Below are 72,089 nucleotides of genomic sequence, written 5' to 3'. Positions count from 1 at the left end.
AAGCCCTTGTCGCGTGATGCGGTATGCAGACACAGTACAAGCAGCACACTAGAACACAGAATAAGAATCTACGTTGATGCAATCGGCCAGTAAGAAGAGCTACATTTCAAGTTTTAGTTATCGATTAATGAATTATTGGGCGGTTTGGTGCCTTGGACCAAACCGAGGACCTTAAGATTTTGCATGAACCGAGGACTGGCAGCCAGGTAACACGAGAAATTGTGTAAAGTGTTAATATGTAGTAAAAACCTAAGAAAATCTCCCGTTTCCGTCATTTACTATCGAATCGACATAACGCCAGATCGTCACATTGGTCGCTTTTCTCTCTGAAACGGTTACATTTATCGTCTGCAAGCCCTTGTCGCGTGATGCGGTATGCAGAGTCACTATAAGCGGCATAGTAGAACACTGAAGAAGCATCTAAGTTTATGCAATCGGCCAGTAAGAAGAGCTACATTTCAAGTTTTAGTTATCGATTAATGAATTATTGGGCGGTTTGGTGCCTTGGACCAGACCGAGGACCTTAAGATTTTGCATGAACCGAGGACTGCCAGCCAGGTAACACGAGAAATTGTGTAAAGTGTTAATATGTAGTAAAAACCTAAGAAAATCTCCCGTTTACGTCATTTACTATCGAATCGACATAACGCCAGATCGTCACATTGGTCGCTTTTCTCTCTGAAACGGTTACATTTATCGTCTGCAAGCCGTTGTCGCGTGATGCGGTATGCAGAGTCACTACAAGCGGCATAGTAGAACACTGAAGAAGCATCTGAGTTTATGCAATCGCGAAGTAAGAAGAGCTACATTTCAAGTTTTAGTTATCGATTAATGAATTATTGGGCGGTTTGGTGCCTTGGACCAGACCGAGGACTTAAGATTTTGCATGAACCGAGGACTGGCAGCCACGTAACACGAGAAATTGTGTAAAGGTTTAATATGTAGTAAAAACCTAAGAAAATCTCCCGTTTCCGTCATTTACTATCGAATCGACATAACGCCAGATCGTCACATTGGTCGCTTTTCTCTCTGAAACGGTTACATTTATCGTCTGCAAGCCCTTGTCGCGTGATGCGGTATGCAGAGTCACTACAAGCGGCATAGTAGAACACTGAAGAAGCATCTAAGTTTATGCAATCGGCCAGTAAGAAGAGCTACATTTCAAGTTTTAGTTATCGATTTATGAATTATTGGGCGGTTTGGTGCCTTGGACCAGACCGAGGACCTTAAGATTTTGCATGAACCGAGGACTGGCAGCCAGGTAACACGAGAAATTGTGTAAAGTGTTAATATGTAGTAAAAACCTAAGAAAATCTCCCGTTTCCGTCATTTACTATCGAATCGACATAACGCCAGATCGTCACATTGGTCGCTTTTCTCTCTGAAACGGTTACATTTATCGTCTGCAAGCCCTTGTCGCGTGATGCGGTATGCAGAGTCACTACAAGCGGCATAGTAGAACACTGAAGAAGCATCTAAGTTTATGCAATCGGCCAGTAAGAAGAGCTACATTTCAAGTTTTAGTTATCGATTTATGAATTATTGGGCGGTTTGGTGCCTTGGACCAGACCGAGGACCTTAAGATTTTGCATGAACCGAGGACTGGCAGCCAGGTAACACGAGAAATTGTGTAAAGTGTTAATATGTTGTAAAAACCTAAGAAAATCTCCCGTTTCCGTCATTTACTATCGAATCGACATAACGCCAGATCGTCACATTGGTCGCTTTTCTCTCTGAAACGGTTACATTTATCGTCTGCAAGCCCTTGTCGCGTGATGCGGTATGCAGACACAGTACAAGCAGCACACTAGAATACAGAATAAGAATCTACGTTGATGCAATCGGCCAGTAAGAAGAGCTACATTTCAAGTTTTAGTTATCGATTTATGAATTATTGGGCGGTTTGGTGCCTTGGACCAGACCGAGGACCTTAAGATTTTGCATGAACCGAGGACTGGCAGCCAGGTAACACGAGAAATTGTGTAAAGTGTTAATATGTAGTAAAAACCTAAGAAAATCTCCCGTTTCCGTCATTTACTATCGAATCGACATAACGCCAGATCGTCACATTGGTCGCTTTTCTCTCTGATACGGTTACATTTATCGTCTGCAAGCCCTTGTCGCGTGATGCGGTATGCAGACACAGTACAAGCAGCACACTAGAACACAGAATAAGAATCTACGTTGATGCAATCGGCCAGTAAGAAGAGCTACATTTCAAGTTTTAGTTATCGATTAATGAATTATTGGGCGGTTTGGTGCCTTGGACCAGACCGAGGACCTTAAGATTTTGCATGAACCGAGGACTGGCAGCCAGGTAACACGAGAAATTGTGTAAAGTGTTAATATGTAGTAAAAACCTAAGAAAATCTCCCGTTTCCGTCATTTACTATCGATTCGACATAACGCCAGATCGTCACATTGGTCGCTTTTCTCTCTGAAACGGTTACATTTATCGTCTGCAAGCCCTTGTCGCGTGATGCGGTATGCAGAGTTACTACAAGCGGCATAGTAGAACACTGAAGAAGCATCTAAGTTTATGCAATCGGCCAGTAAGAAGAGCTACATTTCAAGTTTTAGTTATCGATTAATGAATTATTGGGCGGTTTGGTGCCTTGGACCAGACCGAGGACCTTAAGATTTTGCATGAACCGAGGACTGGCAGCCAGGTAACACGAGAAATTGTGTAAAGTGTTAATATGTAGTAAAAACCTAAGAAAATCTCCCGTTTCCGTCATTTACTATCGAATCGACATAACGCCAGATCGTCACAGTGGTCGCTTTTCTCTCTGAAACGGTTACATTTATCGTCTGCAAGCCCTTGTCGCGTGATGCGGTATGCAGAGTCACTACAAGCGGCATAGTAGAACACTGAAGAAGCATCTAAGTTTATGCAATCGGCCAGTAAGAATAGCTACATTTCAAGTTTTAGTTATCGATTAATGAATTATTGGGCGGTTTGGTGCCTTGGACCAGACCGAGGACCTTAAGATTTTGCATGAACCGAGGACTGGCAGTAAAGTGTTAATATGTAGTAAAAACCTAAGAAAATCTCCCGTTTCCGTCATTTACTATCGAATCGACATAACGCCAGATCGTCACAGTGGTCGCTTTTCTCACAGAAACGGTTACATTTATCGTCTGCAAGCCCCTATCGCGTGATGCGGTATGCAGACACAGTACAAGCAGCACACTAGAACACAGAATAAGAATCTACGTTGATGCAATCGACAAGTAAGAAGAGCTACATTTCAAGTTTTAGTTATCGATTAATGAATTATTGGGCGGTTTGGTGCCTTGGACCAGACCGAGGACCTTAAGATTTTGCATGAACCGAGGACTGGCAGCCAGGTAACACGAGAAATTGTGTAAAGTGTTAATATGTAGTAAAAACCTAAGAAAATCTCCCGTTTCCGTCATTTACTATCGAATCGACATAACGCCAGAACGTCACAGTGGTCGCTTTTCTCTCTGAAACGGTTACATTTATCGTCTGCAAGCCCTTGTCGCGTGATGCGGTATGCAGAGTCACTACAAGCGGCATAGTAGAACACTGAAGAAGCATCTAAGTTTATGCAATCGCCCAGTAAGAAGAGCTACATTTCAGTTTTTAGTTATCGATTAATGAATTATTGGGCGGTTTGGTGCCTTGGACCAGACCGAGGACCTTAAGATTTTGCATGAACCGAGGACTGGCAGCCAGGTAACACGAGAAATTGTGTAAAGTGTTAATATGTAGTAAAAACCTAAGAAAATCTCCCGTTTCCGTCATTTACTATCGAATCGACATAACGCCAGATCGTCACATTGGTCGCTTTTCTCTCTGAAACGGTTACATTTATCGTCTGCAAGCCCTTGTCGCGTGATGCGGTATGCAGAGTCACTACAAGCGGCATAGTAGAACACTGAAGAAGCATCTAAGTTTATGCAATCGGCCAGTAAGAAGAGCTACATTTCAAGTTTTAGTTATCGATTTATGAATTATTGGGCGGTTTGGTGCCTTGGACCAGACCGAGGACCTTAAGATTTTGCATGAACCGAGGACTGGCAGCCAGGTAACACGAGAAATTGTGTAAAGTGTTAATATGTTGTAAAAACCTAAGAAAATCTCCCGTTTCCGTCATATACTATCGAATCGACATAACGCCAGATCGTCACATTGGTCGCTTTTCTCTCTGAAACGGTTACATTTATCGTCTGCAAGCCCTTGTCGCGTGATGCGGTATGCAGACACAGTACAAGCAGCACACTAGAATACAGAATAAGAATCTACGTTGATGCAATCGGCCAGTAAGAAGAGCTACATTTCAAGTTTTAGTTATCGATTTATGAATTATTGGGCGGTTTGGTGCCTTGGACCAGACCGAGGACCTTAAGATTTTGCATGAACCGAGGACTGGCAGCCAGGTAACACGAGAAATTGTGTAAAGTGTTAATATGTAGTAAAAACCTAAGAAAATCTCCCGTTTCCGTCATTTACTATCGAATCGACATAACGCCAGATCGTCACATTGGTCGCTTTTCTCTCTGATACGGTTACATTTATCGTCTGCAAGCCCTTGTCGCGTGATGCGGTATGCAGACACAGTACAAGCAGCACACTAGAACACAGAATAAGAATCTACGTTGATGCAATCGGCCAGTAAGAAGAGCTACATTTCAAGTTTTAGTTATCGATTAATGAATTATTGGGCGGTTTGGTGCCTTGGACCAGACCGAGGACCTTAAGATTTTGCATGAACCGAGGACTGGCAGCCAGGTAACACGAGAAATTGTGTAAAGTGTTAATATGTAGTAAAAACCTAAGAAAATCTCCCGTTTCCGTCATTTACTATCGATTCGACATAACGCCAGATCGTCACATTGGTCGCTTTTCTCTCTGAAACGGTTACATTTATCGTCTGCAAGCCCTTGTCGCGTGATGCGGTATGCAGAGTTACTACAAGCGGCATAGTAGAACACTGAAGAAGCATCTAAGTTTATGCAATCGGCCAGTAAGAAGAGCTACATTTCAAGTTTTAGTTATCGATTAATGAATTATTGGGCGGTTTGGTGCCTTGGACCAGACCGAGGACCTTAAGATTTTGCATGAACCGAGGACTGGCAGCCAGGTAACACGAGAAATTGTGTAAAGTGTTAATATGTAGTAAAAACCTAAGAAAATCTCCCGTTTCCGTCATTTACTATCGAATCGACATAACGCCAGATCGTCACAGTGGTCGCTTTTCTCTCTGAAACGGTTACATTTATCGTCTGCAAGCCCTTGTCGCGTGATGCGGTATGCAGAGTCACTACAAGCGGCATAGTAGAACACTGAAGAAGCATCTAAGTTTATGCAATCGGCCAGTAAGAATAGCTACATTTCAAGTTTTAGTTATCGATTAATGAATTATTGGGCGGTTTGGTGCCTTGGACCAGACCGAGGACCTTAAGATTTTGCATGAACCGAGGACTGGCAGTAAAGTGTTAATATGTAGTAAAAACCTAAGAAAATCTCCCGTTTCCGTCATTTACTATCGAATCGACATAACGCCAGATCGTCACAGTGGTCGCTTTTCTCACAGAAACGGTTACATTTATCGTCTGCAAGCCCCTATCGCGTGATGCGGTATGCAGACACAGTACAAGCAGCACACTAGAACACAGAATAAGAATCTACGTTGATGCAATCGACAAGTAAGAAGAGCTACATTTCAAGTTTTAGTTATCGATTAATGAATTATTGGGCGGTTTGGTGCCTTGGACCAGACCGAGGACCTTAAGATTTTGCATGAACCGAGGACTGGCAGCCAGGTAACACGAGAAATTGTGTAAAGTGTTAATATGTAGTAAAAACCTAAGAAAATCTCCCGTTTCCGTCATTTACTATCGAATCGACATAACGCCAGAACGTCACAGTGGTCGCTTTTCTCTCTGAAACGGTTACATTTATCGTCTGCAAGCCCTTGTCGCGTGATGCGGTATGCAGAGTCACTACAAGCGGCATAGTAGAACACTGAAGAAGCGTCTAAGTTTATGCAATCGCCCAGTAAGAAGAGCTACATTTCAGTTTTTAGTTATCGATTAATGAATTATTGGGCGGTTTGGTGCCTTGGACCAGACCGAGGACCTTAAGATTTTGCATGAACCGACGACTGGCAGACAGGTAACACGAGAAATTGTGTAAAGTGTTAATATGTAGTAAAAACCTAAGAAAATCTCCCGTTTCCGTCATTTACTATCGAATCGACATAACGCCAGATCGTCACATTGGTCGCTTTTCTCCCTGAAACGGTTACATTTATCGTCTGCAAGCCGTTGTCGCGTGATGCGGTATGCAGACACAGTACAAGCAGCACACTAGAACACAGAATAAGAATCTACGTTGATGCAATCGGCCAGTAAGAAGAGCTACATTTCAAGTTTTAGTTATCGATTAATGAATTATTGGGCGGTTTGGTGCCTTGGACCAGACCGAGGACCTTAAGATTTTGCATGAACCGAGGACTGGCAGTAAAGTGTTAATATGTAGTAAAAACCTAAGAAAATCTCCCGTTTCCGTCATTTACTATCGAATCGACATAACGCCAGATCGTCACAGTGGTCGCTTTTCTCACAGAAACGGTTACATTTATCGTCTGCAAGCCCTTATCGCGTGATGCGGTATGCAGACACAGTACAAGCAGCACACTAGAACACAGAATAAGAATCTACGTTGATGCAATCGGCCAGTAAGAAGAGCTACATTTCAAGTTTTAGTTATCGATTAATGAATTATTGGGCGGTTTGGTGCCTTGGACCAGACCGAGGACCTTAAGATTTTGCATGAACCGAGGACTGGCAGCCAGGTAACATGATAAATTGTGTAAAGTGTTAATATGTAGTAAAAACCTAAGAAAATCTCCCGTTTCCGTCATTTACTATCGAATCGACATAACGCCAGAACGTCACAGTGGTCGCTTTTCTCTCTGAAACGGTTACATTTATCGTCTGCAAGCCCTTGTCGCGTGATGCGGTATGCAGAGTCACTACAAGCGGCATAGTAGAACACTGAAGAAGCATCTAAGTTTATGCAATCGCCCAGTAAGAAGAGCTACATTTCAGTTTTTAGTTATCGATTAATGAATTATTGGGCGGTTTGGTGCCTTGGACCAGACCGAGGACTTTAAGATTTTGCATGAACCGACGACTGGCAGCCAGGTAACACGAGAAATTGTGTAAAGTGTTAATATGTAGTAAAAACCTAAGAAAATCTCCCGTTTCCGTCATTTACTATCGAATCGACATAACGCCAGATCGTCACATTGGTCGCTTTTCTCTCTGAAACGGTTACATTTATCGTCAGCAAGCCCTTGTCGCGTGATGCGGTATGCAGACACAGTACAAGCAGCACACTAGAACACAGAATAAGAATCTACGTTGATGCAATCGGCCAGTAAGAAGAGCTACATTTCAAGTTTTAGTTATCGATTAATGAATTATTGGGCGGTTTGGTGTCTTGGACCAGACCGAGCACCTTAAGATTTTGCATGAACCGAGGACTGGCAGCCAGGTAACACGAGAAATTGTGTAAAGTGTTAATATGTAGTAAACACCCAAGAAAATCTCCCGTTTCCGTCATTTACTATCGAATCGACATAACGCCAGATCGTCACATTGGTCGCTTTTCTCTCTGAAACGGTTACATTTATCGTCTGCAAGCCCTTGTCGCGTGATGCGGTATGCAGAGTCACTACAAGCGGCATAGTAGAACACTGAAGAAGCATCCAAGTTTATGCAATCGCCCAGTAAGAAGAGCTACATTTCAAGTTTTAGTTATCGATTAATGAATTATTGGGCGGTTTGGTGCCTTGGACCAGACCGAGGACTTAAGATTTTGCATGAACCGAGGACTGGCAGCCACGTAACACGAGAAATTGTGTAAAGGTTTAATATGTAGTAAAAACCTAAGAAAATCTCCCGTTTCCGTCATTTACTATCGAATCGACATAACGCCAGATCGTCACAGTGGTCGCCTTTCTCTCTGAAACGGTTACATTTATCGTCTGCAAGCCCTTGTCGCGTGATGCGGTATGCAGAGTCACTACAAGCGGCATAGTAGAACACTGAAGAAGCATCTAAGTTTATGCAATCGCCCAGTAAGAAGAGCTACATTTCAAGTTTTAGTTATCGATTAATGAATTATTGGGCGGTTTGGTGCCTTGGAACAGACCGAGGACCTTAAGATTTTGCATGAACCGAGGACTGGCAGCCAGGTAACACGAGAAATTGTGTAAAGTGTTAATATGTAGTAAAAACCTAAGAAAATCTCCCGTTTCCGTCATTTACTATCGATTCGACATAACGCCAGATCGTCACATTGGTCGCTTTTCTCTCTGAAACGGTTACATTTATCGTCTGCAAGCCCTTGTCGCGTGATGCGGTATGCAGACACAGTACAAGCAGCACACTAGAATACAGAATAAGAATCTACGTTGATGCAATCGGCCAGTAAGAAGAGCTACATTTCAAGTTTTAGTTATCGATTTATGAATTATTGGGCGGTTTGGTGCCTTGGACCAAACCGAGGACCTTAAGATTTTGCATGAACCGAGGACTGGCAGCCAGGTAACACGAGAAATTGTGTAAAGTGTTAATATGTAGTAAAAACCTAAGAAAATCTCCCGTTTCCGTCATTTACTATCGAATCGACATAACACCAGATCGTCACATTGGTCGCTTTTCTCTCTGAAACGGTTACATTTATCGTCTGCAAGCCCTTGTCGCGTGATGCGGTATGCAGAGTTACTACAAGCGGCATAGTAGAACACTGAAGAAGCATCTAAGTTTATGCAATCGGCCAGTAAGAAGAGCTACATTTCAAGTTTTAGTTATCGATTAATGAATTATTGGGCGGTTTGGTGCCTTGGACCAGACCGAGGACCTTAAGATTTTGCATGAACCGAGGACTGGCAGCCTGGTTACACGAGAAATTGTGTAAAGTGTTAATATGTATTAAAAACCTAAGAAAATCTCCCGTTTCCGTTATTTACTATCGAATCGACATAACGCCAGATCGTCACAGTGGTCGTGTTTCTCTCTGAAACGGTTACATTTATCGTCTGCAAGCCCTTGTCGCGTGATGCGGTATGCAGACACAGTGCAAGCAGCACACTAGAACACAGAATAAGAATCTACGTTAATGCAATCGGCCAGTAAGAAGAGCTACAGTTCAAGTTTTAGTTATCGATTAATGAATTATTGGGCGGTTTGGTGCCTTGGACCAGACCGAGGACGTTAAGATTTTGCATGAACCGAGGACTGGCAGCCAGGTAACACGATAAATTGTGTAAAGTGTTAATATGTAGTAAAAACCTAAGAAAATCTCCCGTTTCCGTCATTTACTATCGAATCGACATAACGCCAGATCGTCACAGTGGTCGCTTTTCTCTCTGAAACGGTTACATTTATCGTCTGCAAGCCCTTGTCGCGTGATGCGGTATGCAGACACAGTACAAGCAGCACACTAGAACACAGAATAAGAATCTACGTTGATGCAATCGGCCAGTAAGAAGAGCTACATTTCAAGTTTTAGTTATCGATTAATGAATTATTGGGCGGTTTGGTGCCTTGGACCAGACCGAGGACCTTAAGATTTTGCATGAACCGAGGACTGGCAGCCAGGTAACACGAGAAATTGTGTAAAGTGTTAATATGTAGTAAAAACCTAAGAAAATCTCCCGTTTCCGTCATTTACTATCGAATCGACATAACGCCAGAACGTCACAGTGGTCGCTTTTCTCTCTGAAACGGTTACATTTATCGTCTGCAAGCCCTTGTCGCGTGATGCGGTATGCAGAGTCACTACAAGCGGCATAGTAGAACACTGAAGAAGCATCTAAGTTTATGCAATCGCCCAGTAAGAAGAGCTACATTTCAGTTTTTAGTTATCGATTAATGAATTATTGGGCGGTTTGGTGCCTTGGACCAGACCGAGGACCTTAAGATTTTGCATGAACCGAGGACTGGCAGCCAGGTAACACGAGAAATTGTGTAAAGTGTTAATATGTAGTAAAAACCTAAGAAAATCTCCCGTTTCCGTCATTTACTATCGAATCGACATAACGCCAGATCGTCACAGTCGTCGCTTTTCTCTCTGAAACGGTTACATTTATCGTCTGCAAGCCCTTGTCGCGTGATGCGGTATGCAGACACAGTACAAGCAGCACACTAGAACACAGAATAATTATCTACGTTGATGCAATCGGCCAGTAAGAAGAGCTACATTTCAAGTTTTAGTTATCGATTAATGAATTATTGGGCGGTTTGGTGCCTTGGACCAGACCGACGACCTTCAGATTCTGCATGAACCGAGGACTGGCAGCCAGGTAACGCGATAAATTGTGTAAAGTGTTAATATGTAGTAAAAACCTAAGAAAATCTCCCGTTTCCGTCATTTACTATCGAATCGACATAACGCCAGATCGTCACATTGGTCGCTTTTCTCTCTGAAACGGTTACATTTATCGTCTGCAAGCCCTTGTCGCGTGATGCGGTATGCAGAGTCACTACAAGCGGCATAGTAGATCACTGAAGAAGCATCTAAGTGTATGCAATCGCCCAGTAAGAAGAGCTACATTTCAAGTTTTAGTTATCGATTAATGAATTATTGGGCGGTTTGGTGCCTTGGACCAGACCGAGGACCTTAAGATTTTGCATGAACCGAGGACTGGCAGCCAGGTAACACGAGAAATTGTGTAAAGTGTTAATATGTAGTAAAAACCTAAGAAAATCTCCCGTTTCCGTCATTTACTATCGAATCGACATAACGCCAGATCGTCACAGTGGTCGCTTTTCTCTCTGAAACGGTTACATTTATCGTCTGCAAGCCCTTGTCGCGTGATGCGGTATGCAGAGTCACTACAAGCGGCATAGTAGAACACTGAAGAAGCATCTAAGTTTATGCAATCACCCAGTAAGAAGAGCTACATTTCAAGTTTTAGTTATCGATTAATGAATTATTGGGCGGTTTGGTGCCTTGGACCAGACCGAGGACATTAAGATTTTGCATGAACCGAGGACTGGCAGCCAGGTAACACGAGAAATTGTGTAAAGTGTTAATATGTAGTAAAAACCTAAGAAAATCTCCCGTTTCCGTCATTTACTATCGAATCGACATAACGCCAGATCGTCACATTGGTCGCTTTTCTCTCTGAAACGGTTACATTTATCGTCTGCAAGCCCTTGTCGCGTGATGCGGTATGCAGAGTCACTACAAGCGGCATAGTAGAACACTGAAGAAGCATCCAAGTTTATGCAATCGCCCAGTAAGAAGAGCTACATTTCAAGTTTTAGTTATCGATTAATGAATTATTGGGCGGTTTGGTGCCTTGGACCAGACCGAGGACTTAAGATTTTGCATGAACCGAGGACTGGCAGCCACGTAACACGAGAAATTGTGTAAAGGTTTAATATGTAGTAAAAACCTAAGAAAATCTCCCGTTTCCGTCATTTACTATCGAATCGACATAACGCCAGATCGTCACAGTGGTCGCTTTTCTCTCTGAAACGGTTACATTTATCGTCTGCAAGCCCTTGTCGCGTGATGCGGTATGCAGAGTCACTACAAGCGGCATAGTAGAACACTGAAGAAGCATCTAAGTTTATGCAATCGCCCAGTAAGAAGAGCTACATTTCAAGTTTTAGTTATCGATTAATGAATTATTGGGCGGTTTGGTGCCTTGGAACAGACCGAGGACCTTAAGATTTTGCATGAACCGAGGACTGGCAGCCAGGTAACACGAGAAATTGTGTAAAGTGTTAATATGTAGTAAAAACCTAAGAAAATCTCCCGTTTCCGTCATTTACTATCGATTCGACATACCGCCAGATCGTCACATTGGTCGCTTTTCTCTCTGAAACGGTTACATTTATCGTCTGCAAGCCCTTGTCGCGTGATGCGGTATGCAGACACAGTACAAGCAGCACACTAGAATACAGAATAAGAATCTACGTTGATGCAATCGGCCAGTAAGAAGAGCTACATTTCAAGTTTTAGTTATCGATTTATGAATTATTGGGCGGTTTGGTGCCTTGGACCAAACCGAGGACCTTAAGATTTTGCATGAACCGAGGACTGGCAGCCAGGTAACACGAGAAATTGTGTAAAGTGTTAATATGTAGTAAAAACCTAAGAAAATCTCCCGTTTCCGTCATTTACTATCGAATCGACATAACGCCAGATCGTCACATTGGTCGCTTTTCTCTCTGAAACGGTTACATTTATCGTCTGCAAGCCCTTGTCGCGTGATGCGGTATGCAGAGTTACTACAAGCGGCATAGTAGAACACTGAAGATGCATCTAAGTTTATGCAATCGGCCAGTAAGAAGAGCTACATTTCAAGTTTTAGTTATCGATTAATGAATTATTGGGCGGTTTGGTGCCTTGGACCAGACCGAGGACCTTAAGATTTTGCATGAACCGAGGACTGGCAGCCTGGTTACACGAGAAATTGTGTAAAGTGTTAATATGTAGTAAAAACCTAAGAAAATCTCCCGTTTCCGTCATTTACTATCGAATCGACATAACGCCAGATCGTCACAGTGGTCGTTTTTCTCTCTGAAACGGTTACATTTATCGTCTGCAAGCCCTTGTCGCGTGATGCGGTATGCAGACACAGTGCAAGCAGCACACTAGAACACAGAATAAGAATCTACGTTAATGCAATCGGCCAGTAAGAAGAGCTACAGTTCAAGTTTTAGTTATCGATTAATGAATTATTGGGCGGTTTGGTGCCTTGGACCAGACCGAGGACGTTAAGATTTTGCATGAACCGAGGACTGGCAGCCAGGTAACACGATAAATTGTGTAAAGTGTTAATATGTAGTAAAAACCTAAGAAAATCTCCCGTTTCCGTCATTTACTATCGAATCGACATAACGCCAGATCGTCACAGTGGTCGCTTTTCTCTCTGAAACGGTTACATTTATCGTCTGCAAGCCCTTGTCGCGTGATGCGGTATGCAGACACAGTACAAGCAGCACACTAGAACACAGAATAAGAATCTACGTTGATGCAATCGGCCAGTAAGAAGAGCTACATTTCAAGTTTTAGTTATCGATTAATGAATTATTGGGCGGTTTGGTGCCTTGGACCAGACCGAGGACCTTAAGATTTTGCATGAACCGAGGACTGGCAGCCAGGTAACACGAGAAATTGTGTAAAGTGTTAATATGTAGTAAAAACCTAAGAAAATCTCCCGTTTCCGTCATTTACTATCGAATCGACATAACGCCAGAACGTCACAGTGGTCGCTTTTCTCTCTGAAACGGTTACATTTATCGTCTGCAAGCCCCTGTCGCGTGATGCGGTATGCAGAGTCACTACAAGCGGCATAGTAGAACACTGAAGAAGCATCTAAGTTTATGCAATCGCCCAGTAAGAAGAGCTACATTTCAGTTTTTAGTTATCGATTAATGAATTATTGGGCGGTTTGGTGCCTTGGACCAGACCGAGGACCTTAAGATTTTGCATGAACCGAGGACTGGCAGCCAGGTAACACGAGAAATTGTGTAAAGTGTTAATATGTAGTAAAAACCTAAGAAAATCTCCCGTTTCCGTCATTTACTATCGAATCGACATAACGCCAGATCGTCACAGTCGTCGCTTTTCTCTCTGAAACGGTTACATTTATCGTCTGCAAGCCCTGGTCGCGTGATGCGGTATGCAGACACAGTACAAGCAGCGCACTAGAACACAGAATAATTATCTACGTTGATGCAATCGGCCAGTAAGAAGAGCTACATTTCAAGTTTTAGTTATCGATTAATGAATTATTGGGCGGTTTGGTGCATTGGACCAGACCGAGGACCTTCAGATTTTGCATGAACCGAGGACTGGCAGCCAGGTAACACGAGAAATTGTGTAAAGTGTTAATATGTAGTAAAAACCCAAGAAAATCTCCCGTTTCCGACATTTACTATCGAATCGACATAACGCCAGATCGTCACAGTGGTCGCTTTTCTCTCTGAAACGGTTACATTTATCGTCTGCTAGCCCTTGTCGCGTGATGCGGTATGCAGGGTCACTACAAGCGGCATAGTAGAACACTGAAGAAGCATCTAAGTTTATCCCAATCGCCCAGTAAGAAGAGCTACATTTCAAGTTTTAGTTATCGATTAATGAATTATTGGGCGGTTTGGTGCCTTGGACCAGACCGACGACCTTAAGATTCTGCATGAACCGAGGACTGGCAGCCAGGTAACGCGATAAATTGTGTAAAGTGTTAATATGTAGTAAAAACCTAAGAAAATCTCCCGTTTCCGTCATTTACTATCGAATCGACATAACGCCAGATCGTCACATTGGTCGCTTTTCTCTCTGAAACGGTTACATTTATCGTCTGCAAGCCCTTGTCGCGTGATGCGGTATGCAGAGTCACTACAAGCGGCATAGTAGATCACTGAAGAAGCATCTAAGTGTATGCAATCGCCCAGTAAGAAGAGCTACATTTCAAGTTTTAGTTATCGATTAATGAATTATTGGGCGGTTTGGTGCCTTGGACCAGACCGAGGACCTTAAGATTTTGCATGAACCGAGGACTGGCAGCCAGGTAACACGAGAAATTGTGTAAAGTGTTAATATGTAGTAAAAACCTAAGAAAATCTCCCGTTTCCGTCATTTTCTATCGAATCGACATAACGCCAGATCGTCACAGTGGTCGCTTTTCTCTCTGAAACGGTTACATTTATCGTCTGCAAGCCCTTGTCGCGTGATGCGGTATGCAGAGTCACTACAAGCGGCATAGTAGAACACTGAAGAAGCATCTAAGTTTATGCAATCACCCAGTAAGAAGAGCTACATTTCAAGTTTTAGTTATCGATTAATGAATTATTGGGCGGTTTGGTGCCTTGGACCAGACCGAGGACATTAAGATTTTGCATGAACCGAGGACTGGCAGCCAGGTAACACGAGAAATTGTGTAAAGTGTTAATATGTAGTAAAAACCTAAGAAAATCTCCCGTTTCCGTCATTTACTATCGAATCGACATAACGCCAGATCGTCACATTGGTCGCTTTTCCCTCTGAAACGGTTACATTTATCGTCTGCAAGCCCTTGTCGCGTGATGCGGTATGCAGAGTTACTACAAGCGGCATAGTAGAACACTGAAGAAGCATCTAAGTTTATGCAATGGGCCAGTAAGAAGAGCTACATTTCAAGTTTTAGTTATCGATTAATGAATTATTGGGCGGTTTGGTGCCTTGGACCAGACCGAGGACCTTAAGATTTTGCATGAACCGAGGACTGGCAGCCTGGTTACACGAGAAATTGTGTAAAGTGTTAATATGTAGTAAAAACCTAAGAAAATCTCCCGTTTCCGTCATTTACTATCGAATCGACATAACGCCAGATCGTCACAGTGGTCGCTTTTCTCTCTGAAACGGTTACATTTATCGTCTGCAAGCCCTTGTCGCGTGATGCGGTATGCAGACACAGTGCAAGCAGCACACTAGAACACAGAATAAGAATCTACGTTAATGCAATCGGCCAGTAAGAAGAGCTACAGTTCAAGTTTTAGTTATCGATTAATGAATTATTGGGCGGTTTGGTGCCTTGGACCAGACCGAGGACGTTAAGATTTTGCATGAACCGAGGACTGGCAGCCAGGTAACACGAGAAATTGTGTAAAGTGTTAATATGTAGTAAAAACCTAAGAAAATCTCCCGTTTCCGTCATTTACTATCGAATCGACATAACGCCAGATCGTCTCAGTGGTCGCTTTTCTCTCTGAAACGGTTACATTTATCGTCTGCAAGCCCTTGTCGCGTGATGCGGTATGCAGACACAGTACAAGCAGCACACTAGAACACAGAATAAGAATCTACGTTGATGCAATCGGCCAGTAAGAAGAGCTACATTTCAAGTTTTAGTTATCGATTAATGAATTATTGGGCGGTTTGGTGCCTTGGACCAGACCGAGGACCTTAAGATTTTGCATGAACCGAGGACTGGCAGCCAGGTAACACGAGAAATTGTGTAAAGTGTTAATATGTAGTAAAAACCTAAGAAAATCTCCCGTTTCCGTCATTTACTATCGAATCGACATAACGCCAGATCGTCACATTGGTCGCTTTTCTCTCTGAAACGGTTACATTTATCGTCTGCAAGCCCTTGTCGCGTGATGCGGTATGCAGAGTCACTACAAGCGGCATAGTAGAACACTGAAGAAGCATCTAAGTTTATGCAATCGCCCAGTAAGAAGAGCTACATTTCAGTTTTTAGTTATCGATTAATGAATTATTGGGCGGTTTGGTGCCTTGGACCAGACCGAGGACCTTAAGATTTTGCATGAACCGAGGACTGGCAGCCAGGTAACACGAGAAATTGTGTAAAGTGTTAATATGTAGTAAAAACCTAAGAAAATCTCCCGTTTCCGTCATTTACTATCGAATCGACATAACGCCAGATCGTCACAGTGGTCGCTTTTCTCTCTGAAACGGTTACATTTATCGTCTGCAAGCCCTTGTCGCGTGATGCGGTATGCAGACACAGTACAAGCAGCACACTAGAACACAGAATAATTATCTACGTTGATGCAATCGGCCAGTAAGAAGAGCTACATTTCAAGTTTTAGTTATCGATTAATGAATTATTGGGCGGTTTGGTGCATTGGACCAGACCGAGGACCTTAAGATTTTGCATGAACCGAGGACTGGCAGCCAGGTAACACGAGAAATTGTGTAAAGTGTTAATATGTAGTAAAAACCCAAGAAAATCTCCCGTTTCCGTCATTTACTATCGAATCGACATAACGCCAGATCGTCACAGTGGTCGCTTTTCTCTCTGAAACGGTTACATTTATCGTCTGCTAGCCCTTGTCGCGTGATGCGGTATGCAGGGTCACTACAAGCGGCATAGTAGAACACTGAAGAAGCATCTAAGTTTATCCCAATCGCCCAGTAAGAAGAGCTACATTTCAAGTTTTAGTTATCGATTAATGAATTATTGGGCGGTTTGGTGCCTTGGACCAGACCGACGACCTTAAGATTCTGCATGAACCGAGGACTGGCAGGCAGGTAACGCGATAAATTGTGTAAAGTGTTAATATGTAGTAAAAACCTAAGAAAATCTCCCGTTTCCGTCATTTACTATCGAATCGACATAACGCCAGATCGTCACATTGGTCGCTTTTCTCTCTGAAACGGTTACATTTATCGTCTGCAAGCCCTTGTCGCGTGATGCGGTATGCAGAGTCACTACAAGCGGCATAGTAGATCACTGAAGAAGCATCTAAGTGTATGCAATCGCCCAGTAAGAAGAGCTACATTTCAAGTTTTAGTTATCGATTAATGAATTATTGGGCGGTTTGGTGCCTTGGACCAGACCGAGGACCTTAAGATTTTGCATGAACCGAGGACTGGCAGCCAGGTAACACGAGAAATTGTGTAAAGTGTTAATATGTAGTAAAAACCTAAGAAAATCTCCCGTTTCCGTCATTTACTATCGAATCGACATAACGCCAGATCGTCACAGTGGTCGCTTTTCTCTCTGAAACGGTTACATTTATCGTCTGCAAGCCCTTGTCGCGTGATGCGGTATGCAGAGTCACTACAAGCGGCATAGTAGAACACTGAAGAAGCATCTAAGTTTATGCAATCACCCAGTAAGAAGAGCTACATTTCAAGTTTTAGTTATCGATTAATGAATTATTGGGCGGTTTGGTGCCTTGGCCCAGACCGAGGACCTTAAGATTTTGCATGAACCGAGGACTGGCAGCCAGGTAACACGAGAAATTGTGTAAAGTGTTAATATGTAGTAAAAACCTAAGAAAATCTCCCGTTTCCGTCATTTACTATCGAATCGACATAACGCCAGATCGTCCAATTGGTCGCTTTTCTCTCTGAAACGGTTACATTTATCGTCTACAAGCCCTTGTCGCGTGATGCGGTATGCAGACACAGTACAAGCAGCACACTAGAACACAGAATAAGAATCTACGTTGATGCAATCGGCCAGTAAGAGGAGCTACAGTTCAAGTTTTAGTTATCGATTAATGAATTATTGGGCGGTTTGGTGCCTTGGACCAGACCGAGGACCTTAAGATTTTGCATGAACCGAGGACTGGCAGCCAGGTAACACGAGAAATTGTGTAAAGTGTTAATATGTAGTAAAAACCTAAGAAAATCTCCCGTTTCCGTCATTTACTATCGAATCGACATAACGCCAGATCGTCACAGTGGTCACTTTTCTCTCTGAAACGGTTACATTTATCGTCTGCAAGCCCTTGTCGCGTGATGCGGTATGCAGACACAGTACAAGCAGCACACTAGAACACAGAATAAGAATCTACGTTGATGCAATCGGCCAGTAAGAAGAGCTACATTTCAAGTTTTAGTTATCGATTAATGAATTATTGGGCGGTTTGGTGCCTTGGACCAGACCGAGGACCTTAAGATTTTGCATGAACCGAGGACTGGCAGCCAGGTAACACGAGAAATTGTGTAAAGTGTTAATATGTAGTAAAAACCTAAGAAAATCTCCCGTTTCCGTCATTTACTATCGAATCGACATAACGCCAGAACGTCACAGTGGTCGCTTTTCTCTCTGAAACGGTTACATTTATCGTCTGCAAGCCCTTGTCGCGTGATGCGGTATGTAGAGTCACTACAAGCGGCATAGTAGAACACTGAAGAAGCATCTAAGTTTATGCAATCGCCCAGTAAGAAGAGCTACATTTCAGTTTTTAGTTATCGATTAATGAATTATTGGGCGGTTTGGTGCCTTGGGCCAGACCGAGGACCTTAAGATTTTGCATGAACCGAGGACTGGCAGCCAGGTAACACGAGAAATTGTGTAAAGTGTTAATATGTAGTAAAAACCTAAGAAAATCTCCCGTTTCCGTCATTTACTATCGAATCGACATAACGCCAGATCGTCACAGTGGTCGCTTTTCTCTCTGAAACGGTTACATTTATCGTCTGCAAGCCCTTGTCGCGTGATGCGGTATGCAGACACAGTACAAGCAGCACACTAGAACACAGAATAATTATCTACGTTGATGCAATCGGCCAGTAAGAAGAGCTACATTTCAAGTTTTAGTTATCGATTAATGAATTATTGGGCGGTTTGGTGCATTGGACCAGACCGAGGACCTTCAGATTTTGCATGAACCGAGGACTGGCAGCCAGGTAACACGAGAAATTGTGTAAAGTGTTAATATGTAGTAAAAACCCAAGAAAATCTCCCGTTTCCGTCATTTACTATCGAATCGACATAACGCCAGATCGTCACAGTGGTCGCTTTTCTCTCTGAAACGGTTACATTTATCGTCTGCTAGCCCTTGTCGCGTGATGCGGTATGCAGGGTCACTACAAGCGGCATAGTAGAACACTGAAGAAGCATCTAAGTTTATCCCAATCGCCCAGTAAGAAGAGCTACATTTCAAGTTTTAGTTATCGATTAATGAATTATTGGGCGGTTTGGTGCCTTGGACCAGACCGACGACCTTAAGATTCTGCATGAACCGAGGACTGGCAGCCAGGTAACGCGATAAATTGTGTAAAGTGTTAATATGTAGTAAAAACCTAAGAAAATCTCCCGTTTCCGTCATTTACTATCGAATCGACATAACGCCAGATCGTCACATTGGTCGCTTTTCTCTCTGAAACGGTTACATTTATCGTCTGCAAGCCCTTGTCGCGTGATGCGGTATGCAGAGTCACTACAAGCGGCATAGTAGATCACTGAAGAAGCATCTAAGTGTATGCAATCGCCCAGTAAGAAGAGCTACATTTCAAGTTTTAGTTATCGATTAATGAATTATTGGGCGGTTTGGTGCCTTGGACCAGACCGAGGACCTTAAGATTTTGCATGAACCGAGGACTGGCAGCCAGGTAACACGAGAAATTGTGTAAAGTGTTAATATGTAGTAAAAACCTAAGAAAATCTCCCGTTTCCGTCATTTACTATCGAATCGACATAACGCCAGATCGTCACAGTGGTCGCTTTTCTCTCTGAAACGGTTACATTTATCGTCTGCAAGCCCTTGTCGCGTGATGCGGTAGGCAGAGTCACTACAAGCGGCATAGTAGAACACTGAAGAAGCATCTAAAATTATGCAATCACCCAGTAAGAAGAGCTACATTTCAAGTTTTAGTTATCGATTAATGAATTATTGGGCGGTTTGGTGCCTTGGCCCAGACCGAGGACCTTAAGATTTTGCGTGAACCGAGGACTGGCAGCCAGGTAACACGAGAAATTGTGTAAAGTGTTAATATGTAGTAAAAACCTAAGAAAATCTCCCGTTTCCGTCATTTACTATCGAATCGACATAACGCCAGATCGTCACAGTGGTCGCTTTTCTCTCTGAAACGGTTACATTTATCGTCTGCAAGCCCTTGTCGCGTGATGCGGTATGCAGAGTCACTACAAGCGGCATAGTAGAACACTGAAGAAGCATCTAAGTTTATGCAATCGCCCAGTAAGAAGAGCTACATTTCAAGTTTTAGTTATCGATTAATGAATTATTGGGCGGTTTGGTGCCTTGGACCAGACCGAGGACCTTAAGATTTTGCATGAACCGAGGACTGGCAGCCAGGTAACACGAGAAATTGTGTAAAGTGTTAATATGTAGTAAAAACCTAAGAAAATCTCCCGTTTCCGTCATTTACTATCGAATCGACATAACGCCAGATCGTCACATTGGTCGCTTTTCTCTCTGAAACGGTTACATTTATCGTCTGCAAGCCCTTGTCACGTGATGCGGTATGCAGACACAGTACAAGCAGCACACTAGAACACAGAATAAGCATCTACGTTGATGCAATCGGCCAGTAAGAAGAGCTACATTTCAAGTTTTAGTTATCGATTAATGAATTATTGGGCGGTTTGGTGCCTTGGACCAGACCGAGGACCTTAAGATTTTGCATGAACCGAGGACTGGCAGCCAGGTAACACGAGAAATTGTGTAAAGAGTTAATATGTAGTAAAAACCTAAGAAAATCTCCCGTTTCCGTCATTTACTATCGAATCGACATAACGCCAGATCGTCACATTGGTCGCTTTTCTCTCTGAAACGGTTACATTTATCGTCTGCAAGCCCTTGTCGCGTGATGCGGTATGCAGAGTTACTACAAGCGGCATAGTAGAACACTGAAGAAGCATCTAAGTTTATGCAATCGGCCAGTAAGAAGAGCTACATTTCAAGTTTTAGTTATCGATTAATGAATTATTGGGCGGTTTGGTGCCTTGGACCAGACCGAGGACCTTAAGATTTTGCATGAACCGAGGACTGGCAGCCAGGTAACACGAGAAATTGTGTAATGTGTTAATATGTAGTAAAAACCTAAGAAAATCTCCCGTTTCCGTCATTTACTATCGAATCGACATAACGCCAGATCGTCACAGTGGTCGCTTTTCTCTCTGAAACGGTTACATTTATCGTCTGCAAGCCCTTGTCGCATGATGCGGTATGCAGACACAGTGCAAGCAGCACACTAGAACACAGAATAAGAATCTACGTTAATGCAATCGGCCAGTAAGAAGAGCTACAGTTCAAGTTTTAGTTATCGATTAATGAATTATTGGGCGGTTTGGTGCCTTGGACCAGACCGAGGACGTTAAGATTTTACATGAACCGAGGACTGGCAGCCAGGTAACACGATAAATTGTGTAAAGTGTTAATATGTAGTAAAAACCTAAGAAAATCTCCCGTTTCCGTCATTTACTATCGAATCGACATAACGCCAGATCGTCACAGTGGTCGCTTTTCTCTCTGAAACGGTTACATTTATCGTCTGCAAGCCCTTGTCGCGTGATGCGGTATGCAGACACAGTACAAGCAGCACACTAGAACACAGAATAAGAATCTACGTTGATGCAATCGGCCAGTAAGAAGAGCTACATTTCAAGTTTTAGTTATCGATTAATGAATTATTGGGCGGTTTGGTGCCTTGGACCAGACCGAGGACCTTAAGATTTTGCATGAACCGAGGACTGGCAGCCAGGTAACACGAGAAATTGTGTAAAGTGTTAATATGTAGTAAAAACCTAAGAAAATCTCCCGTTTCCGTCATTTACTATCGAATCGACATAACGCCAGATCGTCACAGTGGTCGCTTTTCTCTCTGAAACGGTTACTTTTTGTCGTCTGCAAGCCCTTGTCGCGTGATGTGGTATGCAGAGTCACTACAAGCGGCATAGTAGAACACTGAAGAAGCATCTAAGTTTATGCAATCGCACAGTAAGAAGAGCTACATTTCAGTTTTTAGTTATCGATTAATGAATTATTGGGCGGTTTGGTGCCTTGGACCAGACCGAGGACCTTAAGATTTTGCATGAACCGAGGACTGGCAGCCAGGTAACACGAGAAATTGTGTAAAGTGTTAATATGTAGTAAAAACCTAAGAAAATCTCCCGTTTCCGTCATTTACTATCGAATCGACATAACGCCAGATCGTCACATTGGTCGCTTTTCTCTCTGAAACGGTTACATTTATCGTCTGCAAGCCCTTGTCGCGTGATGCGGTATGCAGAGTCACTACAAGCGGCATAGTAGAACACTGAAGAAGCATCTATATTTATGCAATCGCCCAGTAAGAAAAGCTACATTTCAAGTTTTAGTTATCGATTAATGATTTATTGGGCGGTTTGGTGCCTTGGACCAGACCGAGGACCTTAAGATTTTGCATGAACCGAGGACTGGCAGCCAGGTAACACGAGAAATTGTGTAAAGTGTTAATATGTAGTAAAAACCTAAGAAAATCTCCCGTTTCCGTCATTTACTATCGAATCGACATAACGCCAGATCGTCACAGTGGTCGCTTTTCTCTCTGAAACGGTTACATTTATCGTCTGCAAGCCCTTGTAGCGTGATGCGGTATGCAGACACAGTACAAGCAGCACACTAGAACACAGAATAAGAATCTACGTTATTGCAATCGGCCAGTAAGAAGAGCTACAGTTCAAGTTTTAGTTATCGATTAATGAATTATTGGGCGGTTTGGTGCCTTGGACCAGACCGACGACCTTAAGATTTTGCATGAACAGAGGACTGGCAGCCAGGTAACACGAGAAATTGTGTAAAGTATTAATATGTAGTAAAAACCTAAGAAAATCTCCCGTTTCCGTCATTTACTATCGAATCGACATAACGCCAGATCGTCACATTGGTCGCTTTTCTCTCTGAAACGGTTACATTTATCGTCTGCAAGCCCTTGTCGCGTGATGCGGTATGTAGAGTCACTACAAGCGGCATAGTAGAACACTGAAGAAGCATCTAAGTTTATGCAATCGCCCAGTAAGAAGAGCTACATTTCAGTTTTTAGTTATCGATTAATGAATTATTGGGCGGTTTGGTGCCTTGGGCCAGACCGAGGACCTTAAGATTTTGCATGAACCGAGGACTGGCAGCCAGGTAACACGAGAAATTGTGTAAAGTGTTAATATGTAGTAAAAACCTAAGAAAATCTCCCGTTTCCGTCATTTACTATCGAATCGACATAACGCCAGATCGTCACAGTGGTCGCTTTTCTCTCTGAAACGGTTACATTTATCGTCTGCAAGCCCTTGTCGCGTGATGCGGTATGCAGACACAGTACAAGCAGCACACTAGAACACAGAATAATTATCTACGTTGATGCAATCGGCCAGTAAGAAGAGCTACATTTCAAGTTTTAGTTATCGATTAATGAATTATTGGGCGGTTTGGTGCATTGGACCAGACCGAGGACCTTCAGATTTTGCATGAACCGAGGACTGGCAGCCAGGTAACACGAGAAATTGTGTAAAGTGTTAATATGTAGTAAAAACCCAAGAAAATCTCCCGTTTCCGTCATTTACTATCGAATCGACATAACGCCAGATCGTCACAGTGGTCGCTTTTCTCTCTGAAACGGTTACATTTATCGTCTGCTAGCCCTTGTCGCGTGATGCGGTATGCAGGGTCACTACAAGCGGCATAGTAGAACACTGAAGAAGCATCTAAGTTTATCCCAATCGCCCAGTAAGAAGAGCTACATTTCAAGTTTTAGTTATCGATTAATGAATTATTGGGCGGTTTGGTGCCTTGGACCAGACCGACGACCTTAAGATTCTGCATGAACCGAGGACTGGCAGCCAGGTAACGCGATAAATTGTGTAAAGTGTTAATATGTAGTAAAAACCTAAAAAATCTCCCGTTTCCGTCATTTACTATCGAATCGACATAACGCCAGATCGTCACATTGGTCGCTTTTCTCTCTGAAACGGTTACATTTATCGTCTGCAAGCCCTTGTCGCGTGATGCGGTATGCAGAGTCACTACAAGCGGCATAGTAGATCACTGAAGAAGCATCTAAGTGTATGCAATCGCCCAGTAAGAAGAGCTACATTTCAAGTTTTAGTTATCGATTAATGAATTATTGGGCGGTTTGGTGCCTTGGACCAGACCGAGGACCTTAAGATTTTGCATGAACCGAGGACTGGCTGCCAGGTAACACGAGAAATTGTGTAAAGTGTTAATATGTAGTAAAAACCTAAGAAAATCTCCCGTTTCCGTCATTTACTATCGAATCGACATAACGCCAGATCGTCACAGTGGTCGCTTTTCTCTCTGAAACGGTTACATTTATCGTCTGCAAGCCCTTGTCGCGTGATGCGGTATGCAGAGTCACTACAAGCGGCATAGTAGAACACTGAAGAAGCATCTAAAATTATGCAATCACCCAGTAAGAAGAGCTACATTTCAAGTTTTAGTTATCGATTAATGAATTATTGGGCGGTTTGGTGCCTTGGCCCAGACCGAGGACCTTAAGATTTTGCATGAACCGAGGACTGGCAGCCAGGTAACACGAGAAATTGTGTAAAGTGTTAATATGTAGTAAAAACCTAAGAAAATCTCCCGTTTCCGTCATTTACTATCGAATCGACATAACGCCAGATCGTCACAGTGGTCGCTTTTCTCTCTGAAACGGTTACATTTATCGTCTGCAAGCCCTTGTCGCGTGATGCGGTATGCAGAGTCACTACAAGCGGCATAGTAGAACACTGAAGAAGCATCTAAGTTTATGCAATCGGCCAGTAAGAAGAGCTACATTTCAAGTTTTAGTTATCGATTAATGAATTATTGGGCGGTTTGGTGCCTTGGACCAGACCGAGGACCTTAAGATTTTGCATGAACCGAGGACTGGCAGCCAGGTAACACGAGAAATTGTGTAATGTGTTAATATGTAGTAAAAACCTAAGAAAATCTCCCGTTTCCGTCATTTACTATCGAATCGACATAACGCCAGATCGTCACAGTGGTCGCTTTTCTCTCTGAAACGGTTACATTTATCGTCTGCAAGCCCTTGTCGCGTGATGCGGTATGCAGACACAGTGCAAGCAGCACACTAGAACACAGAATAAGAATCTACGTTAATGCAATCGGCCAGTAAGAAGAGCTACAGTTCAAGTTTTAGTTATCGATTAATGAATTATTGGGCGGTTTGGTGCCTTGGACCAGACCGAGGACGTTAAGATTTTACATGAACCGAGGACTGGCAGCCAGGTAACACGATAAATTGTGTAAAGTGTTAATATGTAGTAAAAACCTAAGAAAATCTCCCGTTTCCGTCATTTACTATCGAATCGACATAACGCCAGATCGTCACAGTGGTCGCTTTTCTCTCTGAAACGGTTACATTTATCGTCTGCAAGCCCTTGTCGCGTGATGCGGTATGCAGACACAGTACAAGCAGCACACTAGAACACAGAATAAGAATCTACGTTGATGCAATCGGCCAGTAAGAAGAGCTACATTTCAAGTTTTAGTTATCGATTAATGAATTATTGGGCGGTTTGGTGCCTTGGACCAGACCGAGGACCTTAAGATTTTGCATGAACCGAGGACTGGCAGCCAGGTAACACGAGAAATTGTGTAAAGTGTTATATGTAGTAAAAACCTAAGAAAATCTCCCGTTTCCGTCATTTACTATCGAATCGACATAACGCCAGATCGTCACAGTGGTCGCTTTTCTCTCTGAAACGGTTACTTTTTGTCGTCTGCAAGCCCTTGTCGCGTGATGTGGTATGCAGAGTCACTACAAGCGGCATAGTAGAACACTGAAGAAGCATCTAAGTTTATGCAATCGCACAGTAAGAAGAGCTACATTTCAGTTTTTAGTTATCGATTAATGAATTATTGGGCGGTTTGGTGCCTTGGACCAGACCGAGGACCTTAAGATTTTGCATGAACCGAGGACTGGCAGCCAGGTAACACGAGAAATTGTGTAAAGTGTTAATATGTAGTAAAAACCTAAGAAAATCTCCCGTTTCCGTCATTTACTATCGAATCGACATAACGCCAGATCGTCACATTGGTCGCTTTTCTCTCTGAAACGGTTACATTTATCGTCTGCAAGCCCTTGTCGCGTGATGCGGTATGCAGAGTCACTACAAGCGGCATAGTAGAACACTGAAGAAGCATCTATATTTATGCAATCGCCCAGTAAGAAGAGCTACATTTCAAGTTTTAGTTATCGATTAATGATTTATTGGGCGGTTTGGTGCCTTGGACCAGACCGAGGACCTTAAGATTTTGCATGAACCGAGGACTGGCAGCCAGGTAACACGAGAAATTGTGTAAAGTGTTAATATGTAGTAAAAACCTAAGAAAATCTCCCGTTTCCGTCATTTACTATCGAATCGACATAACGCCAGATCGTCACAGTGGTCGCTTTTCTCTCTGAAACGGTTACATTTATCGTCTGCAAGCCCTTGTAGCGTGATGCGGTATGCAGACACAGTACAAGCAGCACACTAGAACACAGAATAAGAATCTACGTTATTGCAATCGGCCAGTAAGGAGAGCTACAGTTCAAGTTTTAGTTATCGATTAATGAATTATTGGGCGGTTTGGTGCCTTGGACCAGACCGATGACCTTAAGATTTTGCATGAACCGAGGACTGGCAGCCAGGTAACACGAGAAATTGTGTAAAGTGTTAATATGTAGTAAAAACCTAAGAAAATCTCCCGTTTCCGTCATTTACTATTGAATCGACATAACGCCAGATCGTCACAGTGGTCGCTTTTTCTCTGAAACGGTTACATTTATCGTCTGCAAGCCCTTGTCGCGTGATGCGGTATGCAGACACAGTACAAGCAGCACACTAGAACACAGAATAAGAATCTACGTTGATGCAATCGGCCAGTAAGAGGAGCTACAGTTCAAGTTTTAGTTATCGATTAATGAATTATTGGGCGGTTTGGTGCCTTGGACCAGACCGAGGACCTTAAGATTTTGCATGAACCGAGGACTGGCAGCCAGGTAACACGAGAAAGTGTGTAAAGTGTTAATATGTAGTAAAAACCTAAGAAAATCTTCCGTTTCCATCATTTACTATCGAATCGACATAACGCCAGATCGTCACAATGGTCGCTTTTCTCTCTGAAACGGTTACATTCATCGTCTGCAAGCCCTTGTCGCGTGATGCGGTATGCAGACACAGTACAAGCAGCACACTAGAACACAGAATAAGAATCTACGTTGATGCAATCGGCCAGTAAGAAGAGCTACATTTCAAGTTTTAGTTATCGATTAATGAATTATTGGGCGGTTTGTCGCTTTGGACCAGACCGAGGACCTTAAGATTTTGCATGAACCGAGGACTGGCAGCCAGGTAACACGAGAAATTGTGTAAAGTGTTAATATGTAGTAAAAACCTAAGAAAATCTCCCGTTTCCGTCATTTACTATCGAATCGACATAACGCTAGATCGTCACATTTGTCGCTTTTCTCTCTGAAACGGTTACATTTATCGTCTGCAAGCCCTTGTCGCGTGATGCGGTATGCAGAGTCACTGCAAGAGGCATAGTAGAACACTGAAGAAGCATCTATATTTATGCAATCGCCCAGTAAGAAGAGCTACATTTCAAGTTTTAGTTATCGATTAATGAATTATTGGGCGGTTTGGTGCCTTGGACCAGACCGAGGACCTTCAGATTTTGCATGAACCGAGGACTGGCAGCCAGGTAACACGAGAAATTGTGTAAAGTGTTAATATGTAGTAAAAACCTAAGAAAATCTCCCGTTTCCGTCATTTACAATCGAATCGACATAACGCCAGATCGTCACAGTGGTCGCTTTTCTCTCTGAAACGGTTACTTTTTGTCGTCTGCAAGCCCTTGTCGCGTGATGTGGTATGCAGAGTCACTACAAGCGGCATAGTAGAACACTGAAGAAGCATCTAAGTTTATGCAATCGCACAGTAAGAAGAGCTACATTTCAGTTTTTAGTTATCGATTAATGAATTATTGGGCGGTTTGGTGCCTTGGACCAGACCGAGGACCTTAAGATTTTGCATGAACCGAGGACTGGCAGCCAGGTAACACGAGAAATTGTGTAAAGTGTTAATATGTAGTAAAAACCTAAGAAAATCTCCCGTTTCCGTCATTTACTATCGAATCGACATAACGCCAGATCGTCACATTGGTCGCTTTTCTCTCTGAAACGGTTACATTTATCGTCTGCAAGCCCTTGTCGCGTGATGCGGTATGCAGAGTCACTACAAGCGGCATAGTAGAACACTGAAGAAGCATCTATATTTATGCAATCGCCCAGTAAGAAGAGCTACATTTCAAGTTTTAGTTATCGATTAATGATTTATTGGGCGGTTTGGTGCCTTGGACCAGACCGAGGACCTTAAGATTTTGCATGAACCGAGGACTGGCAGCCAGGTAACACGAGAAATTGTGTAAAGTGTTAATATGTAGTAAAAACCTAAGAAAATCTCCCGTTTCCGTCATTTACTATCGAATCGACATAACGCCAGATCGTCACAGTGGTCGCTTTTCTCTCTGAAACGGTTACATTTATCGTCTGCAAGCCCTTGTAGCGTGATGCGGTATGCAGACACAGTACAAGCAGCACACTAGAACACAGAATAAGAATCTACGTTATTGCAATCGGCCAGTAAGGAGAGCTACAGTTCAAGTTTTAGTTATCGATTAATGAATTATTGGGCGGTTTGGTGCCTTGGACCAGACCGATGACCTTAAGATTTTGCATGAACCGAGGACTGGCAGCCAGGTAACACGAGAAATTGTGTAAAGTGTTAATATGTAGTAAAAACCTAAGAAAATCTCCCGTTTCCGTCATTTACTATTGAATCGACATAACGCCAGATCGTCACAGTGGTCGCTTTTTCTCTGAAACGGTTACATTTATCGTCTGCAAGCCCTTGTCGCGTGATGCGGTATGCAGACACAGTACAAGCAGCACACTAGAACACAGAATAAGAATCTACGTTGATGCAATCGGCCAGTAAGAGGAGCTACAGTTCAAGTTTTAGTTATCGATTAATGAATTATTGGGCGGTTTGGTGCCTTGGACCAGACCGAGGACCTTAAGATTTTGCATGAACCGAGGACTGGCAGCCAGGTAACACGAGAAAGTGTGTAAAGTGTTAATATGTAGTAAAAACCTAAGAAAATCTTCCGTTTCCATCATTTACTATCGAATCGACATAACGCCAGATCGTCACAATGGTCGCTTTTCTCTCTGAAACGGTTACATTCATCGTCTGCAAGCCCTTGTCGCGTGATGCGGTATGCAGACACAGTACAAGCAGCACACTAGAACACAGAATAAGAATCTACGTTGATGCAATCGGCCAGTAAGAAGAGCTACATTTCAAGTTTTAGTTATCGATTAATGAATTATTGGGCGGTTTGTCGCTTTGGACCAGACCGAGGACCTTAAGATTTTGCATGAACCGAGGACTGGCAGCCAGGTAACACGAGAAATTGTGTAAAGTGTTAATATGTAGTAAAAACCTAAGAAAATCTCCCGTTTCCGTCATTTACTATCGAATCGACATAACGCTAGATCGTCACATTTGTCGCTTTTCTCTCTGAAACGGTTACATTTATCGTCTGCAAGCCCTTGTCGCGTGATGCGGTATGCAGAGTCACTACAAGAGGCATAGTAGAACACTGAAGAAGCATCTATATTTATGCAATCGCCCAGTAAGAAGAGCTACATTTCAAGTTTTAGTTATCGATTAATGAATTATTGGGCGGTTTGGTGCCTTGGACCAGACCGAGGACCTTCAGATTTTGCATGAACCGAGGACTGGCAGCCAGGTAACACGAGAAATTGTGTAAAGTGTTAATATGTAGTAAAAACCTAAGAAAATCTCCCGTTTCCGTCATTTACAATCGAATCGACATAACGCCAGATCGTCACAGTGGTCGCTTTTCTCTCTGAAACGGTTACATTTATCGTCTGCAAGCCCTTGTAGCGTGATGCGGTATGCAGACACAGTACAAGCAGCACACTAGAACACAGAATAAGAATCTACGTTGATGCAATCGGCCAGTAAGAAGAGCTACAGTTCAAGTTTTAGTTATCGATTAATGAATTATTGGGCGGTTTGGTGCCTTGGACCAGACCGAGGACCTTAAGATTCTGCATGAACCGAGGACTGGCAGCCAGGTAACACGAGAAATTGTGTAAAGTGTTAATATGTAGTAAAAACCTAAGAAAATCTCCCGTTTCCGTCATTTACTATCGAATCGACATAACGCCAGATCGTCACAGTGGTCGCTTTTCTCTGAAACGGTTACATTTATCGTCTGCAAGCCCTTGTTGCGTGATGCGGTATGCAGAGTCACTACAAGCGGCATAGTACAACACTGAAGAAGCATCTTAGTTTATGCAATCGCCCAGTAAGAAGAGCTACATTTCAAGTTTTAGTTATCGATTAATGAATTATTGGGCGGTTTGGTGCCTTGGACCAGACCGAGGACCTTAAGAATTTGCATGAACCGAGGACTGGCAGCCACGTAACACGAGAAATTGTGTAAAGGTTTAATATGTAGTAAAAACCTAAGAAAATCTCCCGTTTCCGTCATTTACTATCGAATCGACATAACGCCAGATCGTCACAGAGGTCGCTTTTCTCTCTGAAACGGTTACATTTATCGTCAGCAAGCCCTTGTCGCGTGATGCGGTATGCAGAGTCACTACAAGCGGCATAGTAGAACACTGAAGAAGCATCTAAGTTTATGCAATCGGCCAGTAAGAAGAGCTACATTTCAAGTTTTAGTTATCGATTAATGAATTATTGGGCGGTTTGGTGCCTTCGACCAGACCGAGGACCTTAAGATTTTGCATGAACCGAGGACTGGCAGCCAGGTAACACGAGAAATTGTGTAAAGTGTTAATATGTAGTAAAAACCTAAGAAAATCTCCCATTTCCGTCATTTACTATCGAATCGACATAACGCCAGATCGTCACAGTGGTCGCTTTTCTCTCTGAAACGGTTACATTTATCGTCTGCAAGCCCTTGTCGCGTGATGCGGTATGCAGACACAGTACAAGCAGCACACTAGAACACAGAATAAGAATCTACGTTGATGCAATCGGCCAGTAAGAAGAGCTACATTTCAAGTTTTAGTTATCGATTAATGAATTATTGGGCGGTTTGGTGCCTTGGACCAGACCGAGGACCTTAAGATTTTGCATGAACCGAGGACTGGCAGCCAGGTAACACGAGAAATTGTGTAAAGTGTTAATATGTAGTAAAAACCTAAGAAAATCTCCCGTTTCCGTCATTTACTATCGAATCGACATAACGCCAGATCGTCACAGTGGTCGCTTTTCTCTCTGAAACGGTTACATTTATCGTCTGCAAGCCCTTGTCGCGTGATGTGGTATGCAGAGTCACTACAAGAGGCATATTAGAACACTGAAGAAGCATCTAAGTTTATGCAATCGCACAGTAAAAGGGCTACATTTCAGTTTTTAGTTATCGATTAATGAATTATTGGGCGGTTTGGTGCCTTGGACCAGACCGAGGACCTTAAGATTTTGCATGAACCGAGGACTGGCAGCCAGGTAACACGAGAAATTGTGTAAAGTGTTAATATGTAGTAAAAACCTAAGAAAATCTCCCGTTTCCGTCATTTACTATCGAATCGACATAACGCCAGATCGTCACAGTGGTCGCTTTTCTCTCTGAAACGGTTACATTTATCGTCTGCAAGCCCTTGTCGCGTGATGCGGTATGCAGAGTCACTACAAGCGGCATAGTAGAACACTGAAGAAGCATCTAAGTTTATGCAATCGCCCAGTAAGAAGGGCTAAATTTCAAGTTTTAGTTATCGATTAATGAATTATTGGGCGGTTTGGTGCCTTGGACCAGACCGAGGACCTTAGGATTTTGCATGAACCGAGGACTGGCAGCCAGGTAACACGAGAAATTGTGTAAAGTGTTAATATGTAGTAAAAACCCAAGAAAATCTCCCGTTTCCGTCATTTACTATCGAATCGACATAACGCCAGATCGTCACAGTGGTCGCTTTTCTCTCTGAAACGGTTACATTTATCGTCTGCAAGCCCTTGTCGCGTGATGCGGTATGCAGAGTCACTACAAGCGGCATAGTAGAACACTGAAGAAGCATCTTAGTTTATGCAATCGCCCAGTAAGAAGAGCTACATTTCAAGTTTTAGTTATCGATTAATGAATTATTGGGCGGTTTGGTGCCTTGGGCCAGACCGAGGACCTTAAGATTTTGCATGAACCGAGGACTGGCAGCCAGGTAACGCGAGAAATTGTGTAAAGTGTTAATATGTAGTAAAAACCTAAGAAAATCTCCCGTTTCCGTCATTTACTATCGAATCGACATAACGCCAGATCGTCACATTGGTCGCTTTTCTCTCTGAAACGGTTACATTTATCGTCTGCAAGCCCTTGTCGCGTGATGCGGTATGCAGAGTCACTACAAGCGGCATAGTAGATCACTGAAGAAGCATCTAAGTGTATGCAATCGCCCAGTAAGAAGAGCTACATTTCAAGTTTTAGTTATCGATTAATGAATTATTGGGCGGTTTGGTGCCTTGGACCAGACCGAGGACCTTAAGATTTTGCATGAACCGATGACTGGCAGCCAGGTAACACGAGAAATTGTGTAAAGTGTTAATATGTAGTAAAAACCTAAGAAAATCTCCCGTTTCCGTCATTTACTATCGTATCGACATAACGCCAGATCGTCACAGTGGTCGCTTTTCTCTCTGAAACGGTTACATTTATCGTCTGCAAGCCCTTGTAGCGTGATGCGGTATGCAGACACAGTACAAGCAGCACACTAGAACACAGAATAAGAATCTACGTTGATGCAATCGGCCAGTAAGAAGAGCTACAGTTCAAGTTTTAGTTATCGATTAATGAATTATTGGGCGGTTTGGTGCCTTGGACCAGACCGAGGACCTTAAGATTTTGCATGAACCGAGGACTGGCAGCCAGGTAACACGAGAAATTGTGTAAAGTGTTAATATGTAGTAAAAACCTAAGAAAATCTCCCGTTTCCGTCATTTACTATTGAATCGACATAACGCCAGATCGTCACAGTGGTCGCTTTTTTCTCTGAAACGGTTACATTTATCGTCTGCAAGCCCTTGTCGCGTGATGCGGTATGCAGACACAGTACAAGCAGCACACTAGAACACAGAATAAGAATCTACGTTAATGCAATCGGCCAGTAAGAGGAGCTACAGTTCAAGTTTTAGTTATCGATTAATGAATTATTGGGCGGTTTGGTGCCTTGGACCAGACCGAGGACCTTAAGATTTTGCATGAACCGAGGACTGGCAGCCAGGTAACACGAGAAAGTGTGTAAAGTGTTAATATGTAGTAAAAACCTAAGAAAATCTCCCGTTTCCATCATTTACTATCGAATCGACATAACGCCAGATCGTCACAATGGTCGCTTTTCTCTCTGAAACGGTTACATTTATCGTCTGCAAGCCCTTGTCGCGTGATGCGGTATGCAGAGTCACTACAAGCGGCATAGTAGAACACTGAAGAAGCATCTATATTTATGCAATCGCCCAGTAAGAAGAGCTACATTTCAAGTTTTAGTTATCGATTAATGAATTATTGGGCGGTTTGGTGCCTTGGACCAGACCGTGGACCTTCAGATTTTGCATGAACCGAGGACTGGCAGCCAGGTAACACGAGAAATTGTGTAAAGTGTTAATATGTAGTAAAAACCTAAGAAAATCTCCCGTTTCCGTCATTTACTATCGAATCGACATAACGCCAGATCGTCACAGTGGTCGCTTTTCTCTCTGAAACGGTTACATTTATCGTCTGCAAGCCCTTGTAGCGTGATGCGGTATGCAGACACAGTACAAGCAGCACACTAGAACACAGAATAAGAATCTACGTTGATGCAATCGGCCAGTAAGAAGAGCTACAGTTCAAGTTTTAGTTATCGATTAATGAATTATTGGGCGGTTTGGTGCCTTGGACCAGACCGAGGACCTTAAGATTCTGCATGAACCGAGGACTGGCAGCCAGGTAACACGAGAAATTGTGTAAAGTGTTAATATATAGTAAAAACCTAAGAAAATCTCCGGTTTCCGTCATTTACTATCGAATCGACATAACGCCAGATCGTCACAGTGGTCGCTTTTCTCTGAAACGGTTACATTTATCGTCTGCAAGCCCTTGTTGCGTGATGCGGTATGCAGAATCACTACAAGCGGCATAGTACAACACTGAAGAAGCATCTTAGTTTATGCAATCGCCCAGTAAGAAGAGCTACATTTCAAGTTTTAGTTATCGATTAATGAATTATTGGGCGGTTTGGTGCCTTGGACCAGACCGAGGACCTTAAGAATTTGCATGAACCGAGGACTGGCAGCCACGTAACACGAGAAATTGTGTAAAGGTTTAATATGTAGTAAAAACCTAAGAAAATCTCCCGTTTCCGTCATTTACTATCGAATCGACATAACGCCAGATCGTCACAGAGGTCGCTTTTCTCTCTGAAACGGTTACATTTATCGTCTGCAAGCCCTTGTCGCGTGATGCGGTATGCAGAGTCACTACAAGTGGCATAGTAGAACACTGAAGAAGCATCTAAGTTTATGCAATCGGCCAGTAAGAAGAGCTACATTTCAAGTTTTAGTTATCGATTAATGAATTATTGGGCGGTTTGGTGCCTTGGACCAGACCGAGGACCTTAAGATTTTGCATGAACCGAGGACTGGCAGCCAGGTAACACGAGAAATTGTGTAAAGTGTTAATATGTAGTAAAAACCTAAGAAAATCTCCCATTTCCGTCATTTACTATCGAATCGACATAACGCCAGATCGTCACAGTGGTCGCTTTTCTCTCTGAAACGGTTACATTTATCGTCTGCAAGCCCTTGTCGCGTGATGCGGTATGCAGACACAGTACAAGCAGCACACTAGAACACAGAATAAGAATCTACGTTGATGCAATCGGCCAGTAAGAAGAGCTACATTTCAAGTTTTAGTTATCGATTAATGAATTATTGGGCGGTTTGGTGCCTTGGACCAGACCGAGGACCTTAAGATTTTGCATGAACCGAGGACTGGCAGCCAGGTAACACGAGAAATTGTGTAAAGTGTTAATATGTAGTAAAAACCCAAGAAAATCTCCCGTTTCCGTCATTTACTATCGAATCGACATAACGCCAGATCGTCACAGTGGTCGCTTTTCTCTCTGAAACGGTTACATTTATCGTCTGCAAGCCCTTGTCGCGTGATGTGGTATGCAGAGTCACTATAAGCGGCATAGTAGAACACTGAAGAAGCATCTAAGTTTATGCAATCGCACAGTAAAAGAGCTACATTTCAGTTTTTAGTTATCGATTAATGAATTATTGGGCGGTTTGGTGCCTTGGACCAGACCGAGGACCTTAAGATTTTGCATGAACCGAGGACTGGCAGCCAGGTAACACGAGAAATTGTGTAAAGTGTTAATATGTAGTAAAAACCTAAGAAAATCTCCCGTTTCCGTCATTTACTATCGAATCGACATAACGCCAGATCGTCACAGTGGTCGCTTTTCTCTCTGAAACGGTTACATTTATCGTCTGCAAGCCCTTGTCGCGTGATGCGGTATGCAGAGTCACTACAAGCGGCATAGTAGAACACTGAAGAAGCATCTAAGTTTATGCAATCGGCCAGTAAGAAGAGCTACATTTCAAGTTTTAGTTATCGATTAATGAATTATTGGGCGGTTTGGTGCCTTGGACCAGACCGAGGACCTTAAGATTTTGCATGAACCGAGGACTGGCAGCCAGGTAACACGAGAAATTGTGTAATGTGTTAATATGTAGTAAAAACCTAAGAAAATCTCCCGTTTCCGTCATTTACTATCGAATCGACATAACGCCAGATCGTCACAGTGGTCGCTTTTCTCTCTGAAACGGTTACATTTATCGTCTGCAAGCCCTTGTCGCGTGATGCGGTATGCAGACACAGTGCAAGCAGCACACTAGAACACAGAATAAGAATCTACGTTAATGCAATCGGCCAGTAAGAAGAGCTACAGTTCAAGTTTTAGTTATCGATTAATGAATTATTGGGCGGTTTGGTGCCTTGGACCAGACCGAGGACGTTAAGATTTTACATGAACCGAGGACTGGCAGCCAGGTAACACGATAAATTGTGTAAAGTGTTAATATGTAGTAAAAACCTAAGAAAATCTCCCGTTTCCGTCATTTACTATCGAATCGACATAACGCCAGATCGTCACAGTGGTCGCTTTTCTCTCTGAAACGGTTACATTTATCGTCTGCAAGCCCTTGTCGCGTGATGCGGTATGCAGACACAGTACAAGCAGCACACTAGAACACAGAATAAGAATCTACGTTGATGCAATCGGCCAGTAAGAAGAGCTACATTTCAAGTTTTAGTTATCGATTAATGAATTATTGGGCGGTTTGGTGCCTTGGACCAGACCGAGGACCTTAAGATTTTGCATGAACCGAGGACTGGCAGCCAGGTAACACGAGAAATTGTGTAAAGTGTTAATATGTAGTAAAAACCTAAGAAAATCTCCCGTTTCCGTCATTTACTATCGAATCGACATAACGCCAGATCGTCACAGTGGTCGCTTTTCTCTCTGAAACGGTTACTTTTTGTCGTCTGCAAGCCCTTGTCGCGTGATGTGGTATGCAGAGTCACTACAAGCGGCATAGTAGAACACTGAAGAAGCATCTAAGTTTATGCAATCGCACAGTAAGAAGAGCTACATTTCAGTTTTTAGTTATCGATTAATGAATTATTGGGCGGTTTGGTGCCTTGGACCAGACCGAGGACCTTAAGATTTTGCATGAACCGAGGACTGGCAGCCAGGTAACACGAGAAATTGTGTAAAGTGTTAATATGTAGTAAAAACCTAAGAAAATCTCCCGTTTCCGTCATTTACTATCGAATCGACATAACGCCAGATCGTCACATTGGTCGCTTTTCTCTCTGAAACGGTTACATTTATCGTCTGCAAGCCCTTGTCGCGTGATGCGGTATGCAGAGTCACTACAAGCGGCATAGTAGAACACTGAAGAAGCATCTATATTTATGCAATCGCCCAGTAAGAAGAGCTACATTTCAAGTTTTAGTTATCGATTAATGATTTATTGGGCGGTTTGGTGCCTTGGACCAGACCGAGGACCTTAAGATTTTGCATGAACCGAGGACTGGCAGCCAGGTAACACGAGAAATTGTGTAATATGTTAATATGTAGTAAAAACCTAAGAAAATCTCCCGTTTCCGTCATTTACTATCGAATCGACATAACGCCAGATCGTCACAGTGGTCGCTTTTCTCTCTGAAACGGTTACATTTATCGTCTGCAAGCCCTTGTAGCGTGATGCGGTATGCAGACACAGTACAAGCAGCACACTAGAACACAGAATAAGAATCTACGTTATTGCAATCGGCCAGTAAGAAGAGCTACAGTTCAAGTTTTAGTTATCGATTAATGAATTATTGGGCGGTTTGGTGCCTTGGACCAGACCGAGGACCTTAAGATTTTGCATGAACCGAGGACTGGCAGCCAGGTAACACGAGAAATTGTGTAAAGTGTTAATATGTAGTAAAAACCTAAGAAAATCTCCCGTTTCCGTCATTTACTATTGAATCGACATAACGCCAGATCGTCACAGTGGTCGCTTTTTTCTCTGAAACGGTTACATTTATCGTCTGCAAGCCCTTGTCGCATGATGCGGTATGCAGACACAGTACAAGCAGCACACTAGAACACAGAATAAGAATCTACGTTGATGCAATCGGCCAGTAAGAGGAGCTACAGTTCAAGTTTTAGTTATCGATTAATGAATTATTGGGCGGTTTGGTGCCTTGGACCAGACCGAGGACCTTAAGATTTTGCATGAACCGAGGACTGGCAGCCAGGTAACACGAGAAAGTGTGTAAAGTGTTAATATGTAGTAAAAACCTAAGAAAATCTCCCGTTTCCATCATTTACTATCGAATCGACATAACGCCAGATCGTCACAATGGTCGCTTTTCTCTCTGAAACGGTTACATTTTTCGTCTGCAAGCCCTTGTCGCGTGATGCGGTATGCAGACACAGTACAAGCAGCACACTAGAACACAGAATAAGAATCTACGTTGATGCAATCGGCCAGTAAGAAGAGCTACATTTCAAGTTTTAGTTATCGATTAATGAATTATTGGGCGGTTTGTCGCCTTGGACCAGACCGAGGACCTTAAGATTTTGCATGAACCGAGGACTGGCAGCCAGGTAACACGAGAAATTGTGTAAAGTGTTAATATGTAGTAAAAACCTAAGAAAATCTCCCGTTTCCGTCATTTACTATCGAATCGACATAACGCTAGATCGTCACATTTGTCGCTTTTCTCTCTGAAACGGTTACATTTATCGTCTGCAAGCCCTTGTCGCGTGATGCGGTATGCAGAGTCACTACAAGCGGCATAGTAGAACACTGAAGAAGCATCTATATTTATGCAATCGCCCAGTAAGAAGAGCTACATTTCAAGTTTTAGTTATCGATTAATGAATTATTGGGCGGTTTGGTGCCTTGGACCAGACCGAGGACCTTCAGATTTTGCATGAACCGAGGACTGGCAGCCAGGTAACACGAGAAATTGTGTAAAGTGTTAATATGTAGTAAAAACCTAAGAAAATCTCCCGTTTCCGTCATTTACTATCGAATCGACATAACGCCAGATCGTCACAGTGGTCGCTTTTCTCTCTGAAACGGTTACATTTATCGTCTGCAAGCCCTTGTAGCGTGATGCGGTATGCAGACACAGTACAAGCAGCACACTAGAACACAGAATAAGAATCTACGTTGATGCAATCGGCCAGTAAGAAGAGCTACAGTTCAAGTTTTAGTTATCGATTAATGAATTATTGGGCGGTTTGGTGCCTTGGACCAGACCGAGGACCTTAAGATTCTGCATGAACCGAGGACTGGCAGCCAGGTAACACGAGAAATTGTGTAAAGTGTTAATATGTAGTAAAAACCTAAGAAAATCTCCCGTTTCCGTCATTTACTATCGAATCGACATAACGCCAGATCGTCACAGTGGTCGCTTTTCTCTGAAACGGTTACATTTATCGTCTGCAAGCCCTTGTTGCGTGATGCGGTATGCAGAGTCACTACAAGCGGCCTAGTACAACACTGAAGAAGCATCTTAGTTTATGCAATCGCCCAGTAAGAAGAGCTACATTTCAAGTTTTAGTTATCGATTAATGAATTATTGGGCGGTTTGGTGCCTTGGACCAGACCGAGGACCTTAAGAATTTGCATGAACCGAGGACTGGCAGCCACGTAACACGAGAAATTGTGTAAAGGTTTAATATGTAGTAAAAACCTAAGAAAATCTCCCGTTTCCGTCATTTACTATCGAATCGACATAACGCCAGATCGTCACAGAGGTCGCTTTTCTCTCTGAAACGGTTACATTTATCGTCAGCAAGCCCTTGTCGCGTGATGCGGTATGCAGAGTCACTACAAGCGGCATAGTAGAACACTGAAGAAGCATCTAAGTTTATGCAATCGGCCAGTAAGAAGAGCTACATTTCAAGTTTTAGTTATCGATTAATGAATTATTGGGCGGTTTGGTGCCTTCGACCAGACCGAGGACCTTAAGATTTTGCATGAACCGAGGACTGGCAGCCAGGTAACACGAGAAATTGTGTAAAGTGTTAATATGTAGTAAAAACCTAAGAAAATCTCCCATTTCCGTCATTTACTATCGAATCGACATAACGCCAGATCGTCACAGTGGTCGCTTTTCTCTCTGAGACGGTTACATTTATCGTCTGCAAGCCCTTGTCGCGTGATGCGGTATGCAGACACAGTACAAGCAGCACACTAGAACACAGAATAAGAATCTACGTTGATGCAATCGGCCAGTAAGAAGAGCTACATTTCAAGTTTTAGTTATCGATTAATGAATTATTGGGCGGTTTGGTGCCTTGGACCAGACCGAGGACCTTAAGATTTTGCATGAACCGAGGACTGGCAGCCAGGTAACACGAGAAATTGTGTAAAGTGTTAATATGTAGTAAAAACCTAAGAAAATCTCCCGTTTCCGTCATTTACTATCGAATCGACATAACGCCAGATCGTCACAGTGGTCGCTTTTCTCTCTGAAACGGTTACATTTATCGTCTGCAAGCCCTTGTCGCGTGATGTGGTATGCAGAGTCACTACATGAGGCATATTAGAACACTGAAGAAGCATCTAAGTTTATGCAATCGCACAGTAAAAGAGCTACATTTCAGTTTTTAGTTATCGATTAATGAATTATTGGGCGGTTTGGTGCCTTGGACCAGACCGAGGACCTTAAGATTTTGCATGAACCGATGACTGGCAGCCAGGTAACACGAGAAATTGTGTAAAGTGTTAATATGTAGTAAAAACCTAAGAAAATCTCCCGTTTCCGTCATTTACTATCGTATCGACATAACGCCAGATCGTCACAGTGGTCGCTTTTCTCTCTGAAACGGTTACATTTATCGTCTGCAAGCCCTTGTAGCGTGATGCGGTATGCAGACACAGTACAAGCAGCACACTAGAACACAGAATAAGAATCTACGTTGATGCAATCGGCCAGTAAGAAGAGCTACATTTCAAGTTTTAGTTATCGATTAATGAATTATTGGGCGGTTTGGTGCCTTGGACCAGACCGAGGACCTTAAGATTTTGCATGAACCGAGGACTGGCAGCCAGGTAACACGAGAAATTGTGTAAAGTGTTAATATGTAGTAAAAACCTAAGAAAATCTCCCGTTTCCGTCATTTACTATCGAATCGACATAACGCCAGATCGTCACAGTGGTCGCTTTTCTCTCTGAAACGGTTACATTTATCGTCTGCAAGCCCTTGTCGCGTGATGTGGTATGCAGAGTCACTACATGAGGCATATTAGAACACTGAAGAAGCATCTAAGTTTATGCAATCGCACAGTAAAAGAGCTACATTTCAGTTTTTAGTTATCGATTAATGAATTATTGGGCGGTTTGGTGCCTTGGACCAGACCGAGGACCTTAAGATTTTGCATGAACCGATGACTGGCAGCCAGGTAACACGAGAAATTGTGTAAAGTGTTAATATGTAGTAAAAACCTAAGAAAATCTCCCGTTTCCGTCATTTACTATCGTATCGACATAACGCCAGATCGTCACAGTGGTCGCTTTTCTCTCTGAAACGGTTACATTTATCGTCTGCAAGCCCTTGTAGCGTGATGCGGTATGCAGACACAGTACAAGCAGCACACTAGAACACAGAATAAGAATCTACGTTGATGCAATCGGCCAGTAAGAAGAGCTACAGTTCAAGTTTTAGTTATCGATTAATGAATTATTGGGCGGTTTGGTGCCTTGGACCAGACCGAGGACCTTAAGATTTTGCATGAACCGAGGACTGGCAGCCAGGTAACACGAGAAATTGTGTAAAGTGTTAATATGTAGTAAAAACCTAAGAAAATCTCCCGTTTCCGTCATTTACTATCGAATCGACATAACGCCAGATCGTCACAGTGGTCGCTTTTCTCTCTGAAACGGTTACATTTATCGTCTGCAAGCCCTTGTAGCGTGATGCGGTATGCAGACACAGTACAAGCAGCACACTAGAACACAGAATAAGAATCTACGTTGATGCAATCGGCCAGTAAGAAGAGCTACAGTTCAAGTTTTAGTTATCGATTAATGAATTATTGGGCGGTTTGGTGCCTTGGACCAGACCGAGGACCTTAAGATTCTGCATGAACCGAGGACTGGCAGCCAGGTAACACGAGAAATTGTGTAAAGTGTTAATATATAGTAAAAACCTAAGAAAATCTCCCGTTTCCGTCATTTACTATCGAATCGACATAACGCCAGATCGTCACAGTGGTCGCTTTTCTCTGAAACGGTTACATTTATCGTCTGCAAGCCCTTGTTGCGTGATGCGGTATGCAGAATCACTACAAGCGGCATAGTACAACACTGAAGAAGCATCTTAGTTTATGCAATCGCCCAGTAAGAAGAGCTACATTTCAAGTTTTAGTTATCGATTAATGAATTATTGGGCGGTTTGGTGCCTTGGACCAGACCGAGGACCTTAAGAATTTGCATGAACCGAGGACTGGCAGCCACGTAACACGAGAAATTGTGTAAAGGTTTAATATGTAGTAAAAACCTAAGAAAATCTCCCGTTTCCGTCATTTACTATCGAATCGACATAACGCCAGATCGTCACAGAGGTCGCTTTTCTCTCTGAAACGGTTACATTTATCGTCTGCAAGCCCTTGTCGCGTGATGCGGTATGCAGAGTCACTACAAGTGGCATAGTAGAACACTGAAGAAGCATCTAAGTTTATGCAATCGGCCAGTAAGAAGAGCTACATTTCAAGTTTTAGTTATCGATTAATGAATTATTGGGCGGTTTGGTGCCTTGGACCAGACCGAGGACCTTAAGATTTTGCATGAACCGAGGACTGGCAGCCAGGTAACACGAGAAATTGTGTAAAGTGTTAATATGTAGTAAAAACCTAAGAAAATCTCCCATTTCCGTCATTTACTATCGAATCGACATAACGCCAGATCGTCACAGTGGTCGCTTTTCTCTCTGAAACGGTTACATTTATCGTCTGCAAGCCCTTGTCGCGTGATGCGGTATGCAGACACAGTACAAGCAGCACACTAGAACACAGAATAAGAATCTACGTTGATGCAATCGGCCAGTAAGAAGAGCTACATTTCAAGTTTTAGTTATCGATTAATGAATTATTGGTCGGTTTGGTGCCTTGGACCAGACCGAGGACCTTAAGATTTTGCATGAACCGAGGACTGGCAGCCAGGTAACACGAGAAATTGTGTAAAGTGTTAATATGTAGTAAAAACCTAAGAAAATCTCCCGTTTCCGTCATTTACTATCGAATCGACATAACGCCAGATCGTCACAGTGGTCGCTTTTCTCTCTGAAACGGTTACATTTATCGTCTGCAAGCCCTTGTCGCGTGATGTGGTATGCAGAGTCACTACAAGCGGCATAGTAGAACACTGAAGAAGCATCTAAGTTTATGCAATCGCACAGTAAAAGAGCTACATTTCAGTTTTTAGTTATCGATTAATGAATTATTGGGCGGTTTGGTGCCTTGGACCAGACCGAGGACCTTGATTTTGCATGAACCGAGGACTGGCAGCCAGGTAACACGAGAAATTGTGTAAAGTGTTAATATGTAGTAAAAACCTAAGAAAATCTCCCGTTTCCGTCATTTACTATCGAATCGACATAACGCCAGATCGTCACAGTGGTCGCTTTTCTCTCTGAAACGGTTACATTTATCGTCTGCAAGCCCTTGTCGCGTGATGCGGTATGCAGAGTCACTACAAGCGGCATAGTAGAACACTGAAGAAGCATCTAAGTTTATGCAATCGCCCAGTAAGAAGGGCTACATTTCAAGTTTTAGTTATCGATTAATGAATTACTGGGCGGTTTGGTGCCTTGGACCAGACCGAGGACCTTAAGATTTTGCATGAACCGAGGACTGGCAGCCAGGTAACACGAGAAATTGTGTAAAGTGTTAATATGTAGTAAAAACCCAAGAAAGTCTCCCGTTTCCGTCATTTACTATCGAATCGACATAACGCCAGATCGTCACAGTGGTCGCTTTTCTATCTGAAACGGTTACATTTATCGTCTGCAAGCCCTTGTCGCGTGATGCGGTATGCAGAGTCACTACAAGCGGCATAGTAGAACACTGAAGAAGCATCTATATTTATGCAATCGCCCAGTAAGAAGAGCTACATTTCAAGTTTTAGTTATCGATTAATGAATTATTGGGCGGTTTGGTGCCTTGGACCAGACCGTGGACCTTCAGATTTTGCATGAACCGAGGACTGGCAGCCAGGTAACACGAGAAATTGTGTAAAGTGTTAATATGTAGTAAAAACCTAAGAAAATCTCCCGTTTCCGTCATTTACTATCGAATCGACATAACGCCAGATCGTCACAGTGGTCGCTTTTCTCTCTGAAACGGTTACATTTATCGTCTGCAAGCCCTTGTAGCGTGATGCGGTATGCAGACACAGTACAAGCAGCACACTAGAACACAGAATAAGAATCTACGTTGATGCAATCGGCCAGTAAGAAGAGCTACAGTTCAAGTTTTAGTTATCGATTAATGAATTATTGGGCGGTTTGGTGCCTTGGACCAGACCGAGGACCTTAAGATTCTGCATGAACCGAGGACTGGCAGCCAGGTAACACGAGAAATTGTGTAAAGTGTTAATATATAGTAAAAACCTAAGAAAATCTCCCGTTTCCGTCATTTACTATCGAATCGACATAACGCCAGATCGTCACAGTGGTCGCTTTTCTCTGAAACGGTTACATTTATCGTCTGCAAGCCCTTGTTGCGTGATGCGGTATGCAGAATCACTACAAGCGGCATAGTACAACACTGAAGAAGCATCTTAGTTTATGCAATCGCCCAGTAAGAAGAGCTACATTTCAAGTTTTAGTTATCGATTAATGAATTATTGGGCGGTTTGGTGCCTTGGACCAGACCGAGGACCTTAAGAATTTGCATGAACCGAGGACTGGCAGCCACGTAACACGAGAAATTGTGTAAAGGTTTAATATGTAGTAAAAACCTAAGAAAATCTCCCGTTTCCGTCATTTACTATCGAATCGACATAACGCCAGATCGTCACAGAGGTCGCTTTTCTCTCTGAAACGGTTACATTTATCGTCTGCAAGCCCTTGTCGCGTGATGCGGTATGCAGAGTCACTACAAGTGGCATAGTAGAACACTGAAGAAGCATCTAAGTTTATGCAATCGGCCAGTAAGAGGAGCTACATTTCAAGTTTTAGTTATCGATTAATGAATTATTGGGCGGTTTGGTGCCTTGGACCAGACCGAGGACCTTAAGATTTTGCATGAACCGAGGACTGGCAGCCAGGTAACACGAGAAATTGTGTAAAGTGTTAATATGTAGTAAAAACCTAAGAAAATCTCCCATTTCCGTCATTTACTATCGAATCGACATAACGCCAGATCGTCACAGTGGTCGCTTTTCTCTCTGAAACGGTTACATTTATCGTCTGCAAGCCCTTGTCGCGTGATGCGGTATGCAGACACAGTACAAGCAGCACACTAGAACACAGAATAAGAATCTACGTTGATGCAATCGGCCAGTAAGAAGAGCTACATTTCAAGTTTTAGTTATCGATTAATGAATTATTGGTCGGTTTGGTGCCTTGGACCAGACCGAGGACCTTAAGATTTTGCATGAACCGAGGACTGGCAGCCAGGTAACACGAGAAATTGTGTAAAGTGTTAATATGTAGTAAAAACCTAAGAAAATCTCCCGTTTCCGTCATTTACTATCGAATCGACATAACGCCAGATCGTCACAGTGGTCGCTTTTCTCTCTGAAACGGTTACATTTATCGTCTGCAAGCCCTTGTCGCGTGATGTGGTATGCAGAGTCACTACAAGCGGCATAGTAGAACACTGAAGAAGCATCTAAGTTTATGCAATCGCACAGTAAAAGAGCTACATTTCAGTTTTTAGTTATCGATTAATGAATTATTGGGCGGTTTGGTGCCTTGGACCAGACCGAGGACCTTGATTTTGCATGAACCGAGGACTGGCAGCCAGGTAACACGAGAAATTGTGTAAAGTGTTAATATGTAGTAAAAACCTAAGAAAATCTCCCGTTTCCGTCATTTACTATCGAATCGACATAACGCCAGATCGTCACAGTGGTCGCTTTTCTCTCTGAAACGGTTACATTTATCGTCTGCAAGCCCTTGTCGCGTGATGCGGTATGCAGAGTCACTACAAGCGGCATAGTAGAACACTGAAGAAGCATCTAAGTTTATGCAATCGCCCAGTAAGAAGGGCTACATTTCAAGTTTTAGTTATCGATTAATGAATTACTGGGCGGTTTGGTGCCTTGGACCAGACCGAGGACCTTAAGATTTTGCATGAACCGAGGACTGGCAGCCAGGTAACACGAGAAATTGTGTAAAGTGTTAATATGTAGTAAAAACCCAAGAAAGTCTCCCGTTTCCGTCATTTACTATCGAATCGACATAACGCCAGATCGTCACAGTGGTCGCTTTTCTCTCTGAAACGGTTACATTTATCGTCTGCAAGCCCTTGTCGCGTGATGCGGTATGCAGAGTCACTACAGGCGGCATAGTAGAACACTGAAGATGCATCTAAGTTTATGCAATCGCCCAGTAAGAAGAGCTACATTTCAAGTTTTAGTTATCGATTAATGAATTATTGGGCGGTTTGGTGCCTTGGGCCAGACCGAGGACCTTAAGATTTTGCATGAACCGAGGACTGGCAGCCAGGTAACACGAGAAATTGTGTAAAGTGTTAATATGTAGTAAAAACCTAAGAAAATCTCCCGTTTCCGTCATATACTATCGAATCGACATAACGCCAGATCGTCACAGTGGTCGCTTTTCTCTCTGAAACGGTTACATTTATCGTCTGCAGGCCCTTGTCGCGTGATGCGGTATGCAGACACAGTACAAGCAGCACACTAGAACACAGAATAAGAATCTACGTTGATGCAATCGGCCAGTAAGAAGAGCTACAGTTCAAGTTTTAGTTATCGATTAATGAATTATTGGGCGGTTTGGTGCCTTGGACCAGACCGAGGACCTTAAGATTTTGCATGAAACGAGGACTGGCAGCCAGGTAACACGAGAAATTGTGTAAAGTGTAAATATGTAGTAAAAACCTAAGAAAATCTCCCGTTTCCGTCATTTACAATCGAATCGACATAACGCCAGATCGTCACAGTGGTCGCTTTTCTCTCTGAAACGGTTACATTTATCGTCTGCAAGCCCTTGTCGCGTGATGCGGTATACAGACACAGTACAAGCAGCACACTAGAACACAGAATAAGAATCTACGTTGTTACAATCGGCCAGGAAGAAGAGCTACATTTCAAGTTTTAGTTATCGATTAATGAATTATTGGGCGGTTTGGTGCCTTGGACCAGACCGAGGACCTTAAGATTTTGCATGAAGCGAGGACTGGCAGCCAGGTAACACGAGAAATTGTGTAAAGTGTTAATATGTAGTAGAAACCTAAGAAAATCTCCCGTTTCCGTCATTTACTATCGAATCGACATAACGCCAGATCGTCACATTGGTCGCTTTTCTCTCTGAAACGGTTACATTTATCGTCTGCAAGCCCTTGTCGCGTGATGCGGTATGCAGAGTCACTACAAGCGGCATAGTAGAACACTGAAGAAGCATCAAAGTTTATGCAATCGCCCAGTAAGAAGAGCTACATTTCAAGTTTTAGTTATCGATTAATGAATTATTGGGCGGTTTGGTGCCTTGGACCAGACCGAGGACCTTAAGATTTTGCATGAACCGAGGACTGGCAGCCAGGTAACACGAGAAATTGTGTAAAGTGTTAATATGTAGTAAAAACCTAAGAAAATCTCCCGTTTCCGTCATTTACAATCGAATCGACATAACGCCAGATCGTCACAGTGGTCGCTTTTCTCTCTGAAACGGTTACATTTATCGTCTGCAAGCCCTTGTCGCGTGATGCGGTATGCAGAGTCACTACAAGCGGCATAGTAGAACACTGAAGAAGCATCTAAGTTTACGCAATCGCCCAGTAAGATGAGCTACATTTCAAGTTTTAGTTATCGATTAATGAATTATTGGGCGGTTTGGTGCCTTGGACCAGACCGAGGACCTTAAGATTTTGCATGAACCGAGGACTGGCAGCCAGGTAACACGAGAAATTGTGTAAAGTGTTAATATGTAGTAAAAACCTAAGAAAATCCCCCGTTTCCGTCATTTACTATCGAATCGACATAACGCCAGTTCGTCACAGTGGTCGCTTTTCTCTCTGTAACGGTTACATTTATCGTCTGCAAGCCCTTGTCGCGTGATGCGGTATGCAGACACAGTACAAGCAGCACACTAGAACACAGAATAAGAATCTACGTTGATGCAATCGGCCAGGAAGAAGAGCTACATTTCAAGTTTTAGTTATCGATTAATGAATTATTGGGCGGTTTGGTGCCTTGGACCACACTGAGGACCTTAAGATTTTGCATGAACCGAGGACTGGCAGCCAGGTAACAAGAGAAATTGTGTAAAGTGTTAATATGTAGTAAAAACCCAAGAAAATCTCCCGTTTCCGTCATTTACTATCGAATCGACATAACGCCAGATCGTCACAGTGGTCGCTTTTCTCTCTGAAACGGTTACATTTATCGTCTGCAAGCCCTTGTCGCGCTATGCGGTATGCAGAGTCACTACAAGCGGCATAGTAGAACACTGAAGAAGCATCTAAGTTTATGCAATCGCCCAGTAAGAAGAGCTACATTTCAAGTTTTAGTTATCGATTAATGAATTATTGGGCGGTTTGGTGCCTTGGACCAGACCGACGACCTTAAGATTTTGCATGAACAGAGGACTGGCAGCCAGGTAACACGAGAAATTGTGTAAAGTATTAATATGTAGTAAAAACCTAAGAAAATCTCCCGTTTCCGTCATTTACTATCGAATCGACATAACGCCAGATCGTCACATTGGTCGCTTTTCTCTCTGAAACGGTTACATTTATCGTCTGCAAGCCCTTGTCGCGTGATGCGGTATGCAGAGTCACTACAAGCGGCATAGTAGATCACTGAAGAAGCATCTAAGTTTATGCAATCGCCCAGTAAGGAGAGCTACATTTCAAGTTTTAGTTATCGATTAATGAATTATTGGGCGGTTTGGTGCCTTGGACCAGACCGAGGACCTTAAGATTTTGCATGAACCGAGGACTGGCAGCCAGGTAACACGAGAAATTGTGTAAAGTGTTAATATGTAGTAAAAACCTAAGAAAATCTCCCGTTTCCGTCATTTACTATCGAATCGACATAACGCCAGATCGTCACATTGGTCGCTTTTCTCTCTGAAACGGTTACATTTATCGTCTGCAAGCCCTTGTCGCGTGATGCGGTATGCAGACACAGTGCAAGCAGCACACTAGAACACAGAATAAGAATCTACGTTGATGCAATCGGCCAGGAAGAAGAGCTACATTTCAAGTTTTAGTTATCGATTAATGAATTATTTGGCGGTTTGGTGCCTTGGACCAGACCGAGGACCTTAAGATTTTGCATGAACCGAGGACTGGCAGCCAGGTAACACGAGAAATTGTGTAAAGTGTTAATATGTAGTAAAAACCTAAGAAAATCTCCCGTTTCCGTCATTTACTATCGAATCGACATAACGCCAGATCGTCCAGTGGTCGCTTTTCTCTCTGAAACGGTTACATTTATCGTCTGCAAGCTATTGTCGCATGATGCGGTATGCAGACACAGTACAAGCAGCACACTAGAACACAGAATAAGAATCTACGTTGATGCAATCGGCCAGTAAGCAGAGCTACAGTTCAAGTTTTAGTTATCGATTAATGAATTATTGGGCGGTTTGGTGCCTTGGACCAGACCGAGGACCTTAAGATTTTGCATGAACCGAGGACTGGCAGCCAGGTAACACGAGAAATTGTGTAAAGTGTTAATATGTAGTAAAAACCTAAGAAAATCTCCCGTTTCCGTCATTTACTATCGAATCGACATAACGCCAGATCGTCACAGTGGTCGCTTTTCTCTCTGAAACGGTTACATTTATCGTCTGCAAGCCCTTGTCGCGTGATGCGGTATGCAGACACAGTACAAGCAGCACACTAGAACACAGAATAAGAATCTACGTTGATGCAATCGGCCAGTAAGAAGAGCTACATTTCAAGTTTTAGTTATCGATTAATGAATTATTGGGCGGTTTGGTGCCTTGGACCAGACCGAGGACCTTAAGATTTTGCATGAAACGAGGAAGGCAGCCAGGTAACACGAGAAATTGTGTAAAGTGTTAATATGTAGTAAAAACCTAAGAAAATCTCCCGTTTCCGTCATTTACTATCGAATCGACATAACGCCAGATCGTCACAGTGGTCGCTTTTCTCTCTGAAACGGTTACATTTATCGTCTGCAAGCCCTTGTCGCGTGATGCGGTATGCAGACACTGTACAAGCAGCACACTAGAACACAGAATAAGAATCTACGTTGATGCAATCGGCCAGTAAGAAGGGCTACATTTCAAGTTTTAGTTATCGATTAATGAATTATTGGGCGGTTTGGTGCCTTGGACCAGACCGAGGACCTTAAGATTTTGCATGAACCGAGGACTGGCAGCCAGGTAACACGAGAAATTGTGTAAAGTGTTAATATGTAGTAAAAACCTAAGAAAATCTCCCGTTTCCGTCATTTACTATCGAATCGACATAACGCCAGATCGTCACAGTGGTCGCTTTTCTCTCTGAAACGGTTACATTTATCGTCTGCAAGCCCTTGTCGCGTGATGCGGTATGTAGAGTCACTACAAGCGGCATAGTGGAACACTGAAGAAGCATCTAAGTTTATGCAATCGCCCAGTAAGAAGAGCTACATTTCAAGTTTTAGTTATCGATTAATGAATTATTGGGCGGTTTGGTGCCTTGGACCAGACCGAGGACATTAAGAATTTGCATGAACCGAGGACTGGCAGCCAGGTAACACGAGAAATTGTGTAAAGTGTTAATATGTAGTAAAAACCTAAGAAAATCTCCCGTTTCCGTCATTTACTATCGAATCGACATAACGCCAGATCGTCACAGTGGTCGCTTTTCTCTCTGAAACGGTTACATTTATCGTCTGCAAGCCCTTGTCGCGTGATGCGGTATGCAGAGTCACTACAAGCGGCATAGTAGAACACTGAAGAAGCATCTAAGTTTATGCAATCGCCCAGTAAGAAGAGCTACATTTCAAGTTTTAGTTATCGATTAATGAATTATTGGGCGGTTTGGTGCCTTGGACCAGACCGAGGACCTTAAGATTTTGCATGAACCGAGGACTGGCAGCCAGGTAACACGAGAAATTGTGTAAAGTGTTAATATGTAGTAAAAACCTAAGAAAATCTCCCGTTTCCGTCATTTACTATCGAATCGACATAACGCCAGATCGTCACAGTGGTCGCTTTTCTCTCTGAAACGGTTACATTTATCGTCTGCAAGCCCTTGTCGCGTGATGCGGTATGCAGAGTCACTACAAGCGGCATAGTAGAACACTGAAGAAGCATCCAAGTTTATGCAATCGCCCAGTAAGAAGGGCTACATTTCAAGGTTTAGTTATCGATTAATGAATTATTGGGCGGTTTGGTGCCTTGGACCAGACCGAGGACCTTAAGATTTTGCATGAACCGAGGACTGGCAGCCAGGTAACACGAGAAATTGTGTAAAGTGTTAATATGTAGTAAAAACCCAAGAAAATCTCCCGTTTCCGTCATTTACTATCGAATCGACATAACGCCAGATCGTCACAGTGGTCGCTTTTCTCTCTGAAACGGTTACATTTATCGTCTGCAAGCCCTTGTCGCGTGATGCGGTATGCAGAGTCACTACAAGCGGCATAGTAGAACACTGAAGAAGCATCTAAGTTTATGCAATCACCCAGTAAGAAGAGCTACATTTCAAGTTTTAGTTATCGATTAATGAATTATTGGGCGGTTTGGTGCCTTGGACCAGACCGAGGACCTTAAGATTTTGCATGAACCAAGGAGTGGCAGCCAGGTAACACGAGAAATTTTGTAAAGTGTTAATATGTAATAAAAACCTAAGAAAATCTCCTGATTCTGTCATTTACTATCGAATCGACATAACGCCAGATCGTCACAGTGGTCGCTTTTCTCTCTGAAACGGTTACATTTATCGTCTGCAAGCCCTTGTCGCGTGATGCGTTATGCAGACACAGTACAAGCAGCACACTAGAACACAAAATAAGAATCTACGTTGATGCAATTGGCCAGTAAGAAGAGTTACAGTTCAAGTTTTAGTTTTCGATTAATGAATTATTGGGCGGTTTGGTGCCTTGGACCAGACCGAGGACCTTAAGATTTTGCATGAACCGAGGACTGGCAGCCAGGTAACACGAGAAATTGTGTAAAGTGTTAATATGTAGTAAAAACCTAAGAAAATCTCCCGTTTCCGTCATTTACTATCGAATCGACATAACGCCAGATCGTCACAGTGGTCGCTTTTCTCTCTGAAACGGTTACATTTATCGTCTGCATGCCCTTGTCGCGTGATGCGGTATGCAGAGTCACTACAAGCGGCATAGTAGAACACTGAAGAAGCATCTAAGTTTATGCAATCGCCCAGTAAGAAGAGCTACATTTCAAGTTTTAGTTATCGATTAATGAATTATTGGGCGGTTTGGTGCCTTGGACCAGACCGAGGACCTTAAGATTTTTCATGAACCGAGGACTGGCAGCCAGGTAACACGAGAAATTGTGTAAAGTGTTAATATGTAGTAAAAACCTAAGAAAATCTCCCGTTTCCGTCATTTACTATCGAATCGACATAACGCCAGATCGTCACAGTGGTCGCTTTTCTCTCTGAAACGGTTACATTTATCGTCTGCAAGCCCTTGTCGCGTGATGCGGTATGCAGACACAGTACAAGCAGCACACTAGAACACAGAATAAGAATCTACGTTGATGCAATCGGCCACTAAGAAGAGCTATATTTCAAGTTTTAGTTATCGATTAATGAATTATTGGGCGGTTTGGTGCCTTGGACCAGACCGAGGACCTTAAGATTTTGCATGAACCGAGGACTGGCAGCCAGGTAACACGAGAAATTGTGTAAAGTGTTAATATGTAGTAAAAACCTAAGAAAATCTCTCGTTTCCGTCATTTACTATCGAATCGACATAACGCCAGATCGTCACAGTGGTCGCTTTTCTCTCTGAAACGGTTACATTTATCGTCTGCAAGCCCTTGTCGCGTGATGCGGTATGCAGACACAGTACAAGCAGCACACTAGAACACAGAATAAGAATCTACGTTGATGCAATCGGCCAGTAAGAAGAGCTACAGTTCAAGTTTTAGTTTTCGATTAATGAATTATTGGGCGGTTTGGTGCCTTGGACCAGACCGAGGACCTTAAGATTTTGCATGAACCGAGGACCGGCAGCCAGGTAACACGAGAAATTGTGTAAAGTGTTAATATGTAGTAAAAACCTAAGAAAATCTCCCGTTTCCGTCATTTACTATCGAATCGACATAACGCCAGATCGTCACAGTGGTCGCTTTTCTCTCTGAAACGGTTACATTTATCGTCTGCATGCCCTTGTCGCGTGATGCGGTATGCAGAGTCACTACAAGCGGCATAGTAGAACACTGAAGAAGCATCTAAGTTTATGCAATCGCCCAGTAAGAAGAGCTACATTTCAAGTTTTAGTTATCGATTAATGAATTATTGGGCGGTTTGGTGCCTTGGACCAGACCGAGGACCTTAAGATTTTGCATGAACCGAGGACTGGCAGCCAGGTAACACGAGAAATTGTGTAAAGTGTTAATATGTAGTAAAAACCTAAGAAAATCTCCCGTTTCCGTCATTTACTATCGAATCGACATAACGCCAGATCGTCACAGTGGTTACTTTTCTCTCTGAAACGGTTACATTTATCGTCTGCAAGCCCTTGTCGCGTGATGCGGTATGCAGACACAGTACAAGCAGCACGCTAGGACACAGAATAAGAATCTACGTTGATGCTATCGGCCAGTAAGAAGAGCTACATTTCAAGTTTTAGTTATCGATTAATGAATTATTGGGCGGTTTGGTGCCTTGGACCAGACTGAGGACCTTAAGATTTTGCATGAACCGAGGACTGGCAGCCAGGTAACACGAGAAATTGTGTAAAGTGTTAATATGTAGTAAAAACCTAAGAAAATCTCCCGTTTCCGTCATTTACTAACGAATCGACATAACGCCAGATCGTCACATTGGTCGCTTTTCTCTCTGAAACGGTTACATTTATCGTCTGCAAGCCCTTGTCGCGTGATGCGGTATGCAGACACAGTACAAGCAGCACACTAGAACGCAGAATAAGAATCTACGTTGATGCAATCGGCCAAAAAGAAGAGCTACACTTCCAATTTTATTTATCGAAAATTGAATTATTGGCCGGTTTAATGCCTTTGACATGACCGAGGACCTTAAGATTTTGCATGAACCGAGGACTGGCAGCCACGTATCACGAGAAAATGTGGAAAGTGTTAATATGTAGTAAAAATATAAGATAATTTCCTGTTTCCGTTATTTACTATCGAATCGACATAACTCCAGATAGTCAAAATGGATACTTTTCTCTCTGAAACGGTTACATTTATCGTCTGCAAGCCATTGTCGCGTGATGCGGTATGCAGACACAGTACAAGCAGCACACTAGAACACAGAATAAGAATCTACGTTGATGCAATCGGCCAGGAAGAAGAGCTACATTTCAAGTTTTAGTTATCGATTAATGAATTATTGGGCGGTTTGGTGCCTTGGACCAGACCGAGGGCCTTAAGATTTTGCATGAACCGAGGACTGGCAGCCAGGTAACACGAGAAATTGTGTAAAGTGTTAATATGTAGTAAAAACCTAAGAAAATCTCCCGTTTCCGTCATTTACTATCGAATCGACATAACGCCAGATCGTCACATTGGTCGCTTTTCTCTCTGAAACGGTTACATTTATCGTCTGCAAGCCCTTGTCGCGTGATGCGGTATGCAGACACAGTACAAGCAGCACACTAGAACACTGAAGAAGCATCTAAGTTTATGCAATCGCCCAGTAAGAAGAGCTGCAGTTCAAGTTTTAGTTATCGATTAATGAATTATTGGGCGGTTTGGTGCATTGGACCAAACCGAGGACCTTAAGATTTTGCATGAACCGAGGACTGGCAGCCAGGTAACACGAGAAATTGTGTAAAGTGTTAATATGTAGTAAAAACCTAAGAAAATCTCCCGTTTCCGTCATTTACTATCGAATCGACATAACGCCAGATCGTCACAGTGGTCGCTTTTCTCTCTGAAACGGTTACATTTATCGTCTGCAAGCCCTTGTCGCGTGATGCGGTATGCAGAGTCACTACAAGCGGCATAGTAGAACACTGAAGAAGCATCTAAGTTTATGCAATCGCCCAGTAAGAAGAGCTACATTTCAAGTTTTAGTTATCGATTAATGAATTTTTGGGCGGTTTGGTGCCTTGGACCAGACCGAGGACCTTAAGATTTTGCATGAACCGAGGACTGGCAGCCAGGTAACACGAGAAATTGTGTAAAGTGTTAATATGTAGTAAAAACCTAAGAAAATCTCCCGTTTCCGTCATTTACTATCGAATCGACATAACGCCAGATCGTCACAGTGGTCGGTTTTCTCTCTGAAACGGTTACATTTATCGTCTGCAAGCCCTTGTCGCGTGATGCGTTATGCAGACACAGTACAAGCAGCACACTAGAACACAAAATAAGAATCTACGTTGATGCAATTGGCCAGTAAGAAGAGCTACATTTCAAGTTTTAGTTATCGATTAATGAATTATTGGGCGGTTTGGTGCCTTGGACCAGACCGAGGACCTTAAGATTTTGCATGAACCGAGGACTGGCAGCCAGGTAACACGAGAAATTGTGTAAAGTGTTAATATGTAGTAAAAACCTAAGAAAATCTCCCGTTTCCATCATTTACTATCGAATCGAAATAACGCCAGATCGTCACAGTGGTCGCTTTTCTCTCTGAAACGGTTACATATATCGTCTGCAAGCCCTTGTCGCGTGATGCGGTATGCAGACACAGTACAAGCAGCACACTAGAACACAGAATAAGAATCTACGTTGATGCAATCGGCCAGTAAGAAGAGCTACATTTCAAGTTTTAGTTATCGATTAATGAATTATTGGGCGGTTTGGTGCCTTGGACCAGACCGAGGACCTTAAGATTTTGCATGAACCGACGACTGGCAGCCAGGTAACACGAGAAATTGTGTAAAGTGTTAATATGTAGTAAAAACCTAAGAAAATCTCCCGTTTCCGTCATTTACTATCGAATCGACATAACGCCAGATCGTCACTTTGGTCGCTTTTCTCTCTGAAACGGTTACATTTATCGTCTGCAAGCCCTTGTCGCGTGATGCGGTATGCAGAGTCACTACAAGCGGCATAGTAGAACACTGAAGAAGCATCTAAGTTTATGCAATCGCCCAGTAAGAATAGCTACATTTCAAGTTTTAGTTATCGATTAATGAATTATTGGGCGATTTGGTGCCTTGGACCAGACCGAGGACCTTAAGATTTTGCATGAACCGAGGACTGGCAGCCAGGTAACACGAGAAATTTTGTAAAGTGTTAATATGTAATAAAAACCTAAGAAAATCTCCCGATTCTGTCATTTACTATCGAATCGACATAACGCCAGATCGTCACAGTGGTCGCTTTTCTCTCTGAAACGGTTACATTTATCGTCTGCAAGCCCTTGTCGCGTGATGCGTTATGCAGACACAGTACAAGCAGCAGACTAGAACACAAAATAAGAATCTACGTTAATGCAATTGGCCAGTAAGAAGAGCTACATTTCAAGTTTTAGTTATCGATTAAATAATTATTGGGCGGTTCGGTGCCTTGGACCAGACCGAGGACCTTAAGATTTTGCATGAACCGAGGACTGGCAGCCAGGTAACACGAGAAATTGTGTAAAGTGTTAATATGTAGTAAAAACCTAAGAAAATCTCCCGTTTCCGTCATTTACTATCGAATCGACATAACGCCAGATCGTCACAGTGGTCGCTTTTCTCTCTGAAACGGTTACATTTATCGTCTGCATGCCCTTGTCGCGTGATGCGGTATGCAGAGTCACTACAAGCGGCATAGTAGAACACTGAAGAAGCATCTAAGTTTATGCAATCGCCCAGTAAGAAGAGCTACATTTCAAGTATTAGTTATCGATTAATGAATTATTGGGCGGTTTGGTGCCTTCGACCAGACCGAGGACCTTAAGATTTTGCATGAACCGAGGACTGGCAGCCAGGTAACACGAGAAATTGTGTAAAGTGTTAATATGTAGTAAAAACCTAAGAAAATCTCCCGTTTCCGTCATTTACTATCGAATCGACATAACGCCAGATCGTCACATTGGTCGCTTTTCTCTCTGAAACGGTTACATTTATCGTCTGCAAGCCCTTGTCGCGTGATGCGGTATGCAGACACAGTACAAGCAGCACACTAGAACACTGAAGAAGCATCTAAGTTTATGCAATCGCCCAGTAAGAAGAGCTGCAGTTCATGTTTTAGTTATCGATTAATGAATTATTGGGCGGTTTGGTGCATTGGACCAAACCGAGGACCTTAAGATTTTGCATGAACCGAGGACTGGCAGCCAGGTAACACGAGAAATTGTGTAAAGTGTTAATATGTAGTAAAAAATTAAGAAAATCTCCCGTTTCCGTCATTTACTATCGAATCGACATAACGCCAGATCGTCACAGTGGTCGCTTTTCTCTCTGAAACGGTTACATTTATCGTCTGCAAGCCCTTGTCGCGTGATGCGGTATGCAGAGTCACTACAAGCGGCATAGTAGAACACTGAAGAAGCATCTAAGTTTATGCAATCGCCCAGTAAGAAGAGCTACATTTCAAGTTTTAGTTATCGATTAATGAATTTTTGGGCGGTTTGGTGCCTTGGACCAGACCGAGGACCTTAAGATTTTGCATGAACCGAGGACTGGCAGCCAGGTAACACGAGAAATTGTGTAAAGTGTTAATATGTAGTAAAAACCTAAGAAAATCTCCCGTTTCCGTCATTTACTATCGAATCGACATAACGCCAGATCGTCACAGTGGTCGGTTTTCTCTCTGAAACGGTTACATTTATCGTCTGCAAGCCCTTGTCGCGTGATGCGGTATGCAGAGTCACTACAAGCGGCATAGTAGAACACTGAAGAAGCATCTAAGTTTATGCAATCGCCCAGCAAGAAGAGCTACATTTCAAGTTTTAGTTATCGATTAATGAATTATTGGGCGGTTTGGTGCCTTGGACCAGACCGAGGACCTTAAGATTTTGCATGAACCGAGGACTGGCAGCCAGGTAACACGAGAAATTGTGTAAAGTGTTAATATGTAGTAAAAACCTAAGAAAATCTCCCGTTTCCATCATTTACTATCGAATCGAAATAACGCCAGATCGTCACAGTGGTCGCTTTTCTCTCTGAAACGGTTACATTTATCGTCTGCAAGCCCTTGTCGCGTGATGCGGTATGCAGACACAGTACAAGCAGCACACTAGAACACAGAATAAGAATCTACGTTGATGCAATCGGCCAGTAAGAAGAGCTACATTTCAAGTTTTAGTTATCGATTAATTAATTATTGGGCGATTTGGTGCCTTGGACCAGACCGAGGACCTTAAGATTTTGCATGAACCGAGGACTGGCAGCCAGGTAACACGAGAAATTGTGTAAAGTGTTAATATGTAGTAAAAACCTAAGAAAATCTCCCGTTTCCGTCATTTACTATCGAATCGACATAACGCCAGATCGTCACAGTGGTCGCTTTTCTCTCTGAAACGGTTACATTTATCGTCTGCATGCCCTTGTCGCGTGATGCGGTATGCAGAGTCACTACAAGCGGCATAGTAGAACACTGAAGAAGCATCTAAGTTTATGCAATCGCCCAGTAAGAAGAGCTACATTTCAAGTTTTAGTTATCGATTAATGAATTATTGGGCGGTTTGGTGCCTTCGACCAGACCGAGGACCTTAAGATTTTGCATGAACCGAGGACTGGCAGCCAGGTAACACGAGAAATTGTGTAAAGTGTTAATATGTAGTAAAAACCTAAGAAAATCTCCCGTTTCCGTCATTTACTATCGAATCGACATAACGCCAGATCGTCACAGTGGTCGATTTTCTCTCTGAAACGGTTACATTTATCGTCTGCAAGCCCTTGTCGCGTGATGCGGTATGCAGACACAGTACAAGCAGCACACTAGAACACAGAATAAGAATCTACGTTGATGCAATCGGCCAGTAAGAAGAGCTATATTTCAAGTTTAAGTTATCGATTAATGAATTATTGGGCGGTTTGGTGCCTTGGACCAGACCGAGGACCTTAAGATTTTGCATGAACCGAGGACTGGCAGCCAGGTAACACGAGAAATTGTGTAAAGTGTTAATATGTAGTAAAAACCTGAGAAAATCTCCCGTTTCCGTCATTTACTATCGAATCGACATAACGCCAGATCGTCACAGTGGTCGCTTTTCTCTCTGAAACGGTTACATTTATCGTCTGCAATCCCTTGTCGCGTGATGCGGTATGCAGACACAGTACAAGCAGCACACTAGAACACAGAATAAGAATCTACGTTGATGCAATCGGCCAGTAAGAAGAGCTACAGTTCAAGTTTTAGTTTTCGATTAATGAATTATTGGGCGGTTTGGTGCCTTGGACCAGACCGAGGACCTTAAGATTTTGCATGAACCGAGGACTGGCAGCCAGGTAACACGAGAAATTGTGTAAAGTGTTAATATGTAGTAAAAACCTAAGAAAATCTCCCGTTTCCGTCATTTACTATCGAATCGACATAACGCCAGATCGTCACAGTGGTCGCTTTTCTCTCTGAAACGGTTACATTTATCGTCTGCATGCCCTTGTCGCGTGATGCGGTATGCAAAGTCACTACAAGCGGCATAGTAGAACACTGAAGAAGCATCTAAGTTTATGCAATCGCCCAGTAAGAAGAGCTACATTTCAAGTTTTAGTTATCGATTACTGAATTATTGGGCGGTTTGGTGCCTTGGACCTGACCGAGGACCTTAAGATTTTGCATGAACCGAGGACTGGCAGCCAGGTAACACGAGAAATTGTGTAAAGTGTTAATATGTAGTAAAAACCTAAGAAAATCTCCCGTTTCCGTCATTTACTATCGAATCGACATAACGCCAGATCGTCACATTGGTCGCTTTTCTCTCTGAAACTTTTACATTTATGGTCTGCAAGCCATTGTCGCGTGATGCGGTATGCAGACACAATACAAGCAGCACACTAGAACACAGAATAAGAATCTACGTTGATGCAATCGGCCAGTAAGAAGAGCCACATTTCAAGTTTTAGTTATCGATTAATGAATTATTGGGCGGTTTGGTGCCTTGGACCAGACCGAGGACCTTAAGATTTTGCATGAACCGAGGACTGGCAGCCAGGTAACACGAGAAATTGTGTAAAGTGTTAATATGTAGTAAAAACCTAAGAAAATCTCCCGTTTCCGTCATTTACTATCGAATCGACATAACGCCAGATCGTCACAGTGGTCACTTTTCTCTCTGAAACGGTTACATTTATCGTCTGCAAGCCCTTGTCGCGTGATGCGGTATGCAGACACAGTACAAGCAGCACGCTAGGACACAGAATAAGAATCTACGTTGATGCTATCGGCCAGTAAGAAGAGCTACATTTCAAGTTTTAGTTATCGATTAATGAATTATTGGGCGGTTTGGTGCCTTGGACCAGACCGAGGACCTTAAGATTTTGCATGAACCGAGGACTGGCAGCCAGGTAACACGAGATATTGTGTAAAGTGTTAATATGTAGTAAAAACCTAAGAAAATCTCCCGTTTCCGTCATTTACTAACGAATCGACATAACGCCAGATCGTCACATTGGTCGCCTTTTTCTCTGAAACGGTTACATTTATCGTCTGCAAGCCCTTGTCGCGTGATGCGGTATGCAGACACAGTACAAGCAGCACACTAGAACACAGAATAAGAATCTACGTTGATGCAATCGGCCAAAAAGAAGAGCTACACTTCCAATTTTAGTTATCGAAAATTGAATTATTGGCCGCTTTAATGCCTTTGACATGACCGAGGACCTTAAGATTTTGCATGAACCGAGGACTGGCAGCCACGTAACACGAGAAAATGTGGAAAGTGTTAATATGTAGTAAAAATATAAGATAATTTCCTGTTTCCGTTATTTACTATCGAATCGACATAACTCCAGATAGTCAAAATGGATGCTTTTCTCTCTGAAACGGTTACATTTATCGTCTGCAAGCCCTTGTCACGTGATGCGGTATGCAGACACAGTACAAGCAGCACACTAGAACACAGAATAAGAATCTACGTTGATGCAATCGGCCAGGAAGAAGAGCTACATTTCAAGTTTTAGTTATCGATTAATGAATTAATGGGCGGTTTGGTTGCCTTGGACCAGACCGAGGGCCTTAAGATTTTGCATGAACCGAGGACTGGCAGCCAGGTAACACGAGAAATTGTGTAACGTGTTAATATGTAGTAAAAACCTAAGAAAATCTCCCGTTTCCGTCATTTACTATCGAATCGACATAACGCCAGATCGTCACATTGGTCGCTTTTCTCTCTGAAACGGTTACATTTATCGTCTGCAAGCCCTTGTCGCGTGATGCGGTATGCAGACACAGTACAAGCAGCACACTAGAACACTGAAGAAGCATCTAAGTTTATGCAATCGCCCAGTAAGAAGAGCTGCAGTTCAAGTTTTAGTTATCGATTAATGAATTATTGGGCGGTTTGGTGCCTTGGACCAAACCGAGGACCTTAAGATTTTGCATGAACCGAGGACTGGCAGCCAGGTACCACGAGAAATTGTGTAAAGTGTTAATATGTAGTAAAAACCTAAGAAAATCTCCCGTTTCCGTCATTTACTATCGAATCGACATAACGCCAGATCGTCACAGTGGTCGCTTTTCTCTCTGAAACGGTTACATTTATCGTCTGCAAGCCCTTGTCGCTTGATGCGGTATGCAGAGTCACTACAAGCGGCATAGTAGAACACTGAAGAAGCATCTAAGTTTATGCAATCGCCCAGTAAGAAGAGCTACATTTCAAGTTTTAGTTATCGATTAATGAATTATTGGGCGGTTTGGTGCCTTGGACCAGACCGAGGACCTTAAGATTTTGCATGAACCGAGGACTGGCAGCCAGGTAACACGAGAAATTGTGTAAAGTGTTAATATGTAGTAAAAACCTAAGAAAATCTCCCGTTTCCGTCATTTACTATCGAATCGACATAACGCCAGATCGTCACAGTGGTCGGTTTTCTCTCTGAAACGGTTACATTTATCGTCTGCAAGCCCTTGTCGCGTGATGCGGTATGCAGACACAGTACAAGCAGCACACTAGAACACAGAATAAGAATCTACGTTGATGCAATCGGCCAGTAAGAAGAGCTACATTTCAAGTTTTAGTTATCGATTAATGAATTATTGGGCGGTTTGGTGCCTTGGACCAGACCGAGGACCTTAAGATTTTGCATGAACCGAGGACTGGCAGCCAGGTAACACGAGAAATTGTGTAAAGTGTTAATATGTAGTAAAAACCTAAGAAAATCTCCCGTTTCCGTCATTTACTATCGAATCGACATAACGCCAGATCGTCAATTTGGTCGCTTTTCTCTCTGAAACGGTTACATTTATCGTCTGCAAGCCCTTGTCGCGTGATGCGGTATGCAGACACAGTACAAGCAGCACACTAGAACACAGAATAAGAATCTACGTTGATGCAATCGGCCAGTAAGAAGAGCTACATTTCAAGTTTTAGTTATCGATTAATGAATTATTGGGCGGTTTGGTGCCTTGGACCAGACCGAGGACCTTAAGATTTTGCATGAACCGAGGACTGGCAGCCAGGTAACACGAGAAATTGTGTAAAGTGTTAATATGTAGTAAAAACCTAAGAAAATCTCCCGTTTCCGTCATTTACTATAGAATCGACATAACGCCAGATCGTCACAGTGGTCGCTTTTCTCTCTGAAACGGTTACATTTATCGTCTGCAAGCCCTTGTCGCGTGATGCGGTATGCAGACACAGTACAAGCAGCACACTAGAACACAGAATAAGAATCTACGTTGATGCAATCGGCCAGTAAGAAGAGCTACATTTCAAGTTTTAGTTATCGATTGATGAATTATTGGGCGGTTTGGTGCCTTGGACCAGACCGAGGACCTTAAGATTTTGCATGAACCGAGGACTGGCAGCCAGGTAACACGAGAAATTGTGTAAAGTGTTAATATGTAGTAAAAACCTAAGAAAATCTCCCGTTTCCGTCATTTACTATGGAATCGACATAACGCCAGATCGTCACAGTGGTCGCTTTTCTCTCTGAAACGGTTACATTTATCGTCAGCAAGCCCTTGTCGCGTGATGCGGAATGCAGAGTCACTACGAGCGGCATAGTAGAACACTGAAGAAGCATCTATGTTTATGCAATCGGCCAGTAAGAAGAGCTACATTTCAAGTTTTAGTTATCGATTAATGAATTATTGGGCGGTTTGGTGCCTTGGACCAGACCGAGGACCTTAAGATTTAGCATGAACCGAGGACTGGCAGCCAGGTAACACGAGAAATTGTGTAAAGTGTTAATATGTAGTAAAAACCTAAGAAAATCTCCCGTTTCCGTCATTTACTATCGAATCGACATAACGCCAGATCGTCACAGTGGTCGCTTTTCTCTCTGAAACGGTCACATTTATCGTCTGCAAGCCCTTGTCGCGTGATGCGGTATGCAGACACAGTACAAGCAGCACACTAGAACACAGAATAAGAATCTACGTTGATGCAATCGGCCAGTAAGAAGAGCTACATTTCAAGTTTTAGTTATCGATTAATGAATTATTGGGCGGTTTGTTGCCTTGGACCAGACCGAGGACCTTAAGATTTTGCATGAACCGAGGACTGGCAGCCAGGTAACACGAGAAATTGTGTAAAGTGTTAATATGTAGTAAAAACCTAAGAAAATCTCCCGTTTCCGTCATTTACTATCGAATCGACATAACGCCAGATCGTCACAGTGGTCGCTTTTCTCTCTGAAACGGTTACATTTATCGTCTGCAAGCCCTTGTCGCGTGATGCGGTATGCAGAGTCACTACAAGCGGCATAGTAGAACACTTAAGAAGCATCTAAGTTTATGCAATCGCCCAGTAAGAAGAGCTGCAGTTCAAGTTTAAGTTATCGATTAATGAATTATTGGGCGGTCTGCTGCCTTGGACCAGACCGAAGACCTTAAGATTTTGCATGATCTTAGGACTGGCAGCCAGGTAACACGAGAAATTGTGTAAAGTGTTAATATGTAGTAAAAACCTAAGAAAATCTCCCGTTTCCATCATTTACTAACGAATCGACATAACGCCAGATCGTCACAGTGGTCGCTTTTCTCTCTGAAACGGTTACATTTATCGTCTGCAAGCCCTTGTCGCGTGTTGCGGTATGCAGACACAGTACAAGCAGCACACTAGAACACAGAATAAGAATCTACGTTGATGCAATCGCCCAGTAAGAAGAGCTACATTTCAAGTTTTAGTTATCGATTAATGAATTATTGGGCGGTTTGGTGCCTTGGACCAGACCGAGGACCTTAAGATTTTGCATGAACCGAGGTCTGGCAGCCAGGTAACACGAGAAATTGTGTAAAGTGTTAAAATGTAGTAAAAACCTAAGAAAATCTCCCGTTTCCGTCATTTACTATTGAATGGATATAACACCAGATCGTCACATTGGTCGCTTTAATCTCTGAAACGGTTACATTTATCGTCTGCAAGCCGTTGTCGCGTGCTGCGGTATGCAGACACAGTACAAGCAGCACACTAGAACACAGAATAAGACTCTACGTTGATGCAATCTGGCATAAAGAAGAACTACACTTCAAATTTTAGTAATCGAAAATTGAATTATTGGCCGGTTTAATGCCTTTGACATGACCGAGGACCTTAAGATTTAGCATGAACCGAGGACTGGCAGCCACGTAACACGAGAAAATGTGGAAAGTGTTAATATGTAGTAAAAATATAAGATAATCTCCTGTTTCCGTTATTTACTATCGAATCGACATAACTCCATATAGTCAAAATGGTCAATTTTCTCTCTGAAACGGTTACATTTATCGTCTGCAAGCCCTTGTCGCGTGATGCGGTATGCAGACACAGTACAAGCAGCACACTAGAACACAGAATAAGAATCTACGTTGATGCAATCGGCCAGTAAGAAGAGCTACATTTTAAGTTTTAGTTATCGATTAATGAATTATTGGGCGGTTTGGTGCCTTGGACCAGACCGAGGACCTTAAGATTTTGCATGAACCGAGGACTGGCAGCCAGGTAACACGAGAAATTGTGTAAAGTGTTAATATGTAGTAAAAACCCAAGAAAATCTCCCGTTTCCGTCATTCACTATCGAATCGACATAACGCCAGATCGTCACAGTGGTCCTTTTCTCTCTGAAACGGTTACATTTATCGTCTGCAAGCCCTTGTCGCGTGATGCGGTATGCAGACACAGTACAAGCAGCACACTAGAACACAGAATAAGAATCTACGTTGATGCAATCGGCCTGTAAGAAGAGCTACATTTCAAGTTTTAGTTATCGATTAATGAATTATTGGGCGGTTTGGTGCCTTGGACCAGACCGAGGACCTTAAGATTTTGCATGAACCGAGGACTGGCAGCCAGGTAACACGAGAAATTGTGTAAAGTGTTAATATGTAGTAAAAACCTAAGAAAATCTCCCGTTTCCGTCATTTACTATCGAATAGACATAACGCCAGATCGTCACAGTGGTCGCTTTTCTCTCTGAAACGGTTACATTTATCGTCTGCAAGCCCTTGTCGCGTGCTGCGGTATGCAGACACAGTACAAGCAGCACACTAGAACACAGAATAAGAATCTACGTTGATGCAATCTGCCAAAAAGAAGAACTACACTTCAAATTTTAGTAATCGAAAATTGAATTATTTGCCGGTTTAATGCCTTTGACATGACCGAGGACCTTAAGATTTTGCATGAACCGAGGACTGGCAGCCACGTAACACGAGAAAATGTGGAAAGTGTTAATATGTAGTAAAAATATAAGATAATCTCCTGTTTCCTTTATTTACAATCGAATCGACATAACTCCATATAGTCAAAATGGTCGCTTTTCTCTCTGAAACGGTTACATTTATCGTCTGCAAGCACTTGTCGCGTGATGCGGTATGCAGACACAGTACAAGCAGCACACTAGAACACAGAATAAGAATCTACGTTGATGCAATCGGCCAGTAAGGAGAGCTACATTTCAAGTTTTAGTTATCGATTAATGAATTATTGGGCGGTTTGGTGCCTTGGACCAGACCGAGGACCTTAAGATTTTGCATGAACCGAGGACTGGCAGCCAGGTAACACGAGAAATTGTGTAATGTGTTAATATGTAGTAAAAACCTAAGAAAATCTCCCGTTTCCGTCATTTACTATCGAATCGACATAACGCCAGATCGTCACAGTGGTCGCTTTTCTCTCTGAAACGGTTACATTTATCGTCCGCAAGCCCTTGTCGCGTGCTGCGGTATGCAGACACAGTACAAGCAGCACACTAGAACACAGAATAAGTATCTACGTTGATGCAATCGGCCAGTAAGAAGAGCTACATTTCAAGTTTTAGTTATCGATTAATGAATTATTGGGCGGTTTGGTGCCTTGGACCAGACCGAGGACCTTAAGATTTTGCATGAACCGAGGATTGGCAGCCAGGTAACACGAGAAATTGTGTAAAGTGTTAATATGTAGTAAAAACCCAAGAAAATCTCCCGTTTCCGTCGTTTACTATCGAATCGACATAACGCCAGATCGTCACAGTGGTCGCTTTTCTCTCTGAAACGGTTACATTTATCATCTGCAAGCCCTTGTCGCGTGATGCGGTATGCAGACACAGTACAAGCAGCACACTAGAACACAGAATAAGAATCTACGTTGATGCAATCGGCCAGTAAGAAGAGCTACATTTCAAGTTTTAGTTATCGATTAATGAATTATTGGGCGGTTTGGTGCCTTGGACCAGACCGAGGACCTTAAGATTTTGCATGAACCGAGGACTGGCAGCCAGGTAACACGAGAAATTGTGTAAAGTGTTAATATGTAGTAAAAACCCAAGAAAATCTCCCGTTTCCGTCATTTACTATCGAATCGACATAACGCCAGATCGTCACAGTGGTCGCTTTTCTCTCTGAAACGGTTACATTTATCGTCTGCAAGCCCCTGTCGCGTGATGCGGTATGCAGAGTCACTACAAGCGGCATAGTAGAACACTGAAGAAGCATCTAAGTTTATGCAATCGCCCAGTAAGAAGAGCTACATTTCAAGTTTTAGTTATCGATTAATGAATTATTGGGCGGTTTGGTGCCTCGGACCTTGACCGAGGACCTTAAGCTTTTGCATGAACCGAAGACTGGCAGCCAGGTAAGACGAGAAATTGTGTAAAGTGTCAATATGTAGTAAATACATAAGAAAATCTCCCGTTTCCGTCATTTACTATCGAATCGACATAACGCCAGATCGTCACATTGGTCGCTTTTCTCTCTGAAACGGTTACATTTATCGTCTGCAAGCCGTTGTCGCGTGATGCGGTATGCAGAGTCACTACAAGCGGCATAGTAGAACACTGAAGAAGCATCTAAGTTTATGCAATCGGCCAGTAAGAAGAGCTACATTTCAAGTTTTAGTTATCGATTAATGAATTATTGGGCGGTTTGGTGCCTTGGACCAGACCGACGACCTTAAGATTATGCATGAACCGAGGACTGGCAGCCAGGTAACACGAGAAATTGTGTAAAGTGTTAATATGTAGCAAAAACCTAAGAAAATCTCCCGTTTCCGCCATTTACTATCGAATCGACATAACGCCAGATCGTCACATTGGTCGCTTTTCTCTCTGAAACGGTTACATTTATCGTCTGCAAGCCCTTGTCGCGTGATGCGGTATGCAGAGTCACTACAAGCGGCATAGTAGAACACTGGAGAAGCATCTAAGTATATGCAATCGCCCAGTAAGAAGAGCTACATTTCAAGTTTTAGTTATCGATTAATGAATTATTGGGCGGTTTGGTGCCTTGGACCAGACCGAGGACCTTAAGATTTTGCATGAACCGAGGACTGGCAGCCAGGTAACACGAGAAATTGTGTAAAGTGTTAATATGTAGTAAAAACCTAAGAAAATCTCCCGTTTCCGTCATTTACTATTGAATCGACATAACGCCAGATCGTCACATTGGTCGCTTTTCTCTCTGAAACGGTTACATTTATCGTCTGCAAGCCCTTGTCGCGTGCTGCGGTATGCAGACACAGTACAAGCAGGACACTAGAACACAGAATAAGAATCTACGTTGATGCAATCTGCCAAAAAGAAGAACTACACTTCAAATTTTAGTAATCGAAAATTGAATTATTGGCCGGTTTAATGCCTTTGACATGACCGAGGACATTAAGATTTTGCATGAACCGAGGACTGGCAGCTACGTAACACGAGAAAATGTGGAAAGTGTTAATATGTAGTAAAAATATAAGATAATCTCCTGTTTCCGTTATTTACTATCGAATCGACATAACTCCATATAGTCAAAATGGTCGCTTTTCTCTCTGAAACGGTTACATTTATCGTCTGCAAGCCCTTGTCGCATGATGCGGTATGCAGACACAGTACAAGCAGCACACTAGAACACAGAATAAGAATCTACGTTGATGCAATCGGCCAGTAAGAAGAGCTACATTTCAAGTTTTAGTTATCGATTAATGAATTATTGGGCGGTTTGGTGCCTTGGACCAGACCGAGGACCTTAAGATTTTGCATGAACCGAGGACTGGCAGCCAGGTAACACGAGAAATTGTGTAAAGTGTTAATATGTAGTAAAAACCTAAGAAAATCTCCCGTTTCCGTCATTTACTATCGAATCGACATAACGCCAGATCGTCACATTGGTCGCTTTTCTCTCTGAAACGGTTACATTTATCGTCTGCAAGCCCTTGTCGCGTGCTGCGGTAAGCAGACACAGTACAAGCAGCACACTAGAACACAGAATTAGAATCTACGTTGATGCAATATGCCATAAAGAAGAACTACACTTCAAATTTTAGTAATCGAAAATTGAATTATTGGCCGGTTTAATGCCTTTGACATGACCGAGGACATTAAGATTTAGCATGAACCGAGGACTGGCAGCCACGTATCACGAGAAAATGTGGAAAGTGTTAATATGTAGAAAAATATAAGATAATCTCCTGTTTCCGTTATTTACTATCGAATCGACATAACTCCATATAGTCAAAATGGTCGCTTTTCTCTCTGAAACGGTTACATTTATCGTCTGCAAGCCCTTGTCGCGTGATGCGGTATGCAGACATAGTACAAGCAGCACACTAGAACACAGAATAAGAATCTACGTTGATGCAATCGGCCAGTAAGAAGAGCTACATTTCAAGTTTTAGTTATCGATTAATGAATTATTGGGCGGTTTGGTGCCTTGGACCAGACCGAGGACCTTAAGATTTTGCATGAACCGAGGACTGGCAGCCAGGTAACACGAGAAATTGTGTAAAGTGTTAATATGTAGTAAAAACCCAAGAAAATCTCCCGTTTCCGTCATTCACTATCGAATCGACATAACGCCAGATCGTCACAGTGGTCGCTTTTCTCTCTGAAACGGTTACATTTATCGTCAGCAAGCCCTTGTCGCGTGATGCGGTATGCAGAGTCACTACGAGCGGCATAGTAGAACACTGAAGAAGCATCTAAGTTTATGCAATCGCCCAGTAAGAAGAGCTACATTTCAAGTTTTAGTTATCGATTAATGAATTATTGGGCGGTTTGGTGCCTTGGACCAGACCGAGGACCTTAAGATTTTGCATGAACCGAGGACTGGCAGCCAGGTAACACGAGAAATTCTGTAAAGTGTTAATATGTAGTAAAAACCTAAGAAAATCTCCCGTTTCTGTCATTTACTATCGAATCGACATAACGCCAGATCGTCACAGTGGTCGCTTTTCTCTCTGAAACGGTTACATTTATCGTCTGCAAGCCCTTGTCGCGTGATGCGGTATGCAGAGTCACTACAAGCGGCATAGTGGAACACTGAAGAAGCATCTAAGTTTATGCAATCGCCCAGTAAGAAGAGCTACATTTCAAGTTTTAGTTATCGATTAATGAATTATTGGGCGGTTTGGTGCCTTGGACCAGACCGAGGAACTTAAGATTTTGCATGAACCGAGGACTGGCAGCCAGGTAACACGAGAAATTGTGTAAAGTGTTAATATGTAGTAAAAACCTAAGAAAATCTCCCGTTTCCGTCATTTACTATCGAATCGACATAACGCCAGATCGTCACAGTGGTCGCTTTTCTCTCTGAAACGGTTACATTTATCGTCTGCAAGCCCTTGTCGCGTGATGCGGTATGCAGACACAGTACAAGCAGCACACTAGAACACAGAATAAGAATCTACGTTGATGCAATCGGCCAGTAAGAAGAGCTACATTTCAAGATTTAGTTATCGATTAATAAATTATTGGGCGGTTTGGTGCCTTGGACCAGACCGAGGAAATTAAGATTTTGCATGAAACGAGGACTGGCAGCCAGGTAACACGAGAAATTGTGTAAAGTGTTAATATGTAGTAAAAACCTAAGAAAATCTCCCGTTTCCGTCATTTACTATCGAATATACATAACGCCAGATCGTCACAGTGGTCGCTTTTCTCTCTGAAACGGTTACATTTATCGTCTGCAAGCCCTTGTCGCGTGCTGTGGTATGCAGACACAGTACAAGCAGCACACTAGAACACAGAATAAGAATCTACGTTGATGCAATCTGCCAAAAAGAAGAACTACACTTCAAATTTTAGTAATCGAAAATTGAATTATTGGCCGGTTTAATGCCTTTGACATGACCGAGGACCTTAAGATTTTGCATGAACCGAGGACTGGCAGCCACGTAACACGAGAAAATGTGGAAAGTGTTAATCTGTAGTAAAAATATAAGATAATCTCCTGTTTCCGTTATTTACAATCGAATCGACATAACTCCATATAGTCAAAATGGTCGCTTTTCTCTCTGAAACGGTTACATTTATCGTCTGCAAGCCCTTGTCGCGTGATGCGGTATGCAGACACAGTACAAGCAGCACACTAGAACACAGAATAAGAATCTACGTTGATGCAATCGGCCAGTAAGAAGAGCTACATTTCAAGTTTTAGTTATCGATTAATGAATTATTGGGAGGTTTGGTGCCTTGGACCAGACCGAGGACCTTAAGATTTTGCATGAACCGAGGACTGGCAGCCAGGTAACACGAGAAATTGTGTAATGTGTTAATATGTAGTAAAAACCTAAGAAAATCTCCCGTTTCCGTCATTTACTATCGAATCGACATAACGCCAGGTCGTCACAGTGGTCGCTTTTCTCTCTGAAACGGTTACATTTATCGTCTGCAAGCCCTTGTCGCGTGCTGCGGTATGCAGACACAGTACAAGCAGCACACTAGAACACAGAATAAGAATCTACGTTGATGCAATCGGCCAGTAAGAAGAGCTACATTTCAAGTTTTAGTTATCGATTAATGAATTATTGGGCGGTTTGGTGCCTTGGACCAGACCGAGGACCTTAAGATTTTGCATGAACCGAGGACTGGCAGCCAGGTAACACGAGAAATTGTGTAAAGTGTTAATATGTAGTAAAAACCCAAGAAAATCTCCCGTTTCCGTCGTTTACTATCGAATCGACATAACGCCAGATCGTCACAGTGGTCGCTTTTCTCTCTGAAACGGTTACATTTATCGTCTACAAGCCCTTGTCGCGTGATGCGGTATGCAGACACAGTACAAGCAGCACACTAGAACACAGAATAAGAATCTACGTTGATGCAATCGGCCAGTAAGAAGAGCTACATTTCAAGTTTTAGTTATCGATTAATGAATTATTGGGCGGTTTGGTGCCTTGGACCAGACCGAGGACCTTAAGATTTTGCATGAACCGAGGACTGGCAGCCAGGTAACACGAGAAATTGTGTAAAGTGTTAATATGTAGTAAAAACCCAAGAAAATCTCCCGTTTCCGTCATTTACTATCGAATCGACATAACGCCAGATCGTCACAGTGGTCGCTTTTCTCTCTGAAACGGTTACATTTATCGTCTGCAAGCCCTTGTCGCGTG

This window comes from Schistocerca cancellata, unplaced genomic scaffold (genome assembly GCF_023864275.1).
Source record: "Schistocerca cancellata isolate TAMUIC-IGC-003103 unplaced genomic scaffold, iqSchCanc2.1 HiC_scaffold_1151, whole genome shotgun sequence".
Classification (NCBI taxonomy): Eukaryota; Metazoa; Arthropoda; class Insecta; order Orthoptera; family Acrididae; genus Schistocerca; species Schistocerca cancellata.
The sequence above is the reverse complement of the archived record's forward strand: the minus strand, read 5'-3'. Positions refer to the sequence as shown.